The 72,089-nt window shown below is 35.9% G+C and overlaps 2 protein-coding genes and 3 long non-coding RNA genes across 10 annotated transcripts; 2 read left to right on the top strand and 3 right to left on the bottom strand.

Annotated features, from left to right (window-relative positions):
• The first annotated feature begins 28,717 nt into the window (after positions 1 to 28,717).
• Positions 28,718 to 32,131, top strand: GTE7 (global transcription factor group E7). Its single transcript, XM_006856570.4, has 5 exons — positions 28,718 to 30,527; positions 30,625 to 30,676; positions 31,239 to 31,382; positions 31,466 to 31,646; positions 31,801 to 32,131. The coding sequence occupies exons 1-4, from the start codon at positions 28,998 to 29,000 to the stop codon at positions 31,546 to 31,548; spliced, it is 1,809 nt and encodes a 602-aa protein (XP_006856632.1). The 5' UTR covers positions 28,718 to 28,997; the 3' UTR covers positions 31,549 to 31,646; positions 31,801 to 32,131.
• On the bottom strand, positions 32,014 to 46,814 carry LOC110008294 (uncharacterized). 6 transcript variants are annotated; one of them, XR_016046723.1, is made up of 4 exons: positions 46,293 to 46,407; positions 46,154 to 46,208; positions 32,386 to 32,440; positions 32,014 to 32,303 (listed from the first exon to the last, which is right to left on the bottom strand). It is a non-coding gene; the product is annotated as an uncharacterized LOC110008294 (long non-coding RNA). The 6 variants fall into 6 exon arrangements; XR_016046719.1 differs by having other exon boundaries at positions 46,154 to 46,294; XR_016046720.1 differs by lacking the exon at positions 46,293 to 46,407 and adding an exon at positions 46,786 to 46,814 and having other exon boundaries at positions 32,202 to 32,440.
• On the bottom strand, positions 34,621 to 35,457 carry LOC148779222 (uncharacterized). Its single transcript, XR_016046724.1, has 2 exons — positions 35,371 to 35,457; positions 34,621 to 34,722 (listed from the first exon to the last, which is right to left on the bottom strand). It is a non-coding gene; the product is annotated as an uncharacterized LOC148779222 (long non-coding RNA).
• Positions 46,815 to 51,321: 4,507 nt separating the features above from the next.
• LOC148779221 (uncharacterized) lies at positions 51,322 to 52,318 on the top strand. Its single transcript, XR_016046718.1, has 2 exons — positions 51,322 to 51,397; positions 51,910 to 52,318. It is a non-coding gene; the product is annotated as an uncharacterized LOC148779221 (long non-coding RNA).
• A 1,543-nt stretch (positions 52,319 to 53,861) lies between these two features.
• On the bottom strand, positions 53,862 to 69,492 carry LOC18446452 (glycine-rich domain-containing protein 1). Its single transcript, XM_006856569.4, has 9 exons — positions 69,379 to 69,492; positions 67,840 to 68,062; positions 67,614 to 67,731; positions 66,338 to 66,589; positions 57,532 to 57,987; positions 56,427 to 56,959; positions 55,484 to 55,700; positions 55,060 to 55,215; positions 53,862 to 54,867 (listed from the first exon to the last, which is right to left on the bottom strand). Exons 2-9 carry the CDS (start codon positions 67,995 to 67,997, stop codon positions 54,193 to 54,195), a joined length of 2,565 nt encoding a protein of 854 aa, XP_006856631.2. The 5' UTR covers positions 67,998 to 68,062; positions 69,379 to 69,492; the 3' UTR covers positions 53,862 to 54,192.
• Positions 69,493 to 72,089: the final 2,597 nt, after the last annotated feature.

Here is a 72,089-nt window from a genome sequence, read left to right as displayed (position 1 = left end):
TCTTTAGTACTTCGGGGTTTAGAACTTTAAATCGCTTCATTAAATAACAGAAATTATTGTAGAAGAACTCCATTGGAGTGTCTCTCAATTCGAGTAAGGCTTTTGCCCATTGGACAATGTGGACAAAGGTCAATGTTGCACCTCCGTTGCTTTATCCTAAAAAATTCTGGCATTTCGGTCTTTCATAAAGGGTGCAGTTGGCACCCATAGCGGTAGACTTGAAATTTTATCATGGTATATAATTTTGATGTAAAATATTTTTAAGATTATTTCAAAATCTATTTTTATATCTAATTCTAAAATTTTAAATTTAAAAATAGTTAAAATCAAGTAGATCTATAAACACATGGAAATCTTGAAAATGGATGATGTAGATAATATGTTGTAAAATACATTATTTCTGAGGCTTAAAATCTGTTTATTTTTCATAGTCATATATCTCGATGTTGAGATGATCAATCAAAGGGTTTTTCAACATTAAAACTACCTTTTCTGATAGATTTTTGAGGTGCATCCATAGTTCTACATTATAAGGTTGCATCCTTATATAAACTTTTTTCTTATATAAATTCCAACATATCGCTACCACTGTTATTCTCCATAGATGCTTACCCACCTTTTGAATATGGTGGATTAAGACTATGATGGAAGAAGCCCTGAATCCTTGTGCGTTATCCAGTGCCAAGAAAATATACTCTAGCTTTGTTCCCATATGGCTGATACATTTGGACAACAAAGGAATAGATGGGAATTTGTTTCAACATCCTGATCGCATAATATGCATGAATTTGTTACTATGACTCCCTTATTCCTCAAAATTTTTGATAGGGAGTGTTCGATCTTGTTCCAAAAGCCATAGAAAGGCCTTCTGTGTATAAGGATTTAACTGTGAAAATAACTTTGGGGAGAAGCTCCCATGTTATTTGGTCCTCTCGTTTGGAATGGTAAAAGAAGGAATGAAGAGCTTCTATTACTGATAAGAATTGATTTTCTATAACTCCATCTACTCTTCCATAGAGTTGTTTTTCCTTCTCCATTCACCATGTCGCAGGTGGATGAGTTCTTGTTTACAGCTCTACTATAGAGATCTTAGTACTTAAGCTTTAAAGATGAGGTTCCTAGTATTTAATGTACACCAAAAAAGGAAAAACAAAAAAAACAAAAAAGCGTTTGTGCAATTCGTGTCCTTTCATATATCCAAAAGACACACATATTAACTTTCAAATTTTCGATTTGAGAGTCTAACTTTTTAACCACCCAAACACAAAGCTTAAATGTTGGGGCTTTCAAAAGTTGTTCGAATAACCAAAACACAAAAAATAAATAAATTAATGTACACCAAAAAAGGAAAAAAAAAAAAAAAAGTTTATGATTCCAAATGTCCTTTCCAAAGTCCGAAAGACACACACACCCTAACTCCCCATTTTCGGTGTTTTTTGGAGCACGGGGCTTTCATCCTCTGTAGCCCATCAGCACGCAAAACAAATGCACCATTAATATTGAACATTTGGCTTCTAGAGCTGAATGCTCCACCAAACAAATGCGCCATTAATATTTTTATGTTATAAGGTGTTCAAATGTTGAACTTTCGAATTGAGGGCAAAATGAGAATAAAAAACTAGAAAATTTTAGACAACTGTAAAATATTTCAAAGTATGTATTATTTTTTCATTCAAAACTTGTTTTAGATTAATAGATTGCCTATTTTCTAAGGCATACAATTATTTTTACAAATTTTAGATAACTTGTATTATTTTAGCATGTACTATTTTTTCATCCAACTATTCATTCTAATTTTCATTATATTTATCTGATTTTCCTTTTTTAATTACAAAGTCCATCCAGTTTCCCATTTATTTGAGATGTTGACCTATCTTAAAGAGTGGCTACATATTTGTTCTTATAACCTTATCTTGATTGGAATTCTGTTTCAAAATAAAAAGGATGCTCTTACATCTAATCACTATACCACTAGAAAGAGTGGTTTGTCTCTAGTAAACATGACATACATGGGAAGGGGCTGGGGTCGTGGTGGTAGCACTCTATATCCTAGTTATGTTTTTATTCCCATCACTAACATCATTCCACTAACACTTTCAAAAAGCTAACTGCTTTACTTGAAAAACAAGTAAGGGCTTGTCTTCCCCACTAAATTACCCAAAACATGGCATGAGAACTTCTTTTTTTTTCAAAATTTGCAGTCTATTCATTCTTCCCTAGTATTTTTCTTCGTTTTTTTTAATCAAAATTTGCATTCTATTCATTCTTCATAATATAGATAGTTTTCAAACTTTCCAGTCTATTCATTCTTCCCTAGTAATATAGATAGGGGGGCGGTTTGTATAGAGCCGAGGATCTAAACAATCAAAGTGAAGCACACTTTTTTTTTTTTTTTTCAAAATTTGCGGTCTATTCATTCTTCCCTAGTAATTATAGATAGGGGTGTGGTTTGTATAGAGCCGAAGGTCTAAATAATCAAAGTAAAGCACACTTTCAAATAGTGTCAAGAAATATGATTTCAATATTGGAAAGTTTTGCGATAGCCTTAAAATATATTTTCATCACTAATTATAAAATTTAAAGCTTCAAAAATAGTGTAGATCGAGCAGATCTACAAAAACTTGAAAATCTTGAAAAATAAATTATAAGATGCAATATTTCCAAAACTTCAAATCTTTTTTTTTTTTTTTCTCATGTTCAAGATGCAATATTTCCAAAACTTCAAATCTATTTTTTTTTTTCCTCATGTTCATGCATCTTGAGGCCGAGATGATCAATTTGAGGATATTTGGACATCAAAACGACCTCTTCTAGCGAAATTTTTGAGATGCGCCCATAATTTGAGTGTTTAGAGCCTCGCACTTATGTAAACTTTTTCCTGTAGTAGTTATGTCTCTCTCGATTCCTACTCGTTCTGCATACCACCGACTGGCTTTCTCATTCTTTTCTGTTCCTTTGTATTCTTTGTTTAAGTGACCTATCTCTCTCTTGCATTCAAAGGATGTTTATGGTATCAATGGAAGTGGTGAGATAAAATGGCCTTGATGGGGTGGTGGAAGCCCTTTCATTCCTTTTATATCTGATTTCTTTGAATTTTTTATCAAGGCTCTTAAATGAGTTGTAACTGTTTTCTACTTGGGTGGATCAAGATTAAAAAAAGGATGCCTTTTATTTATGGAAAGTTTTTATATAAGGTTCACACCTGAAAATGTAGAATTAAGATGCCCTTCTAAAATCATTTAAAAAAGGTTGTTTTAATGTTGGAAAAACATCTAATTGATCATCGAGATGTATAGATGTAAATGAAAAAAATGAGATTTTTCAACTCCTTACTGAAAGTTGGACTATGTGATCAAACATAATGTATATAAATTAGAATTTTTTTTATTTTTCATATTCTTACACTAGCAAGACCACTCAGAATGTCCAATTACGAACAAATAACTCTTAAAAAAAAGAAAAGAAAAGAAAGTTCTTACTTGCTACCACTATTGAATACAATTACTTAAATTAAAACATTAACTTACATTGCTTTATGGGAAGAGAAGATCAAATCACAAATAAATATTGAAAAAAGTAAAATTATCGGAGATTACCTCAACCCGGCTTAGTACACCCACACTGAGTTTTCTCATTTTGATGGTGCTCGGGATCTATGATATGTCTCTTGATTATGATAAAACCCTCGATGGTGCTCGGGATCTATGAACGGTCTCCTGATTCTCCAACATATCATAAAACCCTATATAGAACCAACAGTCTTGATGGTGCTCGGGATCTGTTATTAGTTTCTTGATTCTGACAAAACCCTCTATAGTGCTCGGGATCTATGATCGGTCTTTTGATTATCCTACATATCATAAAACCCTATATAGAACCAACGGCCTCAATGCCTTAGTCTTGTTGAAGCTCATTTGACTTGATATTTGTTGCCATGGATCTCAATCTAGAACCAACTACCTAATCTTTGGTATCATAGATTTCAATCTAAAACGAACAACCTAAGGGCCTCAATGCCTTAGTCTTGCTCAAGCCCCTTTGGCTTGATATTTAGAGATATGAGAGATAGATCAAAGATAAAGGGAGAGATCTACGAGCAAAAACCTTAGCTTTACTTCGGTATGCCCCATGGCTTGAGAGAGATTTTGGTTCCCTTAAAAAAAACTTGAGAGAGATCTTGAAGCCCTAGGTGGAGTGTGCCACCTATAGAGAGATCTCTCAATATGTCCCTTGGCTTGAGAGAGATTTTGGTCCCCTTAGAAAAAACTTGAGAGAGATCATGAAGCCTTAGGTGGGGTGTGCCACCTATAGAGAGATCTTTGAGAGAGAGAGATGCACCCTTAAAGTGATAAGAGAGAATATGTGTAGAGATTTTATGAGGTGGGAGAGTCTGTTTTTTATTGATTTTCTAATACTTAAGGTTTGCCTCAATTCGTAGGGTCAAATTTTGATCGTCGATCTAAAGAGACTTGTGGGATGAGAGAATTGAGTTATCGATCTCTTTGATCCACCATCAAGATTAAAAAAGATGAGCTAGAGTCTTATCATCTCTTTCTGAGATTTATTCCCTTCAAATCTTTGAATAAAGAAATTATATATCTTACTTTCTATTTCAGTATATTCAATCCTTATTTCTTAGATCAAGCAATCTTGATTCAAAGATTTACTAAATATTTCATCTTATCATTGGTTATAGCCAAAAGAAAAACCAACAAACAAATGGATAACTATCACCTAATCATGGAGAACGAGTTAATCCCGAAGGGGTGGGACGTGTCACCCTTTGGTGGCCACACATAGGCTCCACCCAAGCCCAGATGTTTTAAATTGGGCACCCATATTTATGGAGGATACTATATAATTTTAAGAAATATTTTATTTGTATTTAGAATTTTTAAATCTAATATTTCACTTAAAATATTAGAAAATTAATTTCTCTTAATTTATAAATCCAAATGATAAAAATAAAATATCAAAAGATTCACAAAAAATTCAAATAATTAATTTAAAATCATATATCATAAAATTAATTAAAATTAATTAATTTTGATGGGAATCAGATCCGTTGGATCAAGGAATTTATCAATATACGTGAGCATTCTATCTTCAACTGCGAACCACGATCCACCTAGCTTTCTTAAACTGACTCAGCAATTCTCATGGCCTACAGTCCACTGCAGGGGCTCATGATTTGACTATCAAAGTCAGTCAATAGACTAGAGAATGCAATCTCAGTTTTTAAATTTCAAGTTCTCCTCTAGAGATAAAAAAATCATGGTCATTCAGAACATGATACAACCATGACTCTATGGTGAATAGGTATAATCTCTCACACATGTATATACTTCACCCTCATTGGTAAATCTCAATACAGCTATTTATGTACATGCCGTGTGATGATATAATGATGAGGTTTTTAGCCATGTCTCTAAAGATTATTCATCACACGCATGGGCCACACAGTCCCTCGACTCTCATCTGAGCATACTCTGACCTTTTCAGTAGATCCCTATACCCAGGTACCTTGGGTTTTTTCAAACTCGGCTGGCTTAGCATGTCGAGCCTAGTCCGAGTATCGATAAATTACTTTTGCTGAGTATGGTCCACAAGATGACCACACTTCCACTGAGTTTATGTTTCACTATATAAAATGCTCATACAAGCTATCTTAAAGCCTTTAAAGGCCACATAAACCTAACACTTACAACAGTACATCTTGCAATACATTATCTTGACCGTCCATTTTCAAAATTTTCATGCGTTTGTAGATTTGTTTGATTTGAACTATTTTTTAATTTAAAATTTTATAATTAGAGATAAAAATATATTCTCATACCATTCTACAAATTTTTAACATCAAAATTACATCTCATAACAACGTTTTGGGTACACCTTAATTTAATTGTTTAAAGTTGCAACCTTATGCAAACCACACCCTTTGTTTAGTCTCTCCCTTTTATTAGTCTCTTAAGCTCTCTACAAATCGTATAAACTCCCATGGCCCTCTTTGAATCCTTAATCAATGTGGGGTTCGTGAATTTTTATTGCCCCATGTCATATATGCTTTCATACAACTAATTCTTTACTAAGAAAAGCCTGTCGTGCCCCCCCTTAAGCACATGTCCACCTGGTTTTCGATGAAGTTAGGTTAAAATATAACTTGAAGTACCGGAAATGTACATTTTCCCTATATCCATCAATGTGTAGATTATCGACAACTGAAATTTGGGATCCGAAATCCATCTTAGAGATGGATTATGGATGGGAACGCACTGACCCACTAGAACCTTCAAAATACCACTTAAATAGCCAAACTACCCTATAAAATTACTAGTGTTACAAAATCATCAAGGTGGTCAAATCATATAAAACACGCCATCTTATAGTGCATAAGATTGTATTTTACTTTTTATTTTAACAAATGCCATTTTAGTTTTGGAAAATTGTTTCATGTGGACTGGATTACATCTCTATATATGCGGTCCAAAAGTATAAAGCATCCGTTTTAAAGATGGATGCAAATATGTGGTCCATCTAAAAACAATTGAAAATAATGGTCCAAATGTTTTATTAATAGAATTATTATTTCTAGTTTTTAAAATTTATTTATTTATTCATATTCATGATCCCCATGTTAGAGATTACATATCCTTAAAAATTAAGTCCAAAAATCCACCTCAAGAATAGATTTATTAAGTGGCCTGCATTTCTACATGTGTGGGCTAGGCCTGCATGCTAACCACGTCCTTAAGGTTTTCATTTAAGTGACTTTTTTCAGTGCTACATCTCTTTCTCACTTTGTAGCGGAAACCTTGCAATAGAAATCTTTATTTTGGAATCGGCTGCACGAATTATGTTCTATCATTCTATTTTATCAATGGTCATACCCTCAATCAAGATTATAGGTCATCATATCTCTTGTCGCTACTTTCATTTATGCCCTTTCGTGCCCTTCTTTGCTCTTTTAGAGCCTTCCACTTGAACCAAATCACCCATCATAACTGGTGTTGTTCTAAGTCAATGTTGTATATAGCTAGACCATCTAAATCTATTTCCCCTCATCTTACAGTTCCCTGGGATGTATTCACTATGAATTTTATCCTTTCTTGTATTGCCACTCATCCATGTCGACATCCCCATCTTAACTGCACTCATTCTATAAATATATTGTTTCTTGACAACTAACATTCCATCCCTTGAAATAAAGCTGGTCTTATATGTTGGATATGGTGATATAAAAAAATCACTCACATAAGGAAATCCCATATTATGTGGAATTGAGATTGATATGGTTAAGTTTCCTAAAAGAAATAGAAATTCAAAAAGGTTAGGACTCTTGGTTCTTGAGATATATGTAACATCTATGAGAAATTTGCTATTTAAGGTGACCTTCTAATCTTATATATGAGATGAAAGAGGAAATAATATATGTGCCCTATTTGGGTCATCATATGGGAAATGTGGCTTCCTGGGGAGAGAAACACTACGAAGTGTTTCCTGTAAATTGAAAAGCTGATTTCTTTTAGATAAGCAGTTCTCATGAAGATTTTGGATAGTTTACCCTTTTAGTGAGAAAAAATCTTGGTTTCTCTCAAGGGTCCCTTCCTGGACAACGGTTTAGATGTGGAATAGAGATTGATACCTTTCTAGATAATAGTTTGGTTGTGGAATAGAGATGAGAGATTGACAATGATGCCGGTTGAGAGAGCAGGTCTAAAAAGGTTAGCTCGATTGGGTTTTGTCAAGGGTTAGAGAGGTAATTCTATATCCCAAAATCTATGATACAACTTTCATTAGTATAGTAGATTTCAATTTCTCGAGCTTGTGGATGTAGTCCTCCTAAGGTGAGCCATGTAAATCTTTGTGTTCATGTAGCATTATGTTTCATGTTTTATTTCTCGTTATATGGTTCATACTATCGCCCATGTTGTTTCTAGTTGGATAAGTACACGATCTTGGTAACATCCAACTTTTGATTATCGTTCCCGCATCTAAAACGACTACTAAATTCTAACATTATAGCAATCCTATAGACCTTCACCTATAATTTATTAGTATATAACGATTACATAAGGCTCCAAAAGCACATTTCTATTTTACCCACCTAGTTTTAATTCTATATGTGGCATGTTCATCAATCTCTCATTATCATAAACTGTGACCCTAGATATCAAAAAGAATATCTTTTAGGTGGTTCTTGGTCATCGATTTTAACTAATTCTTTGTTTTTACTGTATTATTTCTAAACTTTCATTCTATATATTATATCTTGGTTTGGTTAATTTTCAAAACCTTGTAATTCTATAATGTCCTTTTAAAATTGTGTTAACATCGTCTCATGTCTCATCCATCAAAACTATGTCATCCACAAATAACATACACTATGGTACGTCATCTTGTAGATGCCTAATTGATTCATCCATAATCAAAACAAAGAGATATGGGCTCAATGTTGACCCATGATGTAGCCCTACCATCATTGAAAACACATTTGTCTCTCTACTAGTTGTCTTCATACTAATTAGTGCTCATTTGTGAATATCTCTTACCATGTCAATAGATCATTTAGATACTCATTTCTTTTCCAACAGCCACCAAATTACCTCTTTAGCTACCTCATCATATGCTTTCTCTAAATCAATAAAGACCATGTAAAAACCTTTTCTCTTCATCCTAAACTTTTCAATAACTTTTCTAAGTAGGAAATAACTTTAATTGTTGACCTTCCTGACATAAAACCAAACTATTTTTGTGATACACTCATTTCATGCCATGGTCTGCTCAAGCAGTCCCTCCCATAACTTCATAATATGACTCATAAGTTTGATCCCTCAATAGTTCGCATAATTATGTGTTTTATTTGTTCCTGCAAATAAGTACCACAATACTTTTTCTTCATTTGCTAGACATTTTCTTTGTTTTCTGCATCTTGTTGTACAACTTGGTCAACCAAGATATTTTAACCTCTCACAAGCAATTCTATGAGATACCATCTGGTCCGAAAGCCTTTTATGTATTCATCTTTCTCAACGCTTGTGTCACTTCAGATATCCTAATCTGATATATTACGAATGTATTTATGATCTTGGCCCTCATTTTAATTAAAATTTCATCCCAATATTGTGCTCCCATATTGGTCGCATTTCGTAAATTTTGGAAATAAATTTCTACCTTTAATTGCAATCGTTATTCTTCATCAAAGCATTCTAATCCTCACTCTTAATGCGTTTAATATGATCTAGATCCCTATACTTCTTCTCTCTTATTTGCTAGATTGAAGGCATATTTTTCACTTTCTATTGTACCCATTTTATTGTATAAATTATCATATTCCCTAAGCATAGACTTACTATTTACTTAGCATTCTTCTTGCCATTTTTATATTCTTTTCAGTTTTGATCATTTCTATTCATTGCCAAACTCTGTAATTGGTAATAGCCTTTTGAACTGCATCATTCTACCACGAAGTTTTTGAAATATATTCCCTCTTGATCCTCTTAGAACTTCTTTTGTCACTTTCTTAATACAATCAACCATCTCAGTTCACATAATATTAACTTCATCCTTAGAATTCTACTTTCCTTCTTTTATCAATTTATTCCTAAATAAATTTATTTTTTCCTTTTAAATTCCACCTTCTAGTTCTTGGGCGTCTATTAATTTCACTCCTCATCTTCCATCTCTTACACAAATACCCATAGGCATGAGCTTATGTTGTGTGACCAAACTCTCTCCTAGGATAACCTAACAGTCTTTACATGATAGTCGATATGCCTTCTTAACTAGAAAAAAGTCTAACTAGCTTTTATATGTTCCACTTTTGTAAGTTATTATATGTTCATCTTGTTTTTAAAGTAGGTATTTTCAATTGCTAGATCATAAGTCACAACAAAATCAAGAATAGTGTCACTCATCTCATTTCTTTCTCTAGATCCATATCCTCTATGTACCGTTTCATAACTTTTGTTGTCTTTTCCTACATGACCATTTTAAGTCGCCTCCCAAAAAAGCCCGCTCAACTATTTGGTATTCCTTGGGCCAGTCCAACTAGGTCCTTCTAGAATTTCTTCAAGTTCCATCCCTTAGTCCTACTTGTGGCACATAGCACTAAATATATTAACTATCTCCTCTCCTAGCACAAGTTTAGTTAATAGGAGCCTATTACCTACTCTCTTGACATCTACTACTTTCTCCTTTAAATTTCCTTCTATTATTATGCCTACATCATTTCTATTATCCTATTTTCCTATATATTAAGATTTATATCTATCAGTTTCCTTAGCTTTTTGCCTTTTTCTATTTAGTTTCTTGTAAGCGGGCTATGATAATTCGCATTCATCTCTTTGTATCCACCAACTCCATAATCTTACTTGTTAAAGTTCCCATATTCCATGTAGCTAGACAAAACATATTCTCTTAGACTAACTTGTTTACTCACGCTCTCCAAAAATGGCCCCGGAACCCTAACCCATTTATCACTGTAACTGAACATAGTTGCAGCATGTCGCTTCTATGGAATGCCCTAGCTAACCCTTGTCCATTTCTCACCGCACCTGCGTGTTGGTATAACTCATCGCTTATAGGGATCGCCCTAACATGTACATATAATATTGGATCAAGATTCATGATATGGATATGGTAAAAGTTTTATATTGGTTGTGCACGTAACACAACCCTCCTTTCTCTTGGGATCGGCCATGGTAGAGAAACATAATACTAATATCATAAAATATGAAAATATTAGAAAATATGAAAATATTAGAAAAAAAGTTTGAATTTTATTTAGCTATGCAGACACCCCCTCCGAATTTAATTTTATCTCTGAATTCTAACAACTAAAGCACACTAACCTAGTACACTATAAACTACTCTAAACCATAGTCCAGTCCATAATATTCTCTTAGTATACCATAGAGTACAAATATTCAGAATCCGGACTTAGGAGAAGAAATCACCCTAAATAAGAAAGTTACGATGCATAATAGTGAGAGAATACTTGAAATATGTCTAACGTAGATTATTTGGGCATAATTGGTAACAAAATGTCATCAAAATCAAAATCCTAAAAAATTTTGTGTGCAGCAACGGAAATTAGAGTTAATCAATGAAGTTCTCGTCATTGGAGTCAGAAAGCCCTACGATGCAGTAGGGCCCTATTGACACATGTTAGTCACTAATTGGTCAACAAATGCCAACTTTTTTGTTTTTTTTTTATAAATAGAGCCCTTTCTTAGCCTTATTTTGAAAAACCTAGAGACAAAACCCTAATCTTTTTTCTTTTCTTTTTTTGACAAATATTATCAAATTTTATTGTCAACTAAAATGCAATTACATCACTCGCTCATTACATCATTTAAAATAGAAAACGAATCCATAGCAACACCTCTTTTAGCCAAACCATCAGCAAAATCATTCGATACTCTAAAGACGTGATGGAACGATAAAGATAATTCCCTTTCCAAATTCACCACTTGAACCCAAAACGATCGTAGCAACCAGGGAACTCTTTGTTCCTTTTTGAACCATCTAATCACATTTTGGGAATCACCTTCGACCATTATATCGTGACCCAAATTCTTGGATTTAATAAAGAGTAATCCTTTGAGCAATGCTCTAAACTCAGCCATGTTAGCTGTGACAATTCAAATAGGTCCTGCATAGGTAAAAATAATTGATCCAGTCCAATCACGTACCACACGTCCTATCCCTGCATTACTCGGATTACCGAGGGAGTTGCTATCAAAGTTTAACTTTAACCAACCACGTATCGGGGGGTATCCATTTACGAATTGGTCTGATCTTAACACTCTTAGAGACCACCAAATAGGCTAGATTAAGTTGCACGTTGATCTCGTTAACACCACTCCCATCCTTAGTGACTCACAACCAGCACCATATCGTATGAATAATACGCTGGATTAGGCCTTCACATGAAAGACCAATTCCTTTAAAAGTACGTCTATTCCGTTCTTTCCATAACTCCCAACACACAGCTCCTTTAACAATTTACTAAATCCTTGCCCCCCAATTTTGGTAGAGCCAGAAATGCTAACTGAGAAATCCCAAAGAAGTAATATCATATGTACGTTGCATATCGACAATGAAGAAGCAAGTGCGAAATCGACTCTCCATCCTCTTTACACATTAAGCAAACATTTGGCAAGACATTTCCTCTTTTAATGAGATTATCAATAGTAAGAACCTTATTTTGCCCAGTCAACCAAATAAAACATTGGACTTTATGAGGAATGGGCCATTTCTATATTTGGGAAATTTGATTGCAACGACCATCTATGACGATCATGGAACAAAAGAGAATACATGATTTTAACCAAAAAAAGACTGTCCTTACTGTGCTCCCAACTCACCTCATCATCAATATTATTGGGGAAGAGGCCTTTGCAAACAATTCAAGGAAGGAACTCTTCAAAGAGCAATCCCATAACCACTTATGCTGCCAGAACGGGACTTGAGTGTCATTCCCCACATACCACCTAATATCTATATGGAGATAGGCTTTGAACAGAAACATATCCTTCCAAAATACAGATCTGGATGCACTTCATCTACCACCTCCAATCCACACTCCAAACCTATCAACACTGTATTTAGCAGTTAGAATCTTACACCAGAGCTGATCCTTAAACAATAAACTGTGCCACCACCCTAATCCCTAATCATATAACCATGCAGTGTTCAAACCTTAGACCAAAGCTATTTAAACCCTACATCTAGGACTCTACTCCAGCCACTATCAGAGATCAAAACAAGTCATTTAAAGTCATCCAAAGCCCTAGATGCAAATTCTTAGGCATCCCTCTCTTAAATTAAGTGCAATCAAATATTATCATCAATCTTAGATATCAATGAGTAAGGACTTCATCTTCATCGTCTGATCCAAGTCCAACTCTGGGTATCGAACCTAAAGACTTAGTTTTCCATGTTCCTTCTTTCCTTTCTAATTTATTTTTATTATTATTTTCTTTTCTTTATTATTATTTTGAGTTGCTCAGTTTCATTTTTCAGCAGATTTATTATTCCTACTTCCTTTATTTTTCTCATTCCTGTTATTAGTTTCTTTAGTTTAATTAGTATTTGTCTTTGTTTTCATTGGTCTTCATCTTTATGCCTTAAAAAAAAAATTTATTGCCTAGTTTTTTCCTTCTATTTTTTTATTCATGTTTTATTTCAGTTTCTTTCAATTTTTACACTTCTAAGTCAGCTCGGCCATAGATTTACAAAGAGTAAATCTTCTTAGACTGATTTCTTTATAGATTTGAATTTGACATGACCCTCCTCTTTCCACTCTTTAAATCATAAGTTTGGACATGATGAAGATAGGTTAGGCTTTGATCAGTTTGGTTAGTCCCTAGATCGCGTATAAATGGGCAGGTCTAACCTGACAAAACTAGACGATCTGATAGGGAAAATCTATTCAAACACAAATTTAACTAGTTTCGATCAAACAAGGCTTTTGCTTTAGGCTAGGCTAACCAAGGCACTAGTCAACGGTCTGAATAGGTGGTTTAGCCCGATCCTAATTAATATGAAAACCAATTATTTCTCTCTATAATAATGCTCTTAGTTTGAAATGATATCATTTAGAAATGACACCTAGTATATTTCAAATAAAAAAAACTAACATCATTTGTTTTGCTGGTTTCTCTCTCTTTTATTCATTCACAATCCCCTCTATAGTTGTGTCTTTTGCCAGGCTTGCAGTTGGGCCAACCAAAGAAAGGAAGGGGAGAGAGAGAGAGAGAGTCAGTTGGGATGTTTAGGAGGGCTATAATTAAGCCATCTGTTATTATAGCCTTTCTAAACTCAAAACAATTGGATTATTCAATAAAGGTGCTAATCCCTTTAGTTGTTCTCTCGTTATTGAAACCTAAATGTTCTTAGTGGTCTTTTAAACTCGAAACTCATTCACAATATTTCTTTGATAATATGCGAAAAACATGGTTTTTGTCGTTCCTTGTTTGACGCTTTCCTTGACCTCCCTCTTGTGGAGGGAATGTAGCCCCACAATGAGAGAGAAAGGGAGAGAGAGAAAAGGGGGAGAGAAGGGATCCAATTAATAGAGAGGAAGGGCGGGGATATAAAATGAGGAGAGTTTTCACAAGGGGAGAGAAGGGTAAATACTATGCTTGAGAATAAAGATAAATTTGCATGAAATAAAAGAAGATATTGGAGATTGCCTCAATCGGGCTTATTACACCCCACACCGAGTCACCAACATTCGATGGCACGAGATCAACGGTCTAGCTTCAATCTCGAACGGGGAAAGCTAATTTCGGCTAAACTGAGTAAGCACCCTTAAATCTCTACAAAACCCTAACTTAAAAATAATTTAGGCTTAACCCTAATTTTATAACCCTTAGTATCTTTAGGTCAAGAGTGAGAAAGAGAGGGATAGAGAGAGAAACCCTGAGGAGAGAGAGTGGGGCGTGCCCCTTTAGAAGAGAGAGTTGTGGGATAGAGAAGGTGTAGAGAATAAGGGAGGATACACCCATATTTATAGTGTAAAGTTAGGTTTATGATTTCTTAGGGTTTATCATAGTTTGCCTCTTTTTTGAGATTAAATATGGACCGTTGATCAGGGTGACTTGTGACGTGAGAGATCTGAGTCATCCATTGCATAAATGGACCATCAATATTATGGAAGGTGCATTGACCATTATCCCCCTTTCTTTAATCCATTTTTTCATCAATATATTTAAATAAATTAAATCTATTAAAATATCATGCATTCTATAAAAGTTCATAATCTATTATATATATTCCATAAGAATATATCAAATAATATCAAGTTAATATATGTTATCTCATTTAGATAAGATATGGTCAATATTTACTATATTACAAATTGACCACCTGTCATAAGATACACTTTCCAAACTTTTAAAACTTAGCACAAAGCAACCAAAAAAGGGATCCAAAGGGGGGAGCGTGCCACCCATATGTGGCACGTGTAGGCCCCACCTCTTGCCACATGGCAGGCCCATGTGCACTATGGGCCCCCATGAGATTTTATAAAAGTTTTAAAATTAACAAAGTAATTTTTAAACTTTATTTAAATTTTTATAACTTTGTAAAATGAATACCTTCTTTTTTATAAGTCCAAAAAGTTATAAATAAAATATTAAAAGCCTCATAAAAATTCAAATAATAAATCTAAAATAATTTTTATAATAAAATGAACACAATTAAATTAATATGATAGGAAATGGATCCATATGGTTAAGGAATTTCATCAGCGATCATGGGGCACTCCACCTTCAACTGTGGACTACAAACTACATTTACTTTATCAAACCAACCCAGTGTTTCCCATGACCCACAGTTCAAGCAGAGTCTCATTAGCGGGTCACCAAAGTCTGGCCGATGAGCCAAGGGATCGCAATCCTAGTCTGTGGATTACAGGTCCTCCCCTAAAGACGAGCCAATGTCACCACGACCTGATGCGACTACAGCTCTATGGTGCATAGGGGTATCTCTCGTACATGCATATGCTTCGCCCAAAGGTGGATATTTGACTTTCTCAAACGATCTATCTATATGCATGTCGTATGATGGATCATAGATGAGGTTTTGGCCCCTGTCTCTGTAGGCCTACCATCACATACAAAGGTCACACAGTCCCTCGGCTCACTCATCCAAGCATAAGCTCCGATCTTATCAAGGGATAACCCAGAACCCTTGGTTTATTCTCTATGCTCAGATACCTTGGGTTTTTCAATCGACTGGCCTAGATCGTCAAGCACAGTCCGGTATCAGCAAACATCATTTGTTTAGTATAGTCCCCGAGGGACCACACTCCCACTGAGTTATATTTCACTATAATAAATGTTTTTCACACACTCATAAAACCTTTAAAGGTCACATAAACCAAACATCTCCCACTTGGCCTTTGAAGGCCTTACATTCTCTCTTTCTCACTTTCTCTCATCCCCATCTCTCTCACATGTCATACAAAAACATTAGGGATAACTTCTTTAGTCAAAGGGTCTGCAATCATCAAATCTGTAGATATATAATTGATCTCGATCTCTTTCAATCTCACATCATTTCTCAAGTGATAGAAGTATGACTTGATATGCTTGGAATTCTTGTGAAACCGAGGCTCCTTAAAGACACAAATAGTCGCCGTGTTGTTGCAGAAAATTCGCACTGCCTCACAACGTATAGGATGAAAATTAAGTTGATTAATAAACTTTTTTAATCAACACGGCCTCCTTTGCTGCTAGACAACATGTCACATACTCGGATTCCATGGTGGTTAATGCCACTATATCTTGTCTCTTTGACTTCTAAGAAATCGCACCCCCTCCAAGCATAAACACATACCCAGATGTAGGCTTCGTATCATCTGAATCTGCGAGATAGCTTGCATCTGAATATCCGTCGATTTTTATTTCATATCCTATTTTATATGTAAGCGCATAGTTCATAGTCCCCTTTAAATATCTGAGAATTCTTTTTACTGATTTCCAATGCTCCTCTCATAGATTGCTTTGGAAACGGCTCACCAAACTCATGACGAAGGACAAGTTAGGCCTTGTTCCCGTCATGGCGTACATAAGGGACCCAACTGCGCTCCTGTATGGCACTCTCTCCATGGCTCTTATATCTATGTCTTCGATAGGACACATTTTATTATTAAGCTTCGTCTTTTTGTCAATTGGGGTAGACGTGGGCTTACACATACTCATATTAAACTTTTTTAGTATTTTCTTATCGTAGGTTACCTGAAAAAGTTGGATACTCTTCTCTCTCCTGTTTCTTATTATCTTGATGCCCAACACATGTGAAGCTTCTCCAAGATCCTTCATATCGAAGTGTTGTGCAACGAAATTTTTCGTATCTACTACTAGGGCAATTGAGCTACTAACAATTAGCATATCATCCACATATAACGATATAAAGATCACATCACTCCCACTGACTTTTTGATGTATGCAATAATCTTCATTATTTGTAGAAAACCTTGTAAAAGCAAGGGTCTCTTAGAATTTTATGTACCACTGTCGTGATGATTGTTTCATGTCATAAAGGGATTTATTAAGTTTGCATATTAGGATGTCATTCCCTTTCTCCTCAAATCCCTCAGGTTGGGTCATGTAAATTTATTCTTCTAATTTTCCATTTAGAAAAGTTGTTTTGACATGCATTTGATGAACCTCAAAGTCAAAATGGGCTGTTATAGCTATAAGGATTCAGATGGATGGAAATATGGCAACAGGCGAAAACGTTTCTTCAAAATATATCCCCTCTTTCTGGTGAAACCGTTTGCAACCAACCTAGTTTTTTATTTTTCTATTTTCCCTTCAGAGCTAACTTTTTCTTGAAAATCCACTTACAACCAACAACTTTACGTTTTCAAGATAGAGGTACCAATTCTCCTACATGGTTTTGGTTAATTGAAACATACTAGTATTCCCTTTCAGGACAGGACAAGGCTTCATGATAGGTTTTAAGCTCAAAATCTGGATCTTCCCCAACTCTATCAAAATGTTCCCCAAGGTAGACAAATTGTTCTAGGTACAGAGGTGGTCTACTGACTCGGTTAGTTCATCTTTGTTCGGTTAACGGTTCATTATCTTTAGGGAGCTCAGGTTTAGGTTGGGATTGTTTTGAAGTTTTAAGTTCAGGTTTTCGAACTACATCCTTGTTTTTTGCCTCCTCAAAGAAGTCGACTTGTTTTCTACTCACCCTTGTTTCAAGGAATTCTTCATCGAAGAAGTGAGCATCGTAACTGTCAAAGACCACTCATGTTTCAAGGTTATAGAATCGATACCCCTTACCATGATCTAGGTAACCAATGAAATGGATTTGACAGTCTTGGGTTACAATTTGGTTTTATTTTGGTGTGGGATAAGGACATGGGCTGAGCAACCCCAAACTCTCAACTGATCGAGAGAGAGAGTATGACCTGTGAAACTTTTGTGAGTAAGTGGGGCAGCTTTTATGGGAGTTCGATTAAGGATGTAGCATGTCATCAACACGGATTCTCTCCAAAAGTCTATGGAGAGATTTGCATGCCCCATCATACTCACCATTCAACTAAGGTCTTATTCTGTCTCTCAGTTACAACATTTTGTTCGAGAGTGCAAGGCATGGTGTATTAATGGATATTTTCATTTTCAACACAGAGTTCTTTGAAAATGTCAGATGAATATTCCCTGCTCTATCGGTTCTAAAGACTTTGATTTTTCATGGTGTTTTGATTATTTACTTCAGATTTATATTCTTTGAATTTTTCTAGGCTGCTGATTTTGTATGAATAAGGTACACATGGCCATATCACTAGTGGTCATCTATAAAAGGGATGAAATATCTTTTTCTACTTTTTGTGGTCACATTCATAGGTCCACATATGTCACTATGAATTATTTCCAATGCACTAGTAGCTATTATTTCCCTGGTGGTATTTTTCCTTATTAATTTTCCTTGTACATAAGATTCGCACACTTTCGATAAATATCCTTGCAATTTTAAAGAATTTCATCATTTTTCAATCTTTCTAGTCGTTTGATATTAATGTGTCCTAACTTCATATGCCATAGGGTAGCATCTAATTCATTAAGGGATAAGAAATAAGCAACGTTCTATTTTATTTCAATAGTAAAGAGGTTGTTTACAAGACGTCCAGTCATGATCACATTTTTTCCCTCTTTGACAACCACTTTCTCCCAATGAAAGTGATCATGAATCCAGTCATAGACATCTTATGAACTGAAATCAAGCACTTTCTCACATCAGGAGCATAAAGTGCTTGTTTTAGGATCATAGTGCCCCCACTCTTCAATTTCAACTCAAAATCTCCAACTCCAAGTACATCAGTCTTATGATTTCCTCCCATATAAATATGTTGTTGGTCTGGCCCCATGGGAGTGAAAGAACGGAACCTTCCTTGGTGTTTGTGACATGGGCCATAGCCCCTGAGTTAAGACATCAAGAAGCTCCCTTGAGGGCAGCCAGCATAGACTCAAAGACCACACATGCCAATTCCTTGTTGGTCCCTTCATATTTGTTGAACCGATAACTATCGGCTATGTAGCACACCTTCTTGCAAATAAAATAGGATCGAGTCTCTCTTTTTGCTGCCGTATTACCAAAATCTCTCTTTTTGAAATCTCTTCTCTTCCCAAAATAATTTCTTCCATTTCCTTTCTTAAATTTAAAAGAAGATGGAGTTTTTACCATATACACGGCTTTCTTTGGAGTTGTTGTCAGTGCTTGCCTTGAATTTTTCCTCTCATCTTTTGCTTTGATTGTAGCGATGAGCTCCTCCAGTTTTGGTGTCTTCTTTCTCGTCGAGATGGAAGATATGAAGGTCTCCCATGAATTAGGAAGTGAATTCATGAGATGAATCACTTGCATAGATTCATTGGGTTTCATGCATGTGTCTTCTAGCTATTTGACTAGCACGTGAAAGACATGCACATTATCTGCAAACTTAGAACTTTCTGTCATTTTTAACTCATTAAACCTCCTCATAGCCATGGTTTCCTTCATGAGCGACGGTTCAACATATTCTCTTTCAAGTCTATCAAAAATCCGACTTGCACTATAGTTTGACTCGTACTCAGAAGCATACGAGTCAGTCATAGCACATAAAAGAATATACTTGCATCTCAGGTTCCTCTTTTTCCAACTAGCGTACTCATCTTTAATTTCTTGAGATGAGTCGTCAGTTGGACGACGAGATCAGTCATCATAGAGTACCTCATGCAAGTTTTCTTCATAGAGCACATATTTGATTTTTCTTTTCCAGGAACCATAGTTGGTCCCCATCAAACCTTTCAATTTTCAAGATCTCTGAGATGAAGGTATGTACATCCATATCTTTCTATTCGCAAGCAAAAATAAGAAAAGACTCCTAATGACAATCAAGTAAAACTAGCACTGATATCAATGAAAGAAAGACCTACGTGACCTTTTGCCGGTGAATATAATTTATTTTTATTTTTATTTTAATAATCACCCCTTTTGCTTTGGTAAAAATATCACTTATAGATGGTCTTATTACAATCAATAAATATTTCAAAATAAAGGCAACTTAACAATAAAATAAAACTCAACCACTTGATGTCATTTATACAAATAACATCATACTTGAGAATAAAGATAAATTTACATGAAATAAAAGAAGATGCCGAAGATTACCTCAATCGGGTATATTACACCCCACATCGAGTCACCAACATCTGATGGCGCGGGATAAGCGATCTAACTTCAATCTCGAACGGAGAAAAAGCTAATTTTAGCCAAACTGAATAAGCACACTTAAATCTTTACAAAATCCTAACTCTCAAAATAACTTAGGCTTAACCTTAATTTCCTAACCCTTAGTATCTTTATGTTAAGAGAGAGAAAGAAACCCTGAGGATAGAGAGTGGGGTGTGCCCCTCTTGGAGAAAGATGAGCGAGAGAGTTGTGGGAGAGAGTAGATGTAGAGAATAGGGGAGGGTACACCCCTATTTATAGTGCAAATTTAGGTTTAAAGTTTCTCATAGTTTGCATTTTTCTTGATATTGAATATTGACTGTTGATCAAGGTGACTTGTGGGGTAATAGATCTGAGCCATCCATTCCATAAATGGGCTATCAACATTATGAAAGGTGCATGGACTATTATCCCCCTTTCCTTAAACCATTTTCCCATCAATATATTTAAATAAATTAAATCTATTGAACTATCATGCATTCCATAAATTTGCATAATCCATCTCATATATTCCATAAGAATATATCAAATAACATTAAGTTAATATATGCTATCTCATTTAGATAAGATATGGTCAATATTTATTATATTATAAATTGACCACATGTCATAAGATACACTTTCCAAACTTTTAAAACTTATCACAAAGCAACCAAAAAAGGGATCCAAAGGGGTGGGGTGTGCCACCCATATGTGCCACGTGTAGGGCCCACCTCTTGCCACATGGCAGGCTCATATGCACTATGAGCCCTCATGAGATTTTATAAAAAAATTAAAATTAACAAAGTAATTTTAAAACTTTATTTGAATTTTATAATTTTATAAAATGAATACCTTCATTTTTATAAGTCCAAAAAATTATAAATAAAATATTAAAAGACTCATAAAAATTCAAATAATAAATCTAAAGTAATTTTTATAATAAAATGAACACAATTAAATTAATAGCTTGGGAAATGGATCCATATGGTTCAGGAATTCCATCAACGATCATGGAACACTCCACCTTCAATTGTGGACTACAGACCATACTTGCTTTATCGAACCGACCCAGTGTTTCCCATGACCCACAGTCCAAGCAGGGGCTCATTAGAGGGTCACCAAAATCTGGCCGATGAGCTAAAGGATCGCAATCTCAGTCTGTGGATTATATGTCCTCCCTTAGAGATGAGTCAAAGTCACCACGTCCTGATGCGACCACAACTCTGCAGTACATAAAGGGTATCTCTCGCACATGAATACGCTTCACCCAAAGGTGGATATCTGGCTTTCCAGATCAATCTATCGATATGCATGTCATGTGATGGATCATGGATGAGGTTTTGGCCCCCGTCTCTGTAGGCCTACCATCACACACAAGAGATACACAGTCTCTCGGCTCACTCATTCAGGCATAAGCTCCGACCTCATCAAGGGATAACACAGAACCCTTCTCGGTTTATTCTCTATGCCCAAGTACCTTGGATTTTTCAACTAACTAGCCTAGATCGTCAAGCATAGTCCGATATCAGCAAACATCATTTGCTTAGTATGGTCCCCGAGTGACCACACTCCCACTGAGTTTATGTTCCACTACAATAAATATTTTTTATTACACATTCATGAGGCATTTAAAAGCCACATAAACCCAACAATCATTCCCTTCCATATAACCAAACATTAGAATTACTACTCTATGATCATCAGCTCAAGTGCTTCTCACTTCATAAAGTTCATTTCGCTTGCTACCTCAAAAGATTGGCTTGAAAGGACCCATAAACATAAACCTTAGCCTGTGTTTGGAAGTTTGAACAAGTGGGGACATTTTAGTAAGGTGGCCCCAATGACATGAATACTCTTGTTTATTCAGACTTAGGAACTCAAAATAAGAGTTTCTAGTAAAAGTGAATTATGTTGTTGCTAACCCTAAATAAAGAGGTACAAATATCATTTTTCCCTTATTGAAAAGCAATGGCGATGACACCTCTTTGTTCAAACTTAGGAACATGGAACAAGGATTTCATCAAAAAAACAAAGTTTAAGTTCCTAAACCAGAATAAGCGAGGGTAGAACCTTCAATTTTCTCTAACTACTTATTTCGATCATAATGACTAAATTACCCATTCTTGTTCAAATTTAGCAACCCGAGATAAGCATATCATCATCATTCGAGTACAATACCACGTCTTGAATTCCATTTATACTATAGGTAGGGCACATTTTGCCTACTGAGCTACTCAAAAAAAGGTCATACTTTCAGTCAGACCTTAAATTACCATTTTTTTTTTCACTACTTCCATCTATGTCCTTTTGAGCTTTCATCTTTCCTGTTTAGAGCCTTCTACTAAACTAACCCCTCCTAACCAATGTTGTTCTAGGCCGATGCTACACATGGTTAGACCTCCAAAGCCTACTTTCCCTTATCTTATCGCCAATTAGAGCTATCCTTAAGCTACCTCAGATATATTCATTTGAAATTCTATCATTAATTATTTTGCCTCTCATCCATCTCAACATCATCATCTCAACGACACTCATTCTATGAATATATTTTTTCTTAACTACCCGACATGCTATCTCATAAAAGCACGGCTGGCCTTCCAGCTGTCTTCTAGAACTTCCTCCTCATATTCATTGTTATACAATGGTACGATGATCACATGAGACTCCAAAAGTACATCTCGTTTCAAATATTTCCTTTTTCATATATCTAAAAATACATAACTACAATATGATGGTGTAACCACCTCACAAAATATACTTAGAAATTTTTCTCCCTATATTGGAAAAAACTTCAAAGTTTTTGGATGGTGTGATTTTCTTATTAGATATCCAAACGAACCTTAATGTTGTCAAATGATTCCAACATAGCAAGAGTTAACTTTTTTATTTTCATTTCAATCAGATGCCTCACAAAATAAAAGAACATACCTAAATTGCCCCTATAAATCACTACTATTTTGATGGTTTCATGATTTGCTTTTAATCAAACAACTTCATGTTTTGTTGACAAAGTTGTCAAAACATCAAACAATCCAAATAGTAGCAATTTAATCGATGGAAATGAAAATTAAAAAGCAACGCTTGTAATGTTAAATAGGATCATTTGACCACCCCAATCAAATTGATTAAGTTGGTTTGACATATTTTCTCTTTATTTAAATTTCTAAGTAGAACATCACTCTACCTTTTTGAACCCCAAAATTGTGGATTTGAAGTGAAGAAACTGCAAATTCATGGAAAGTTCTAAAAAAAAAAACAAAAAGGACTCCAAATTCATGGACGTAGCACTTGTGTATTCTCTTACAAATCTGCATGGATTTTGGAAAAGCGATAGAAGTATAGAGCCTCGTTTAAATATGGACATGGTTCCTTGAGTCCATGTAGAAATAAGTCCCTTCTTAAAAATCTAGTTTTGAGATGGATTTTTGGATCCAATTTTTAATAGCATAAAATTTCTAACATGAAGATCATGAATATAAATAAATAAATAAATTTAAATAAATTTAAAAATTAAAATATTAATTTTATGAAGAAAACATATGGACGGTAAGTTTCAACTGTTTTTAAATGGACCACCCATTTATACCGCGGCAACGCAAATGTAGAAAGGCATCCCTAAAGCATGGAACAATTTTCCTTAAAATTTCGACTTTTGAAAAGGACTGCCTTTGGATTGAAGTATATAGCCTAATTTAAACCTTTCCAATAAAATTCCTTAGTATTTCTTTCATTAAGTCCTTCCCAAGGTTTAAAAATCGGGGGAAGAACCCATTGGTTTGTTCCCTTTTTTTAAAAGATAGTTTTTAAAAAAATTATTCTCTAATTTTTTTAAAAAAATTATTGGCATGTTCACTAATCCAGATCACGATCTGCCAACCTAGGAATGCCTTTCTCGGGATCACTTATCCATATTTTTAAGGGTGCGGTTTGTAAAGAGCCTAGGCTCTAAACAATCAAATTAGAGCCTATCTTCAAATACTATCGAGAAATGTGGTTTCAATACTGGAAATCTTTGTGATAGCCTTAAAATATATTTTTATATTTATTCATAAAGTTTAAAGCTTCAAAAATAGCGTAGATTGACATATGTATGAACACTCGAAAATATTGAAAATTGACGCTCCAAAAATGCATTTCAAATGCACTATTTCCAAAACTTGAAATCCATTTTTTTCTCATATCCATGCATCTTGATATCGAGATGATCAATTTGAAGATATTTGGGCGTCAAAACAACCTCTTATAGTGAAAGTTTTGAAGTAAGCTCAAATTTGATTGTTATGAACCTCGGCTCTATATAAACTTTTCCCTATCCTTCCTATTTTTTGTGGATTTTGTTCTTCCTTCCTTCAATTTCCTTTATTTACATTTCAAGTATGGGTGGCAATGGACCCAGACCCAATCCAGGTTTGAGTATGGGTATAAGAATTGGACCCAACGAGTCAGGTCCATGTCCAAATATTAGACCGGAACACTATTTGGGTCCGAGTCCAGGTCCATGTGGACCCGACCCGAATAGTATTACTATATTTTTTACGATGCAAATCGAAAAGATCTTCAAAGGAAGATCCCTCATATCCGTACCACAAACTGATTTTTTAAAAGTATGATAGAAAGTGGGGACAATCAAATTTTGATATGATCCCAAATCTACTCATAAATGAGGAGATCTGCTATCAAATCAGTGGCAGAGCCAGCATCAATCCGAAATGTGAAATACTACGTAAAACACAATAAAACTAATTTAATTCTAATAAAATAAACAAAAATAAAAATAAATACAAGAAAGAGTAAAAAAGTACCAGACTAGGCCAATTGGCCCGGGGCTCCCGAAGCTTCGAGGCCTCGTCCATATCAGGACTGACTGAGTTTATGTCGTACATCATATTTGTTTCTCTTTACGTTTTGACTAAGCCTTGGCATAGGCGAATGGAATTCTGATGGCCTAAAGCTAAAGTTTTCCTAGATCTAGATTTTTTTCAGGTCTCAAAATCTCAAAACGGTACCCAAGCTAATAAGGTCTAACCCCCTAAATAAACTCGAAATGATCTTTTTATAAGCTGAAAATCATCTAGAATGGGTAACAAACAATAACCAGAAGATTTCCCAACTTGGACTGTCGTTCTATGGTCCAAGGTGTCGCCCGGACCAAAATGGACTAGGTTCAATGAACCTAGCCATTAATGATCCGAGAGGGGTTGGCATGCGAAAACTGCCAATTCGAGGCAGTCAGAACTAAGTGATACCAGTAGTATCGCCCAAACCAAATTTGTTCAAAATTGGCACATTCCAGTCTGGGGGGATTTTTGGGCTGTTGGGATTGCTTCCCAAAAATCAATCGATTTGGGTCAGTCTAAGTTGGTGTCGCTCAGACCAAATCTGCTCGGAATCAGCAGATTCTTTGTCTGGCTCATTTTGGGGATGTTGGGATGTTGCCTGCCAAAATTCAGATCAAATGAGGCGTTTTACCAAAACAGAGTGTTCTACACGATTCTAGACCATAAGGCAAGCAATAGTCTATGGCCTGGGAGTTTACTGGGATCGTATGGTCTTAAGGATGTCTATGGTTAAGAAAACCATCAAATTTGCCAGTTCACAAAATGATGCGTCTACATGTATCCATAATATTTTAAACATAATGTTAATAATATTTAATTAAAATTTAAATAAATATGACTATGCATTTTAATTATAATATTTAAATAAAGATTATGTTATGGTGCTCACACAAACATTCTATAATTGTAGTCAACAAATTTTGGACACTAATATACCTTTGTTTTGTTTTTTATAATTTTACTCAACAAATTTTAGACACTAATAACCCTCATCACCCGTATTAAATGCCGCTAGTGTGCTTCATATTTACACTCATGCCCTCTTAATGACTAAAAATATTTTTATTAAAATTAATTCATGTACAAAATAAGGATATATAAGTGTACAAAATTTGTTGAATACAAATTATAAGGGGTTGTCTACAAAAGACCATTTATCGTATGTACATGGATGTCACAATCATTCTTGTCTCCATAAATTCCAAATGGGTGATTGTAATGTGTCATTCAATATACACAAAGTTCTAAAAAAACAAATTCACTAAATGACTCATCTCAAACAATCCAATTTGACATTTAATGAGTAGGAATGATTATGATCTCTATGTACATAAGATAAAAGAAAAAGTTTCTATACTTTCCCCTACAACATAGAAAATCTATGCTTCCCCTACCATCCCGCCGTTCAATTTTGATCAAGAGAGCCACTCATCCTTTGATCTTAGATCCGACATCTCAAAGTATTTTATTTTTAGTTTTTTTATACAAATTTTATGAATATGAAATTTGGTACGTGCCATCTTCTCATTGGGGCACACCTATAAAAAATATTAAAAATAATTTTTTGATAAAATATAATAACCAAAATACCCTTTGAAACTTTCAGGGGTATTTAGGTTATTGTATTTTATTGAAAATATTTTTTTTTTTTTTTTTACTAGTGTGAGTTTAATAGAAGATTGGACGTCCAAAATTTAGTGTCAAAATAGTTTATAGAAAAAACACTCAAAATAAAATAGTGTAGAGACGTGACATTATGATTGGGGCAATCATAACCCTCCATTCAGAATGAATGGTTGGATAAAAAGAAGTATATAAGTTTATGCTTTATGCTGTATGAGAAGCATTAAAAACTTGTCCTAGGATAAATAATATCTTTGTAGACAATCCCAATTATAAAAAATAACCACTCAATTTGACATCCAATAGTGAAGATTAATTGTGACCATCTTATATCAAGGTAAATAATCTCGTAATATAATTTTCAATATATTTAACCTAACATTTAAATATATATCATTTTTATTTTTTTTTCGGTCGGGTCCCAAAATTTTCGGGTCTCCGTTCGCACGGGGTGCTACTCTTAATTTCCATTCCAGCGCTTGGCGATATTTCCGACGAATACGACGCCCGATGGCCGTCAAAAACTCATTTTAATCCACCGTCCTTCTTCCTTCTAGAAAAAGAGAGAGAGGCGTCAACAAGCTCCTTTCTGACGCCCAATTTTGACGCCCCAACGCTTCCCGGAAACTGCCATCGCATTACGGCGCTGACCTGGCAAGCCCAAAATATTTGGCGGGAGGACGAAAGATTCCCTTTCCATCCAAAAACCCTAATCAATTCCCCAACTTAATTTTCCCACCCTCTATTTTACTAATCCACCCCACAGCAGTGGGAACCATCCGCTAAAGAAGTGGGTGGAATCATTAAAGGTTAGGATGGACAATAAAAATGTGGGTGTCCACATTAAAACCTGCACCTCTTTAAAAAAAAGATAATTAAAGATATTTCGACAGCAACGAGCCAGCTGGCGGAACGCACACGGTATAGCCACGTATGCAACTGCGTGGGACCCACTTTCCCGGGTAAAGCAAATTTGTGAGTCCCACTGCAGCGGGAAGGGGAGCAGACAGACGTAGAGAGAGCGGGAAAAACTTCACTTATTTTATAGAGAGAGAAAGTGGCAGCGATGCTACCGGAGACCGGCAGCGGCGAAAACTGGTGGCTGCAGGCCTGAGTCGGGCTTAGAGAGGTAAAATGCAAGATCCGGAACTGGTGCTCTGAAGATGCTACTTTGGGAGGCTTGGAGAGAGAGAGACGAGGTTCTCTCTGGTTTAGAGAGAGAAAGTGGTAAGGTCGGGAGGAACTTAGAGAGAGAAAGATGGAGATCCATAGAGAGAGATCCATAGATGGAGATCAACAGAGGGGAGAAGGCCAGGTTGGATCTGGCTTCTAGAGAGGAAATGAAGAGGGGAGAAGGCGAGGTTGGATCTGGCTTCTAGAGAGAGAAAATGAAGGATGGGTATGTCGTTTAGAGAGAGACTGGCCTGAGGGATGGGGGTCTCATAGAGAAAGAAAGAGGGACAACGGGTTGGGAGCAGGGACGTAGAGAGGCAAAGGATTGGAACTTGGGCAATTTATAGAGTGGGAACGGGGGATTTTGTAGAGAGAGAAAGAAGGCAAAGTTGAGATAGAGAGACGATGGGAGAGAAGAAGCATGGGGAAATTTCATTTAGAGAAAGTCAGAGGGATATGGAGGAAGTGAGAAACGAGATTGGGACCGGCGGATTTTCTAGAGAGAGAGATGCGAAATTGGGAGTTTTAGTGAGAGAAAGGAGATTCGAAATTGGAGAGAGAAACAAATACGAGCCCTAAATGCACCTCTCATCAAACTCAAATTTCCCCCAAACCCATCCGAAATTAAATGCACCCTCACCCCCAAGTCCCTCTTTTACCGTAACCGACGGTGGAGCAGGACACGCGTGTACCGCTTCCTAAAATTCAGCCGTCCGTGACAGATCGGACGGTCAGCCACCCCGGGTAGCGCGTAATCCATCTGAACCGTCAGGTTTTCGGGTAGGAGAACATCGACGGCCCACCAACGCTCCCCAGAGAGAGACGGGCAGATCTGCTGCCTTTAAAAAGGCGGTGCCCCCTACCCATTTTTCATCACCGAGGTGAGGGTTTCATCTGCCCCCCACAACCCCTCTCCCCTCTCTCTCTCTCTTCCGGCCATTTTTTCCGGCCTTTCTCCCTCTAAAGTTTCTCCTTTTTCCGGCGAAATTTTCCGGCGACCTAATCTGATTCGGGCCGAATCCCCGAGACAACCCTAATTCTGGCCATCTCTCTCTAAGTCCTCTGGTTGTCTCTCTCTCTCCCCAAAATCCGCCTCTTGGATCTCTCTATGCTCGGCAACCGAATGCCACCCTGATCCAGAGCTCTGCGTTTATGGCTTCTGCTCTTTTGGCAAGCCAGAATGAGTCCACTTATTGGGGGGACCGCAAGGTTTATATGAGGAAAGCCCCAAACCCTAAGCAAACCTTAACCCTAGATTCTCACCCCCACCATCATAACCTCGAGCTCCCCCCTCATGGCAATGAACCTGTACTGACAACCCTAGCCGCCTCCTCTGATTCCTCCTCTCTTAATCGAAAATCCATTAGCCTCAATAGAAAGGAACCCCAATTACAGGCCTCTGCAAAATTTTCAGACCACTACATCACCTACAATGTTGGTTCTTACTCTAAACAAGACCTAAGGGACCTAAGAAAACGCCTCGTTTTAGAGCTAGAACAGGTCAGAACTCTAGCAAATCGGATCGAGTCTCGTTCTCTTTGGGAACCAGAGACCCCTGGTTCTGGTCGCCCACCTCCGTTGAACCTCCAAGCCTTAGATTTACAGGCTGATGGCCCAAAAGAGAAGAGAACTCCTAAAGCAAACCAGTATTATAGAGCATCTGAGTTTGTTATGGGGAAAGAGAAGATGCCCGCACAAGAGAACAAGAAGGTTTTTGGTGGATCCAAGAGGCCAAATCCAGTAACAAAGGTTTCTGAATCTGGTAAAAGAATGGCAATTTCTCCTGATCCAGTTACTGGAAAATTGGTCTCAGATTTCATGAAGAGGTGCGGCCAAATTCTGACCAAGCTCATGAAGCATAAGCATGGATGGGTCTTTAATGTCCCTGTTGATGTAGTGGGAATGGGGTTACATGATTACTATACGCTAATCAAGAACCCCATGGATCTTGGCACTGTGAAAACTAGGTTAAACCAGAGCTTTTATTCAACCCCACTTGAATTTGCAGCTGATGTGAGGCTCACCTTCCACAATGCCCTAACATATAATCCCAAGGGCCATGATGTGAACATAATGGCTGAGCAGCTTCTAGGGTTTTTCGAAGAGATGTGGAACCCTGCTTTTAATAGGTATGAGGAGGAGAGGCGAAGGGCTGTTGAGGAGGCTCGCCGGAATTCCTTTTCTGGTGAGTTTCCTGTACGAAAATCAGCAGCTTTGCCAGAAATTGCAATGCCAGTAGAGAAGAGGCAACCCCAAAGCTCAAAGAAGCTGGATCCATGGATGCCACCCACTAGTGTGAAGACCAAAGGAGGGGGGAACCTAGTTGGGATTAGACCTGTTCAGCTTGGAAAGCAGCCCAAGCCGAAAGCAAGAGACCCAAACAAAAGAGAGATGAGTTTTGAGGAGAAACAGAAGCTTAGCACAAGTTTGCAGAATTTGCCTCAAGAGAAGATGGACCAGGTTGTTCAGATCATAAGGAGGAGGAATTCGAATCTTGCTCAAGATGGGGATGAGATTGAGGTTGATATTGATGTTGTTGACACAGAGACCTTATGGGAGCTTGATAGGTTTGTTAGCAATTGTAAAAAGATGATGAGTAAGGTCAAGAGGAAGGCGGGCCTGGAGGATCAGGCGATGCTGGTGCAGCAAGTTAACCAGGGTACATCCGTGGATGTTGAAAAGGTAGGGGAAGTGGTATAAGGTTCTGAGTTTTTGTGTTCTTGTTCACGGATTTCTTTTAGGGTTTTTGCTAATTCATTCTTGAATTGAATTGTGGCAGTCTCCAGTTCATGACACCCCTGAAGCTGCAGCTGCAAAGAAGAGCAAGAAAGGTAATTGGTCCACTCTGATCCGTCCCTTTTACTCATTGCTTGTTTGTCTCTCCTCTCTTTCTCTCATGATTTGGCTTCACTCTTCTTTTTTGTCATTTGGGTTCTCTCTGTTTTTCTCATCTTGGTTATCCCTCTTCTTTTTTTTTTTCTTGGTTTTCTCTCTCTCGTTTTTCTCATTTGGGTTCTCTCTGTTGGTCTTTTCATTTTCAACTCTTTTTATTTGGATTATCCAAGTTTTCTCATTTCAGGTCTATCTCTACTCTGATATTTGTGCTCTCTTTAAGTGTCGCCTCAGTTGGGTTCTCTCAATTTATTTTTGTCAGCTTGGCTCCCTCTCTCTCAATCTCATACACAGTTTCTATATTGGATGCCCCTTTAATGTTTTCTTCTCTGTTCTCTATATCTGCTATTTGTCGTTTTGTTTTGGGTTCTATCTCAGCTGTTTGTTTCTGTTGTTTACTTCTCTCGCTGTAGTCCTTCATTTGGTTTTCTTCGTCTAATGCCCCTCTCTTTCTTCCGGGAAATACTGAAACTCGAAATTGTTTTATAAATTCATGAGCAGGGGACCAAGCCGAAGAAGATGTGGACATTGGCGATGACATGCCATCAACAAACTTCCCACCAGTTGAAATTGAGAAGGATGTGGGCTATGGAAGCAGATCAAGCAGCTCGAGCAGCTCAAGTAGTGATTCTTCTTCGTCAAGTGGTAAGAACTCACCCCTCTAGAGACTGAAGTCCTCATTTAGAGAGAGAGTCTCTTAGTGATAGTGGAAATTGTTCTTGTTGCAGACTCGGACTCTAGTTCATCAGGGAGTGATTCAGATGAGGCGCAATCTCCCTTTATTGGTTCCAAGCCATCTCCTGCGAGGTGACACACCATGAAAAGAAAAGATGGCAAAGAGCAAAAATGCGTTGATCAGAGCCAACTTAAGCAGGACTATTTGAATCAGATTTTGCTGATTGAGAAATGGTGAGAGCAAGAGTTCCAAGAACATAAGAAGTGTTATTCTTTGTAGTTGGGATCTCACCAAGTTTAATATTAGTTGGTTATCTGTTCCCTTTATTATCTTCCAATAAGTCAGTTGCAGGCAATTGATCGGAGTTTTATTTCTTTTCTGATGCAGTTTGTGGAGAAGGGTTATCTATCTACCTGAGGGGTTTTTTGTAACATAAGATACTTTCATGTGTAAAGGAGAGAGAGATACCACGAGGCCCTCATTGTGCAGAAGATAAAAGAGTAGGGAGAAGGAGAGAGGGCAGATGGCTAAATGATTCTCAAGTGATTGACCTTTTTTTTTTCTTTTCTTGTTCCTCTTTTTCATAGGGGGGGCGGGGAATTTTTGAACATCTGGTGTATCATATGCTTCACCCACAAAAAATATTAACATTTTGGTCATTATCCACTTGTCTCAACCTTTTGCGACATAATCAATGAACAGTTTAATTGGCCATAAACAATTCTCCTCCTCTCTCTCTTCCTCTTTCTCTTTCTACATATTTTAATTGAAAAGACACTCAATAGTTGATTATTGTACCATTTGGCTTCCGAAATGCATGGAACTGCCTATGTAACGTTGGTACTTTGTAGATGCTATGCCTTGAAAATATGGAATGGTGCGTGGTGCCTCTGTAGAGAGGGGCAATTATACCTTGTAATGTTGGTCCTCAAGTCCAAAGTCTGGAGAGAGTCGTAGATGAAGATACAGTACCTTGTAACTGAAGGATGGTGCGAGACGACAGCTCCATCGATTCCATTGTGTCACCCTGCATTCAAATGTAAATCAGTGAATGGTAAAGAGGCACCCTAATGGGAAATGTCACACGATAAAATGCAGAATAAGAACCCATATAAACTGCCTCTCTATCCGAAATATGGATAAAATCTCTCTATAGAAAATATAACAAATTCAACAAAGTAAAGAATGAGAGTGTAAGATTAGGGTGGTCAAGTTACGGAATAAGGGAAATAAGTTCTTGGAAACGTCTTAAGAACAGCTAAAGGTGAATTGATACAGTATTTTGCCCCGCTATCTGTGGTGGTTTATTGAACTGCTATCTGTGATTATTTATTGAACGGGGCCGTAATGTACTCTGCGCACCATCCAGGTTTTGCTATGTCCGTGACAGTTTGACCGTCATGGATGTGTGTTAGGTCTTGACGGTTTGACCGCCACGGATGTGTTAGGTCTTGACGATTTGACTGCCACTGCCACGGACGTGTTAGGTCTGTATCGGTCTTCAATCCTTGCCATCTGAAAAAATCAGCTGGCGTCAAGGGTAAAAACTAGGTTCATTTTTGCCCATAGGCATATTATTGTGTAGTGGCTCCCTAAGTTTGTTGGGCAACTACTATAAAGATGGAGAGGAATAAATTAGCCTTGGGCAAGTTGCATCTCTTTTTAACCATCAATACAATGTTAACAGCATCAAAAAACAGAAAATTTGCATTGGGCAAGTTCAAATTAAATTTTCCCTGCTAAGTAACTTTATGATAATATTAGATCTTTTAACTTCTCCTAATTATTCTCAGTTAGTTTATAGGAGATCAAGAAAAACAATAGTCAGCAATTGATTGTATACAATATCTTTTTTAACTTTTGATCATATTTCTCAGTTAGTTTATAGGAGAACAAGAATAACAATCGTCAGCAATTGATTGTATACAGTATCCTTTTATATGGGTATGAGTGGTAAGTCTCAGCTTCAATCATGTTAAGTTTACAATAGTCCACCTACAATATTAGCATTCCAATTTATATGGCATTGTAATCTTTTATCATTAATAAAATCATATAATATTGTAAAAAAAACAAATTTATATGGCATTGTAGTAATAAAAAGAATCATTTTCCATTAGCAAAAATGCAAAACCTTTAATGAATCAAGTATCTAGGGGTGGCAATGGACCTGGACCCAACCTGGCATGCAAAGACCGGACCCGATCCGACCCGTTGCCACCACTACTTGAAGTAGCACTAGTCAGATAGTGTATAAATTCAAACAGGACAGGACAAGCAAGCCAAATCTCAGGGACTTATTAGCGTTGGACTATTTCCAATTTAGGTAGGCAGAGGGAATTCCTTGTTTGTTTAACTTACCATTACTTTTCAAAGGAAGAAGTGGTTGTAGCAAATGATATGAATGATGAAAGTCAGTCCAATCCAACACATGTCAACCGCAATCAAATCAAAAACATTAGTGATAAAACAATGGGGTTTAAATACTTCAAAGCCAAATAAAAGGTTGAATCAAAAAAGAATCTGGATATCAATTGCTTGGCTTGTTCAAACTTGTAGAAGTGGAACCCAAAGATAAAATACTTTTTCTGCAACTTGCATTTAAGTTGGATCCAGTCCATAGTTTTTCCAGATTCCCAGGCAAGGCAAAAAGATTAAAGCTCCCAGGATATCGTGGAAATAAAATGTCCTTGTTTCTCTAATATACTTCTGAACAACTTCGGCTAATCACTAAATACTGCCAACTTATGAAGCCTCAGGTAGTCAAGCACAAAGAGTGGAGAATTTACTGATTTTGACCAATGCAGAAAACTTCAATGCTCTAATTTTGTTTCAGACTTCAATTTCATTACCCTTCCCCCTTGGCCTCCAACAAGCTTATAAGGGACTCGCTTCTCTAGTTGATACAAACTCGTCATCCATTATTGATGCTGGTTCTATTAATAACTTCAAAAATTTTTGTTAAACATATCCTTGAGTTTCACAATTTATCTGAGACTTCTGGTTAATGGCGGTAATCTGACCAAATCAAAAGACTGCCCAATTACTTCTCTTTCCATGCACTGTGTTTTGGGACTTGAGTACAGGAAAAAGGCTAGCAAAGGATGAAAGAGCGAATGCAGTATTCTCAAAGTTAGACAAGAACAGTCCAAATATACTACACGAATTGTCATTCAGGGAATTCCCACAATTCATTGAACATCTTCCTTTTTCTTTTGACATTTCATTGTTGGCCAATTATCTAAACATTGCTAGTATGTCTCTTATCCCAACCCCAAGTGGCCTTTGAATGCTTTCCTCTACATATGCCTAACACCATCCAGAAGAATTTTCTCATCAAGGGAAGAAAAAGATGGCACAAGAATAATTTAATGCATTGGAAGGGAACATTAAGTAGCAACTTAGATTTGGTTGCTCAGGGTTTCAGTTACATTATCAAAGAAGTGACACTTTATAAGATCAAGCAATGTTGAAAAAAATGGATTTGGCTGCCTAGGCAGCTGGATATGTGCTTAGTTCCCTAGGCGGTGTGACTGGCAAGTTGGTTGTTCTAGGCCCAGAGAATGGTGTTTGAGGTATTGGTTTAATCAATGTATTTCTTATGCTGGAAGCAATTTATAAAACTTACATAGGTTAATTTGGATTTTTTTACAATGATCTGTGAGTTTTTCTCGTCATATGGCCTATTTTTACATTTTCCTCTCTTTTTTTGTATTTTTCTAAAAGGTCTCCAACCATAAATCAATTCTTTTCTAAATCCATGTCTTATATATGTTTTTAGCTTTTTGGACTTTTTATGTTCACTTTTACCATTTTTATTTTATTTTTAAACATTTTTTTATATTTGTTTTTGCTATTTTTTTGGGCCTTTTGGACCCTGTAAGATCCTATACTCTAACTTGGCTGAGTTAGTCATCATCTGAGAGCACCCACAAATTTAAAAAGATCAATCTATACATGTGGAGAATATGGCAATGCAGTGCATCCCACGTGAAAGGATCCTAAGTAATCAACAATTCCTTCTGCTGGTTGGCTGAGAAAAGTTCTGCAATTATGGACAGAATTTGTTTTATTTTGAAGCACAAAGATGTATTGGAATTGAAGTGACATCAACATTTTCCTAATCAATGGCCATTCTCTTTTCATAACAGACATTATAGAGGAGCATCCAATGACAGGGAGCACCAAAACATACGTCAAGCATGTCAAAGCTCATGACTAAAAATATCTTAAACAAACTGACCATAAGAAAATTACTAGTAGACAGTTCTTATGACGATACAAATATTTGCAGATACATTAAGTGCCTACAATAGAGTATTCGTGTAGATTGCCATTGGGTAGTCAAGAATCATATGACGAATCTGTCTCAGGTTGAGGAATCTATCACTTTAGAATTCTAAACAAAAACCAGTAAGAAATCAATCGCAATGGGAGAAAGTAACAACATTAGAGTACTTTTTGCTCCAAAATTAGTAATGTGTTTCTTATTTCCAACCAACAATTCACCCACTAAGTTCAACCAACCAATCTTCCAGTGCTCAAGGGTTGAAGAAACATATTGACTTCTTTCAGCTAGAATGAGATTTCCTTCTCTTTCCATTTTTCTTTTTTGCTTTGGTTGGTGTTTACAATGAGAATTCTAAAATACTTTGTTGAGGAGGAAATACCTTTGTTGTGGGAACTTTTAGAGAGAGGAGACTGTGCCCACGTGGGATTCAACCATATTCTCTCTCTAAATGAATAAAATCTCAATATTTAAATTAAACAATTTTAAGCACAAAAAGTGTTTTGATTATAAAAAATGAGATCGATAAAAATTATTAAAGTGATATTTTCTATAAATTCCATAATTTCTAAAAATTATTCTCTTATTGTGTAAAACTTCTATATTTTATTATTTTAAGTATACGTAAAGACTTCCCCTAGATTGGCTATAATGCAGAAGTGCTTCCCTTTTTAGACCAAAACAAAGAAGCCTCGAAAGCAATTATGATAGCAATGGTCATCAAGGCACAACATCTTTAGGTTCCAAAGTGACCCCAAAGTTTTTAAGGAGAATACTATTGGGCAATTTTCTTAAAGATAATTTCTTAACAAGAAATTTCAGGTTAGTGCAAAATCTTTCAATGAATATCTTTTCTTTTAGAAAGTGTTACAGGGATGCTGAAACGGATGTCAGAATTTAGTATGTATCAGGGTGTCAAAGCTCCTGACATATCCCTCGCGAACACCATTTTGGATAAAATAGGTATATATAACATAATTTCCTGCTAACTTGCATCTAGGTTAAAATATCACAGTGGAAGTGGTTGTTGTTGAGATGACCTTTTGTTCAAGAGGTTGCACATTCAAATCTGACCTGTGCAAGGGAAACAAATTTTTATCTTGAATAAGATAATGCTAATATCGTAGATAATATAATATCCTTATATTATGCCAAAGTTAAAGTAGCAAAGCGGCGGAGGCTGGGCTTTATGGACGAGTGGTTGTAGGTTCAATTCACCATTTGGTACCCTTTCCTTTATTTTAAATAAGGCAATGTTACATTAATTATAATACAATGTCTTGACCATAGTTATGAAGACTGAACCGAAACTATGATTGGTGCCTTGCCAATCTGGTCCAAGGTAAAAACCAGATTTAGTAAAAAACAGGTCAAAATTAATATTTGACCGGTTTAGACATGTCAGACCGACTGGTTTTAACCGGTTCTACCTAGCTAAATGAAGTTGGGCAATTTTTTCAACATATTCTATATTTTTAACCATTATATCCATCTTTCTTTTATCTTTTTTTCTAAAATCCGGTCCAAGCAAATCGACCGCTAGTTGGATGGGTTTTGATTGGACCAAGCCCTCTCACGTTTGGCGGCTGGTCCGAACTTGATAACACTGGTCCTGATATTGCAAGAAACCTGAAGTAGTGGAGTGGAAAAACTGCGGGTTTATTCTCAACTAGTCTTAGGCATAGTTACTGAGATCTCTCATCCAAGGGGTTGATCCCCCTCTGGAAGCTCACTCCTACACTCCAGTGAAGGGGAACTAGCTCCTCTGCAATTTTTACATTTCGGATCTCGATCCTTCGAGATATTGAGTTACATGGGATATAAACTCCTTTGCATCATGTTTAAGTGTTCATAGGCAAATTGAACTGAGGTTCCACCAATGCGGGGTCAAGACTCCCTTAGTGGTAGACTCCATTGTCCCTCTTGCCACTTTAAATAGGTTACAAGTTCAAACATTGAGCTTCAACTTAATGCTAAGGAACAACTATTTTTTATTATTAAGATTATATGATATATTAGTTGCATGTTTTGCTCACATGCATAATTTTGGTGATGGTAGACTACATTGTCGCTTTTAGGCTCTTTAACACATCACGAGTTAGCTTGAGCAATACTATCTTTATAATTTTTATTCAACAAAGAAGGATGACCATGATTCTTATTACGCTACATAAAGTCATAAACTGCACTAAAGGAATGCAAAAACTGAAATATTATGTAATGATTTATTTTCCTACTTTTAAAAAAGTTTTTATTTAAAATTTCTTATTACTTAATCAAAATATAAACTACACTGAAAGGGGTACAAAACTATTAGATTTTTATAGAACGATTCGATTTCTCCCATTCTTTAATAGATTACTGAATTTCTTAAAACTCATTATTTATTCACAATATTATATGGATTGCACGCCCAACCCAGAGAAACCTACTAAAGTGCACTCAAGGACCTCAATTTTAACTAGAAGGAGATCAGGCTTGTAGAATTTATCACTTGATCCCTAGAAATTAGGATCAAGTTCCCCAACTTATGCCAAGGTTGTAAGGTTCGCTCTACTATATAAGTCTCTTTGTTTCAATATTATTAAAAAGACAACACTTCAATAAAATGTACCCTTGCGTACTTAAAAAATGATGATATCATCCAACACGTACAGTCAAGTGTCAGTGATGTGTCTATGCATGTCGACACATGTCAACACCAAGCTAATAAAAACGTATGTAGGTAACACTGCTTTTAGGTCAAGTAGACAATGCATTCCACAGCAAGGATATGATTCTTTAGAACCCCTTGCAAGTTGCAACTAGTTTCTCAGGAAAATTAACATAAAGTCACCTCTATTTTGTATCATGCAAAACCCACACCATTTAAAATCATTCTTGCTCCTGTAAAATATCCTACATCAAATCAAAACATCAAAAGCCACATTTCCAGGTTCCAACTGCTTTATAATGCAAATCAGATATTCTTGGGCTAAAGCCTGCATCCATATTACACTTCTTGTACATATTTTACAAAATGCAGATTGGTATGCGTCATCATTTTTTATTGAATCACTCAGCATGTTGCTTGATATCTAGGTAAACCTGGTGCCATTTCCACAGAAGGAGCTTTCTTCCTCTCTCTATGTTATAATCCAAATATGCTTAGCTCAAAACTCACATATTAACTTCTCTTCAACCTCATCTCTAATTACCAATTTCTCACGAGCTAACATCCACACAAGCGGGACATCATTCATGTCCAAAACTGTCCATCTTGTATGGTTTCCATTAGTATTCTAATCTTTGGACACTTTTAGTCATGATGTGAAACCATATCAACATCAGCTTTTGTTCATTTAATTTGCATGGCATGTCTCTCACTACTGTGACTCTAATTCTTGCTTGCACATGAATAAAATGGCTCGCTACAGAATTCTTAAATGAATGTAGTATTGGATAAACAATAGCAAGTGCTGTTGTCTTAGGCACGTAGAAAAACTAACAAGCAACACTATTTTGTAGATGTCAATATGAGTTGAGGAAGTAAGCCCAGCAGAGTACCAGAGACTGGGGGCATTGTTAGGATGTGTATAGCTTTCTCATTTTGAAAAAAGAAATATATATTGTATGTTGAGAAAACCATTATGCTTTAAAGGACACTAAAGGAATGTCACTTGTGGGAAGCCTAATGAAATCCTATAGTAGTTTATGAATAGAGGATGTGAGCACTAGCTTTGAATAACCTTTAGTTTATGAATAGAGGATGTGAGCACTCTCTTTTAATAACCTTTGTAGCAGCAAGCCATGTACATGGCTTATGGGAAAAGAATCAAGGGAAAAGCATCAATAGTGATATCTCCACAAAAACCCCCAGAGCCATATTTTCACTGGATAATATGGTGAAGTGGTGATTTGGAGTGCACAATGATACTTTTAACAACTATGTTCTTCTGTTGTAAGGACCTATAAGTGAGTTATTTTGTTATTCTTAATTTACAATTACCCTATAGCTTATTATGTATTTCTTTCCAATTCAAACATCATAAAACTGCTCATTATCAGTTCAGCCAGGCTAACTAATATACATTTGTCAAAGAATTGTCTTTCAGTTCAGTGATTAAAGTAACAATGACAAGAACATGGCAAAATGAATCTGAAATTCTCGACGCAACAATCTCAAACCAGATTCTCCAACGTTTATCTCACTTGTACAGAAAATAATATAACCTAATGAGTAAAACATTATTGCAGACTACAAAATGTAATGGTCTGTAACAGTTTTTAAAAACTGCTGGGTATATGGCCTTTCAAGGCTTGAATACCAATAGTCTCTCATTCAGTGGGAGTGATTCAGAGATAGAATCTGGATGCTTTGCGAAACGGGGCCCAAATTCTTATACCCTGAGTACTTGAGGTTATGAGAGTTTTTACATTCGAGAAAGCAATTTCTCAAAGAGGTGTGAGGATCATCTCCTAGTCAGGATCTTGTTTATATTAGCCTCACGATTGTCGTGATTAGCCAGGGCTTGGAGTATCAAATCGAATACAATAGAACCCGAGTATTTTTTATGAGTAACGGCCATGTATGGGATGGTCATGACTTATGAGATATAAATTCATATCCTGACATGAGACCATTCCATGGCATGTGCACTAACGTTCGTATGGGAAGCCACTCTTCCAAATCCATTACCCGAGTTTGGAAGAGCCAATGCACATGTGCTTTGAGAGGACCCCTGTACTTGTATTGGAATATGTCCCACAGGGATGCATCTATAATCTATTGAGAGTCGAATGATGGGAAGCTCTGGCTCAATGACTTTGATGTGACCAATTATGTGTCCCTGCCATAGACTGTGGAGCATAGGTCCATTGGGTCAGCTTGAGACAACAACAGAACATCATTTGAGACTAACCCAATGGAGTACTCCAATACCTAGAGTCGAAGCCTTGAGATCTCACTTACCCTTTGTCCAATTAATTATGATGAGAAATCATGAATAATTGTTCATAAATATTTTTAATATTTATTGTGGATTTTGGAGAATTTTTCAATATTTTTTTGATTGACAAAAATGTACTTTTAATATTTGTTTAGACCTAATTCTATTTGAAGACTGCCACGTGGCACACCTAAGTGGTCATAGGGTGGCCACGTGGCACACCTGAGTGGTCATAAGGTGGCCACGTGGCACCCCTGGCCCCACCATAAGATCAACGCCCAGCTGAGCGCTAATCCCAAGGTGGGGGACATGGATAGCATATATTAGTTTGTTATATTATATATTATTATTTGACTTGCTATATTATGTTATAACTTAAGGTACATTTTTGTCGCATGTTTATTTGATTCACACAAGTGCCTTTGTTGCCATGTGTGAGGCCCATTTTAATTTAATTTAAATATTGAATCCAAAGTAAAATCAAATTTTCAATTTGAATTTCAAAAATATCTTCACACATGTGTGAAGGGGACATTAAGCTCCTTGTAGTTGGTTTGACATATTAGATCTATAAGGTGATTGGCTCTCATAAAGGTGTATTTTTCCACATGTGTGAGTTTTACCATTTACTTTATTACCCATTGCCCTTGATGAATCTCTACACTATTTGATGATTGAAAACTAAGGGCTTTCGTGTATGGGCAAGTTGGATTCACTTGGAATAAAAATATGCACCTATGGACAAAAAGGTAAATTGATTTTAGGGTTTAATGTGCGTGATAAGGGTGTTAAATCCCATCCCGTCATCCTAGTAGTTGGATGGGGATGGGGATGGGTGACTAGGGTATATTGGCCTCTCATGTACCTTTGGATAGGTGCATCAAGGGTGCTGATGATATTCAATCTTACACGCTATGTATACATACTTCTTTAAGTCCCAAATTCTACGCACTTGGAAAATCGATCTTGCTTGAATTGAATAGAGAGAGCAAACATTGAGACATCCACATACCACCTATTTCCCTTTGAGAGTTCCCATCCTCCACTTTGAAGCTTGATGGTGGTCCTTCACTCCATAAGATCAAACTTATCTCATACCATGATCAAGGTATTATCTCTCTAACTTATTTTATATCAAATATCATTTTAGCCTTGATCAAAGGTTCTTGGAAATTTTATTTACAGCCATGCTTAAGCTTCCTTAGACCTTCATTTTGATGTTATCTTCATGTCATTCTTACATAGTGTGATCACTCACTTGCTTATGCATTGCTAAACCTTTGATCATGCACAGTTTCCTTTGATCTACCTTGCACGAATTCTATTGAGCATTTCTATGTCTTTTTATTCAAATTCCAAAGATATTTTGTTCCTCTTAGTAGTGTATTTGCTCATTTAGAGTTGAACTTTTGCATAAAAAGTTGTTGTGGTGGACCGGTGGACCACCACAAGCAATTTTACTCTATCTTGCTCTATATTGATCTGATTTGCTCCATTCTTCTTGCAAACTGTCTCAAATCGATTTAGTGGACTCTAAGAAGTGGTCTTAAAATTGTAAGAGCATCCTAATTGGATTAGATACCCTTGAGATTATAAACCACTCTTGCATTATTCATTGAGACAATTAAGTCCCTAAAAGGCATGAATTTGTGGCCCGGGCACAAGGGGTTCGAACCATGACTTCCCACATGTATGCATGCATGTTTGTTTACTGTATTTACAGTTATTAAATGATTTATGATTGATAGAACTAAGTATGTTATGTGAATATTGAGATTGTTCTTTAATCATGTGGCATGATCCATAATGTTATGCTTTATTGTTTATATGAATTGAAATCTCATTGGATTTTCTTTGATCGAATATATGGTATGTGTGTAACATGTGGTACGTGATGAGGATGAAGACTGAACGTATAATTACTATGTAATTTGGAAAGATGCGGAGTTTTGAGTACATGTAATTCAATGAGTTGTAAAGAAAAGCATATGTGTATTTGGACACTACATTGTTTGTATTTCTATTTCAAGAAAGGGATTTATTATGGGACCTATTAGAGTTAGATTTTTCAATAATCCAAGATGTGTATAAGTCCAAATTGTGGGCTAGAGTCTGTAATTTCATAACCCCATATGAAAGTTTTATGTAATTAGAGCATCATGTTTCAATAAAATGAAAATTTTTGAGTTAAGTATCTTGTCCCTTGGTCTTATACCACCCACAAAACATGGCCTCAAGCTCAAACTCTGCGGGGTACAGAGCCCATGTCAGAGGGTGACTCAAGCCGTGTCTCAAAAATACATAGCAATCTTGAACAGGTCAGACTAGGCACAATTTTTTAAGGTTAGTAACCCAGACCAGGCACCATCCTGGGTTCGAGTGACTCGGATGAGCCTAAGCGTGACTCGCCATTTTCTAAGACACTGAATTGTAGCAATAGGTCATTAGGCAGAAAGGTATAAAGGAGCCTATCAAGTTTAAGAAGGAAAACAGAAGGTAGCATCTGTCATGCCTGGCACCTGGAGAACAATATGAACTATAACTCAGAGCATTAGAAGTTCTACCAAGATTTTGTTGGGAAATGTGACAAGGTGCTAATTTTCAGTCGATAAATAGATGGGAAGGTATTAAAGAGTGAATGCCCTGGAGTAGGGACCTAAGTTCACAACCATGAATCCAAGGTAAATGAGTTATCCAACAAGAATTCCAATGATATTTGATGGACTTCACCCTCTAGAGAAACTTATAGTACTAAAACATAGTTGACCAACCTGCCATGCACTTGGGCCTTATATGAAATGTCTCTGTGAGGAGTGGGGAAAGGCCAGACAATGAAGTCCAGGAGAAAGCGATGACTTGGACGCTCTTAAAAATTGATGCAATGCAAACTTCACAGTGAGGAAGGTAGAAAAAATATCCATAAAGGGTTCAATTCATTGCATATATCGCAAAAGATAAAATCCTGATCATTGACCATCTCCAAAGCAGGGAAATGGTTTTGTCGAGTATGGAACTTTTTATGCGGGGAAACAGAGGAATCAATATGCATATGCATGTCTGATGCAAGTTCACTTAAGGATGTGTTATCATATCATTTGGATAATGCTCAAGTTTCCTTCTTTCTTAGTGTAAGTTTTGGTGAGTAAAGGTAGAAGGAGATGATAATGATTCTATGCTTATCAACTTTTGACCATATAATAGATTTAAAAAGAGAAGAAGAATTGGTTTTATTGGGTAGATAATTCAATCCAGATGTACTGGTCCTAATCATTTGTTGAGAACTGATCTCTTGGCCCACTCGAGCCCAAAAAGGAAAAGATTAGCATCACAGGAATCAAACAAATCTATGATTTAAGGAAAGCTGAAACCCCAAACCTGCCTCACATAGAATATACACTGCCTCCCTAGATTTCTTTTTTGCTTTTTATCTCATCCCTTTGGAAAAAAATTTTAAGAATAACTTTTCATGGAGAGAGTAGACTTAGGTGGGCTGACCATGTGTGGCATTGACCCAGTATAGCACCTGTTAGAAGGTGCGAGTTAGTTCAAGTAGAAGGATTGAAAAGAGCAAGGGGTAGGCCCAAAAGGATGTGGTTGGAAGTAGTCCGAAAAGATATGGGGACTTATGGCCTCACTGAGAGTATGGTCTTAAATAGAGCAGAATGGTGGACCAAGATTCGTGTAGCCGACTCCAATTAATTGGGAAAAGGCTATGATGATGATGATGATGATCTCATCCCTTTGCAAATGTTTTTTAAGGATAATTTTTCATGGGGAAGGAAACCCTGGCATGATGGACATCAAAATAATTTTTAAGAGTGTAGATGAAGCAACTCTGAAATGTTCATCCTAAGACCCTGAAAATCTTACTTGGGTAGAAGTAAACACTATCATGAAGGTATATGGGCCCTGACATGGGAATATGAGCTTCTCTCATTATTGGAGGCAATTTAGCAAACATTGTAGTTTGTATTGAAGGGGTATCTTTAGTTCCACGGAGGCTAAAAACCTCAAGTGGAATTGTTGTATTCCAAACGTCGTCAATGTACACAAGGAAGCTAACTTGGTAGTTGGTATTTTGGCAAAAATGATGTTTCTAGATCAAGTATGAGTACTAGGATTTACCGTTGCCATAAACCTCCATGAAATCTTGGAATTTATACTATCTTTCTTTAAAGTAATTTACAAGAAACTCAGAACATGAATAGAAAAATAATCTTTAGAAAACAACGAAACATATAAAGTACAAAGCACATAACAAATCAGTAATTTTCAGAAGGATTCTTTTTTTTTTTATGAACGTTCAGCATCCAAGAGAGATTTCGTGGCCAGGATCATGTCATCATTTAAAAGAAGTAGGATTAACCAGATCTCAAAGCTCTGGCCTAGGGTGGAAGGAATTTACTACATTTGCCACCCAATAACCCCTAGAACTTCTTCAAGGGGACTGTATTGATCAACCAGATCTCAAAGCTCTGGCCTAGGGTGGAAGGAATTTACTACCTTTACCACCCAATAACCCCTATAACTTCTTCAAGGGGACTCTATTGCTAATTTCATCAAATTGTACCTTGGATGCACCTCTACATAATAACTCTCTCTCTCTTTGTTTTTGAATGCTAACTTGTAACCTTAGAAGGGATAGATCTCTAGACATCATGTTGTGGCACCCTGCCACCATGAATACCAAGCTTAGAGGCCAGAGCATCCACTTTTATCTCAATGGGCACTAGTCAAGCTGAAGTGCGCAAAGTTTTATTAGTTTCAGGCCAAAATGCAAGTTACAGAGGAACGATTAGCATAGACATCCTGTTAACCACCCATTCTCAAAGACATATGGAGGAGATGAACTGCAATTCCAATAATGGACATTCACCTGGACCTACAGTTCATCTCCACCATCTATCTCTAGAATAGAAAGCGGGTGCCCCACCTGTGTATGGTATAACATACACTTGCAGTGTATGATAATCATTCCGAGGGTGAAACAGAGCAACAAAGTCCGCATCTATACTGAAAAGCAATTCATGAATCAGGCTCTTTGTCTAATGCAGCCATGGCTATGCCAAAATCTAGTGTTTTGTTCTGAAATTAAAGCAAAAATGCCATTTCCATGGACAATAATATTTTGGTATTTGGCATTCCAAATTGAGTTTTAATTGATCACCTTGAACTCACTCTGCACATGTATGCAGCATTCAAAAGCCATTGAAACAGTTGTATAAAAAATTTCGGCACATGAATTCGAACATCCTGACGTCATTGTGAGCAATATAATTGCAATAAATTGAACTAAACAGCAAAGAAAATATTAAACTGTGGCACCTAGCCAAAAATATATATGTATAACTGAGATCTAATTTAGACCGTGAAAGGATCGCATTGGAAACTACTATGGCTCACAAGGAAATTAAAAGATAAAAAAAAAAATACTAACAAAAATCAGAACCATGGAAATAGGGCATATATCTCCATAAATAAAATCCATAAATCCATCAAACTCTGAATCGCAGATCATGCCTACCTGTATATGTTCAATGTTCTTCTGATTCTGATTTTCCCCAAAATATCTTCTAAATCTGGAAAAGAGAAAAAGGATGAGATAAATAACAGTCAACTTCAAAAACAATAAAAAGAAAAAGGGAAATTGCAGTTAGTGATACACTCAATCCACTGTGATTTGAGAGAAAAATTGAAGGTTGGTTTGATCAAAAGAGAAGTGAGATTGTGATGGTGAGTCAAAATGAGAAAGGGAAGAGGAAAACCAGGCCTCAAAATAATAAAGAGTGGTTATTAATTTCTGTTTCTTATTTTGTTTGTTTTTATTGAAGTAAAGAAATTAGGTAGATTTAGATGGAATGAGACACGAAACACCACGAATTTCCTCATGCAAATGGGCTGTCACACCAGGACAAAAGTTTTATTCACAAAAAATTGATTGAATGAATGTTCTGCTAACTATGGTAACTAGCACTTGGGAAAAATAAAGTGAATGATCTCTCTCTCTTAATTAACATTTGAAAAAAATAAAGTGGATGATCTCTCTCTCTCTTTCTAGCTCTATGATATTAGTATTTGAAAAAATAAAGTGAATGATCCCTCTTCTCTCTCTCAAAGTGGATAAGCTCTCTCTCTCTCTAAAAAAGTAAGGCGTACCTTCAAACAAAGTAGGGTGTGGTTTCCTTGAACAATCAAATTAAAGCGTATCTTGTAATATAGTCGAAATATTTTATTTTATTTTTCAGTATTATCAATTTTAATAATGACCTAAATTTATTTTCATCTTTAATTTTAAAATTTAAAGATTCAAAATAGTGTAGATAGAACGGATATATGAATATATGAAAATCTTGAAAATTAAAGGTCTAGATAATGCATTGCATGTGCATTATTTCCAATACTTGAAATCTATTTTTTTTCTCATGTCCAGATATCTTGAGGTCAAGATGATCGAATTCAAAGGATTTTCAGCATTGAAATAATCTCTTCTAGTGAATTTTTGCAATACATTTTAATTTGATAGTTTAGAGCGTCTCCCTTAAATAAAATTTTTCTAATAAAATAATGTCTCAAGATTGAACAAGAACCATCCAATTTTTTGAATGAAAGATCTAGATGATCAAGAACTCAAAATCTATTATTTTTCGTTCTTGAAAATAATAATCTAGTGATATTAGATGGATCTCAAAATTTTAAATAAAAAAAAATTCCACCAGAGTATTTATTGCTCGCAAGGGAGTTGTTGTACAATTTGCTCCTACGTAAGCAAGCTATGAGTTTTAAATCTTTTGACCATGGTAATCACGTTTTCAAAAAGCGTTGGTATTGCGTCCGGACACTTAAAAGGTGACAAGCAACTGTAATGGTTCAGATTGAACCAGCCTCAGCCAAGGGTCAAAAATGATTTTTGTTTTCTATTTTTAATTGTTAATTTAAAATGACATTAATATAAAATTTGGGTTTTAGTTTTAATTTTATAAGTAGAATTACACAAAACAATAAACAAATTTAAAACATAAAATATGATCAAAATAAATTTAGGGATATTTTAATCATTTTATTCAAAAGATTTTTTGATTATTTTTATAAGTATCGATACTATGAGACACTCTCATACTGTGAGTAGGATATCAAATGATCACCATTAAATTTTTGAGATAGATTTCTAAAAAATTTATCAATAAATCCATTCACCCAAGTCTCAATCCCATGCAATAACTTTTTTAAATATCTTTATCAAAATTAATAATGATCTTTTGAGGTACTACTCACATAGATGTGAGAAGGTGTCATAGTGTCATTACTCTATTTTTATACACTTTTATTTACAAAAACTTAACATACAGCTCAAAATTAGAGAAATATCTTATTTAAATAAATAAATAAAAATAAAATATAGAAATTAATTTTTGGCCAATGGAGCCCTTGCGAAATTTCAAAAGGTTCAACCAGTGTTTTAAAAAACGCCGAGTCGAACCGGACTCGCCCGGTTCGACTCGAAAATCGTGAAAAGGGGACCGGATCGCCTAAAAAATCGGAAATCATCTGGTTCTAGAGAGAACCGGACGATTTTGTGCAGTGAATCGCCGATTCATTGTACGGAATCGGCGAGTCCGAACAGTGAATCGGCGAGTCCCGTACGGGATTTTTTTTATTTATTTTTTTTTTATTTATTTATTATTTTTTTTTTTTTTTGTAATCCATGATAGATTTTTTTGTAATACTTGGTCGATTTTTTTGTAATCCATGATCGAATTGTTTTTGTTTTTTTGTAATCCATGATCGAATTTTTTGGTTTTTTGTAACCTATAATAGAATTTTTTGTAATCCATGATCGAAATGTTTGTTTTCTTTTCTTGTAATCCATGATCGATTTTTTTGTTTTTTTTTTTTTTTTGTAACCCATGATAGAATTTTTTGTAATCCATGATCGAATGTTTTGTAATACATGATCGAAATGTTTGTTTTTTTTTTGTAATCCATGATCGAAATGTTTGTTTTTTTTTTGTAATCCATGATTGAATTTTTTGCTTTTTGCTTTTTTTGTAACCCATGATAGAGTTTTTTGTAATCCATGATTGAATTTTTTGTAATCCATGATCGAACTGTTTTTTTCTTTTTCTGTAATCCACGATTGAATTTTTTGTTTTTCTTTGTTTGTTTTTTTTTGTTTGTTTTTTTTTGTAATCCATGATCGAATTTTATGTAATCCATGATCGAATTTTATGTAATCCATGATCGAATTTTATGTAATCCATGATTTAATTTTTTGAAAATTTGTGATTTTTTTTTTTTAATCCATGATCGAATTTTTTTTTGTAATCCATGATAGAATTTTTTGAAAATTTGTGATTTTTTTTTTAATCCATGATCGATTTTTTTGAAAATTTGTTTTTTTTTTTTTTAATCCATATTATTCAAAGAGAAAATGAGAGAGATGATGATTCTGAAGCCACCCTATCCTAGCCATGTTATTCACATATCGGGTCCCAACAGCAACAGTGTAGGGATGAGCACGAAATACTGTAAATTAAATGCTGAATGGCAATTCATGCGGGGAAAGAACATATCAATATTCGCATATTCATTCAAAAACATGAAAATTCTTAATGGAGTACCCTCATTTTTTATTGAATTCCTAAAAAACAATATTTATAATGAATTTTAATAATTTTTTTGAATTTTTTTTAAGTTTTATTCTGACCAATTCATCCGATTCCCAATCAAGATCGCCGATTCGTCGATCCGGATCAATTTTTTGGAAGCCCGATCCGGGTCACCGATCCGTTTTTTAAACCATTGGGTTCAACCAATGGCAAGGGTACTTGTGCACGCTGGCACGATATGGACGAGAAACTTTTCCTTTGAAAAAACAAAGCGGATGATATCTAATTGCGGGAGGGCTATGCTCTCGCTGGAGCACACTGTTGGCTTACTCCATGGGTGAAAGAGCTACATGGATATGTTTTCGATATGAAATTTTTACCGCATATTTATTTTTTAAAAAATAAATTTTGAATTATTAAACACTTAAATCTCAACCTCCAAAAATTAGACTAGGATGCTATTTTTTTTGGGGACATACAACAGTTTGATTTGAAAATTTCCTTTGGAAGTAGCTCTCTCTGGAAATCGATATTTTGAGGCTATGGAAGTTCCCCTAGGTTGGATTTTACTTAAGGGCGTAAATAAACATTACGTTTAGAGCATAGAATCTTTTGATGGAAAAAAAGTTAAAGTCAGTATGGAGTTGGCGTTATTTTTTTTTTTTAGTGAGAATAGAGTGAGAGATTCCATAATAAGGCTCCAATCTATGTTGGTCCGCCAAGGCCTCAGTTTATTCTCAAAAAGTGGTAAGACAGTAGAGATTTGGTCCCTATCCCTGAATAAAAATAAAATTTGAAACCTCATCATGAATCTCGACAATACTACCGCCAAGACCAAAGCCATGGAGCATAGAATCTTTTGATTAGTCACCGTTTGAAGACACGTCACATTATCTTCTTTGGAGCATAGAATCTTTTGACTAACCACGGTTTGAAGACACACCACATGATCTCCATCGGATTTTACCATGGTGCAGGTGGAAAGCAAACCAAACGGTCTCTGTCCATGGTTTTGACCATGGTAATCAGCTTTTGGAAAGCAAGCTAAATTGGTTTTCGGTTTTCACAGCCTTTGAAAAGAAAATTCAATGCTCCTCTCTCTCTCTCTGTATCCACATACATATACTCCACTCTCTACCCACATGTATGTAGATTTCTACTGAATTTAAAAGCATTTATGGTATCTAAAGTCGAAACGGTTGGAAATAATGGCTATACCTTGAATTGGTAACCATTAATGTCTCCATTACAGCAAAATTTAAAATGATGGTATAGAATGAGAGATTCTTTTTAAGGAAAGATGGGTTCAAAATGATGGTATAGAATGAGAGATTTTTTTTAACGAAAGATGAGTTCAAATATTGGATGTTCAAAAGTAATTACAGACCCATTGACCTACTTATTTTGGTTATTTTCTATTGTGAGTTGGGTTTGAACATTGAATGTCTGAGAGGGAAAAACAAGTGGGTGAGTTTGATGATCCAATAATCGAAACAACCCCATTATAGCAAAATTTAGATATTCAACATTTAAAACAATCTTTTTCTTAAAAAAAAAAGGAAAAGAAAAACCTTAATTCATACTGGATGTCTAAACCAATGTTTGACAAATCGGTGATCAAACCGGCTGATCCAGATAGAGAATCGACCAGGCTAATACATATCCCATAAAATATTAGGAATAGGTCAGCTCTATCATGACCTGGCTGGTCTTAGACAGAACCGGCTGGTTCGATTAGAGAACCGGCCAAAATCAGTCCCTATTTTCTTAAACTTTTTTATTCTTTTAACAGCTGGAACTTGCCGCTTTGAAGACTCTTTTGGATTGTCCCATAAACTATCAAAATTATCTTTGTAATTAAATTTTGGATATAACACGCCAAATTATAGGCACAAAATACTTTTACATATTTCGTGGATTACGCTAAAATTGACAATAGGTAATTTAGTTAGACTAAGCCATACTTAATGCGTCATTAGGGGCTTAATAAAGTTTACTACGTCCAACAAACCACAAATATTATGGGGCATCTTGACTTTGTCTCCCTTTTTTTTTTCTTTTTAAAGAACAACACCATAATCAAGCATTGTTGTTTTCTCTCATGTTGGGTTAAGCTAATTAAGGTTTCACTGCAACTTATTGGAATTTGGAAAGAATAGTGGGTAAGTATTGATTTCAGTTTCATAATTCTAATTAAATTATTGAGGGACCTCTCATCTCATAGGAATCTCATTGGTAACAAAAATATTTCCGATTTCTTCGAAAGATCAAAGCACTGGTTCTCAAACCACTAATTTTTTTCATTTTCATGCTTTTGATTGTTATTGTAAATAGAAAATCAAGTTTAAATACTCAGATCTTACTTTGATCAATTGCAATTCATTTTATTTTGATTTCTTGTGCTACTATCAATAAGTTGAACTCCCAGCAGTTACATATGGTCTCTAAATACTCAGATCTTACTTTGATCAACTGCAATTCATATTATTTCGATTTCTTGTGCTACTATCAATAGGTTGAACTCCCAGCAGTTACATATGATTCACTTTTCTAGTGCCTTTTGCATTTGTTGATTGAGAAGACTTAGATGGACTAGAATAAGATTTAGAACTTTCAGTACTAATTTCTTGTTGCACAGTGCGGATTGTTGGTAACAAATGTAATTTATAAACAGTAAGCTACATGTCACATAGGGTTGAAATGAAAGCCGCTAAGCCGAAGCAGCCATTGAGTGGAGAAACAAACTGTACCATTGGTTTTTGAGGTGCCACTCTTGTACCACTATAGTTTTTTCAATTTGTTTTTACTATTGTTTTTTCAATTTGTTTTTTCTAGTAAGATGATTTATCTGAAATTGATACAACGAGAAATAGTAATAAATTCATAGATATAGGGAGAAATAGTAATGAACGAGAAACTAAAATAAACTAAAAGTTTGAGAGAATATACAGGTTTGTAAGAAAATCCATCCCAAAAGATTTCTTCACAAGATCAACTTTACTTAATTTTAATATTTTTGTTTTACAACGAGGGACTTCTTCCATTTAAATAGACCTCAAAAGAAAATAAATAAATAAAAGAAACTCTCACTTATCTCTTTATGTCAACCACTTTTCATTATCGCTTATCTCTCTCTCTCTAACTCTCATGCTCTATTTTCCTCATTTCCTAAATTTTTATCTATTATCTTTTCTTTCTCCTATCCGGATCTCCTTAAATCTCACCTTGTAAATAGGACTTTAGAAAATTACCCCTATATTTACATGATTTTCTATAGTTTAAAGATAAAACTTTCCAAAACAACAACACTAAAAAAGTAAAAAATAATAACACTAATATTTATCTGCAACTTTCTCTCCGGGTTGGGAGAAGCTCAATCTCAAGCTTATAAAACTCAAATCGTTTAGAGGTCTTCTCAAAAGCTAGTTATGCAGTCCCATCATGCACCTCAATACTTTTTTTCAATAAATAAATGATATATCCAACATGATTTGTAGTGGAAGTTTGAGACCCCAAACTCTATAATACAAAAATGAATATTGATTTCTTCAGATTTTCGAAATTTCTTCCACATTTGGCTATCAACATCTTCTTTTGAATCAAGATCTACCTCTTCATATTCTTCTTCCTCTGATTGCAATCGATGAAATAGATCTTATAGACACTTTATAGGATGTAGATCTTGTCTAAATTTTTTTTCGTTACGGTCGGGATCAGCACTCTGAGTTTGTTGTGGGACTACTAGTGTAAGATCAATGTGGTTGCGAGCACTATCATTGCGATGAAGATTGTTCTCCAACCATTGCAACTTCTGATCGAACCGTTTCATCCCTTGATTAGTTTCATTAATGTAGCGTCTGATATCCTCCAAGGTTTTGTTCAAGCTCTCTTGAATTTGATGACCCACATAATCCATGAGTTGCATGAATTTGTTGAACCACATAATCCATGAGTTGCATGAATTTGCTAACCCACATACCCACATAATCCACGAGTCGTAGCAATGTCTTCGATTGTAATGGCATCATAGTTGATAGAGCTTACTTGCTCGGATACCAACTGATAAGATCTACAAGGGAATCTACCCCAAAAAGATCTCTTAACGAGATCACTTAATTCCAATGCTTTACAATGAGAGAATTCTTCCTTTTAAATAAACCTCAAAAAAAAAAAACCTTCTCTCTCCGACTCTCATGTCCTATTTCTGCAATTCCCTAATCTTTATCTCTTAGTTTTTTCCCAATCTCCTTGAATCTTAACTTTTTATGACGTAATACCACGTAAATCTCTAACTAAATCTCCTAATTCCATAAAAATAGGACTTTCGAATAGTACCCCTACCTATCTCATGATTTTCTACGGTCAAAAGATAAAGCCTCCCAAAATAACTCCCAAACTAAATCTTCCCTCCCATATCCCAACACACTTCCTATCCCTTTAAAAAACTAAAAAAAAAGTCATTAAAAAATAATAACTCTAATATTTACCTACATCAGATTTGCAACTACTGTCAAACGGGATGTCATATTGCAACAAAAAGAACCGCAACAATAAACTATTGTCAAACGGGATGTCATCTTACAACAAAAAGAACCACAACAATAAGCATTCATCTTACCTCTTATGTAGACATCAATGACAACTTTATTTATTCAACTTGCACGACATGAGCCCAAAGAACCCAAGGAGTCAGCTGATTAAAGCAGCATTATTCATTATTTACACCACTAGACTGGAAGGCATGGAGGATAGCACAACTCACACAGAACACCCTTAAGATTTCTCCGTTGTTCCAGTTACTCGAAACAAAATGCATTACTATACCAGTACTCATCCACACATGAAAATACATGCCAATGATTGATAGATAGACAGATATTTAGGTAAGTAGACAGCCACATCGACGGACAGACGGATAGGCAGATAGCGCTCATAAGTCCTTTGCACTAAGGCTGAATTATTTGCTTTTTTGAGTGGGAGCACCTTTATAACCACACCCACCACCACCACACCCACCACCACACCCACTTCGGGTCCTGCACCCTCCCCCACACCCACCACCGCAACCCCCACCACAACCACCACCACCTTTGCTAGCCATGCCATCACTCTCCAAAGAACCACCACCATCGCCAACATTGCTTGCGTCAACACAGCCACTCTTCAAAGTGGTTGCACCACAAGAGCCACACCCTCCACCACACTTACCTCCATTATCACCTGCACCACATGTACCACAACCAGGGCCACAACCAGCTCCACCTTTGCTAGCCATGCCATCACTCTCCAAAGAACCACCACCATTGCCAACATGGCTTGCGTCAACAAAGCCACCCATGCCGCCACTCTTCAAAGTGGCTGCACCACAAGAGCCACACCCTCCACCACACTTATCTCCATTATCACCCGCACCACATGTACCACAACCAGGGCCACAACCAGCTTCACTTGCCATGTTCAATGACTTGGAATCACCTTCGTGTTGAACCTCCACAAGATTGATGTTGATGCCAAGCTTGTCTTCAATGCTTTGAGTTGTAGACTTGAATATTGTGTGTCCTTCCTTTCTTAGCATATCGGAGAGTATGAATGTTAAGATCATCCCCGGCAGAACGAACCATTCCTCCCCTACCTACCCACATCAAGAGCAAGTTCATTAAAACAAACACATATACACCATAGATAGATAAATAGATAGATAGCAGGACTAGGGCTCTTTGCTTTGACATTATGGCAATGAGGGCCCCAACATAACATCCAAGATCAAATCCTGACTAAATTACATGAGAGGGGGAGAGAGAGAGGGTGATGGTGATGATGATACCATGAAGAGGCCAGTTTTTGGGTTGAGCAATGCGATAGCTTTGCCATATGGGTGCTCTGGAGAGAACGCAACAGCTGTGATAAAATCACATTCAACCTTTGGCATCACACCATGCTTCAAGTCATATTCAAGCTTTCTACCTTGGAGGAGTTTAATCTGTTTTAACCAGTCATATTTATTAGAAAAAACTTGCAAAACATACAAAATCATAAAGCTCAACTAATGAATTAATGGATTTTATTTTCATGATTTATGAAGTCCGCATGTTCATTGACTTACAATTTCATGTTTTATGAAATTTACAAAAATCATCTATCTATTGCAACTGAAGGAACTTAGTTCCAATGATAGTTGATACTGAAATGTATTATACATTCCATTATGCATGACATGAGTCGGAGTTGTGTTTAGTGCAAAGTCTTACAAGTTGGGCACTACTCTTCTCAAAGACGTGACCATCGGCCAGATTTTTGTTTTCCAATTGAATGCGCCACTGTGAATCTAGAATAAGCCACTCTGTAGGCTTGTCTGATCCCACTAGCTGCTCAGCCACAACCTCTATTTTACCTTCTGGCCCCAAAACACCTAACATCTCTCTCTTCCGAGTGTAGCCATCGCCTGCCTCTTTCTGTTTTGAATTCCTGTAATTCATAAAAACACTTTTGAGACTCACAAAAGTTGGACAACTAAACTGTTTTCCTTTACCATCCACTGAGTTAGGTAAGAGATTACCAGACATATTCACTTTTTCAGACATCACAGGCTATTAAATCACTTTAAAAGATCCAATGCCATGAAAAATAGTTACTTATCTCGAAGTAACAACATGTTAAAAATAGCATTCTGATTTTCTACAGAAGAAAACATCATTTCGGTGCCATAATTTTGGGACCCAATTGAAGAATTTGCATGCACACAAGCAAGAAACTCCCCATATGACACAAGAATTTCAAATAACATGGTATGCATGAATTAATTGAATGTGCTTATTTAGATCACACAACACAGGGTTTCCCCAGATCATGCTTACTTAGTGATGAACAAGATTGAGTATGCAATCCTACCCAAGGAAAAAGGAGAAAAATAATCTACAAAACACACCCTGAGTATGGTATAAACACAAATTATAAGCCTTTAGGGCATCCACTGCACCTTCTCACGATACAAAGTGGACATGAACCATAATTCTGGGATTGAGATTCATCTCCACTGCCCATTTGAAGGATGAGTGTACACTACTTTCCCGAAAACACCCCCTGTCCCTCCCCCTCCCCCTCCCCCTGGGTGTGTATTATAGATTATATGCAGCATGTGTATGATATACCTTCCCTAGGACAAAAATAGGGCACACAGTTTGGTCCACGCACCTAATTTGGAGGCTGATAATTTCATTGCCTGCATCATCCATGACACGGGTCCATGAGCCAAGTTGCGGGCCCCGACCCAAAAGTGGGAAGAAGCAATAGCTGTTTGCCCACGGATGTGACCGAACCATACGAAGCTCACGCACAGCAGGGTAAGGAATGGTTACAGAGATGGCAATGTGTAAACCAATGGGATTGGATTCTCCATTACCACCATATGATCCCAGATCAAACCACTGTTCTATCGATAGTGAAGAGGAGTCCAACAATTCTTGAAGAGAGATTGAGGCTTTTCCCAATACTTTTGATAGCTTTGATATTGGTATTTTTGAAGGGAAGTGGGAAATGAGCTCAAAGAGCAGTTTTTCAGTGGGTTCACACTGAAAATAAGCTACTTGTTTCTCTCCAAATTCGGATGATATTCTTAGTCTTCGAGAATAGAAGAACTTATCAGACTGGCTCTTGCTACAAGAAACATATAGACTTCCCTTCTGACTGGCTGGTACATTTCTTACACCAACAATCTCCAAAAGTATCTGCAGAAAAGCCACTAGGAAATCAAGCAATGATATAGAAACGACATTCAAAAGTTAGGGTGAATACTCTGCCGCTGTGTTCATTTCCCTGCCAATTGAGATGTAAATTCTAAAGAAACAAAGCCCCTTTGGAGATCACACATGCCACACACACGGCCCCCACAATATATATGTATATGTGCGTGCGTATGTGTTTGTGTATACACACACACACACACACATATATATATATATATATATGGGCAAAAATGAACAGTGTTTTCACCTATAGGCTCGGTACCGTCTGATTTTTTCAGATGCCGTGGATTAAAAAACCACAACGGACATAGTAGGTACGTTGCGGTATTTTTCACACAAAAAAACATGGGCAACCGCCACAGCTCCCGTAGATCCGTGGCAGTTTTTAAGGCAAAACCATCACGTAACGGGGTGAAACACTATTCAATTTCACCTATAGGCGTTTTTAAGAGTTTTCCTATATATATATATATATATATATATATATATATATATATATATATATATATATATATATATATATATATAGAGAGAGAGAGAGAGAGAGAGAGTACCTCTACAGCCTTTGGCTGAGGAAGATGAATGTAATGATGACTCTGGCTACACAAAATGCTATTCTTGTTCATGAAAACTGATGGACATGGTGTCAGTGTTATTGGGGATGGGGCATTGCCTCTATGCATCGCCCCAGCCCTCCAATATCTCCTCCCAAATGTCATCTCCCACTGTTTGGTAGTTTCAGTAAAACCAGTGTCAAGCTTCTTCCCTTTGCCTCTATTTGAATCCATATCATCATGCTCCAATATTTTACCCAGAACTTTTACCATGTCTTTAGTGTAAGAAATTGGTTGGAGCTGGTGTGAATGCCACATCAGGTCAATGTCATATGTTGGGACACAAAAACGTCTCAAATTGTTTTCGAAGTTTCTCTTTATGAGATAAAGAAATCCTTTGTATCTTGCTGCAGCTCCTTCAAGAAATCGATCATCTTCCACAGTGGGTCTTGAGACCTGCCAAAAGTGTCAATAATAGTTGGTCAAGAAATTTTATATACTACTGTAACTTATTCTTCTATTTATAGTTCATGTTAATTGTAAAGGACAAATATATAATTTCTAGTTTTATTTGTAACCTTAATTAATTAGGGTTAAAAACAATATAACTGTTTATATCTTCGAGTGGAGCCCCTCATGAACGAATTAGAGGTCACATCACTCTTCATTGACTTCCTCTCCATACAGCTCAACTTGTAGCACAACTTGTTCTTTTTTCTAAAGTATTCAAGGTGATATTTTAACATGGTATCAGAGCAGGTTCAAGCATTAATGTCAGACATTTGATCAAAGATATCGAAATCTCTCTTTTCTTTGCCCTCTTTTTTGGTCATTATTTAGAATGATTGCGTTATTGTCAACATTGACATGAAACCCTATATCTGTCCCCTTAACTTGGATTTATAGACCTTAACCACAAATCTCTTACTCTCTATAGACCTTAACCATAAATCTCTTACTCTCTAAATCTCTTCTTTATCCTAAATTTCTTATATTCCTTTTATGTGAACAGTAAACCCTAGATACTATTCATGTGAACAGTAACCCTCAATTATTCTTCATGTTTGAACAGTAAACTCCTTTTCTTTCAAAAAAGAAAAAAAGAAAGAAAAATTATTTCCATTATCTTCTACTCATTTGATCCCATGGAATCTTCTGGTATCCCCAATATTCCGTTCCCTAGAATTTACCAGCAAACTTTCTTCTTCCTTTCGCATTGTATGGAAAGGAGATACAAATCCTTGTATCTGAGGCCTATGATTGATGGGTGGGTCACATTAATAGATCATGCAAGGCACCACTACAGTTCATCACCAAAGACGAAGTGAGTAAAGATGGAAAGAGAAAAAGTTGTAACCCATAATCCTAAATAGGATCAATTGTTTGTCAAGGATTAATGATTAATTTGGTGGATCAATTCTATGTTGTCAGACAATATATTGGCACAAGTGGTTCATATAAACACTAATGAAGAATCGTGGAAGGAATTACAAAACTCATATACCAATTGTCTTAAGCAAGTGTAATTCACTTGAGACAAACTCTTGAGTTGCAAAAATGAAGATAAATCCATATCTGATTACCTGGTCAAAATCAAAGGAATATGTGATCAGCTTGCTATGATTCAACACCTCGTTAATGAGACAGGCAAAGTGTACATTGTTGTCCTGGATATCAATATGAGACTTTTGTTACTAGTGCTACTTTTAGACCACTATATCCTTCTTTTGCAGCATTACATGCTCTACTTCTTTAGCTTCAAGCTATATGCCCTAATAAAAGGACGGCACAACCATCAAGTGTGAAGTCTTATAATGCATTGTTTATCCACAACAATTATTCATATCCTGGAAATGGTTTCATGGTGTAGAGATAGAGGAAGAAATGATAGAGGCTGTGGTGGACGTGGTAAAAGTGGGTTTTATGGAAATACCGTTCAGCATCCTACTTCCATCTAACAATAATAACAATGGGAGTTCTAGTCATGAGAATAACAGTATAATATGTGAGATTTGTGGAAGACGTAACCACTCAGCTATTAGTTGTTATACTAATAATATGATGGGATACCACAACCACAATATGGAAGCAACCGACATGTTGTTCTAAGTATATCTCTTGATAAGGTTGTAAGGAAAGTGGAGTTCATAATGTTGGAAGACAGCTGGCTGCAGTGAATACATCTTCGGAGATCCTTGCCATTACATCTCCATCTAAAGCTCCATGGATTGTTGATAGTGGAGCAATCAACCTTTTGACAGGAATTTCAGGTTTGTTCTCTTTCCTTATCCCTTATTCAGGTAGTGGGTCCATTCATCACACATGTTAGGAATGTTACCATTCAATCTTCTAAAGGTCCTATACGTCTCAAAAATATTTTACTTGTCCTTAATTTCAAATGTATTTAATTTCACAATTGACTAGAGAAATTCATGCCTTTTTGTATTTACTCTGGATTGTGTTTAATTGAAGGACCCACTATTAGGGACCAGTTTTGCTGGTGAGTTCACAATGCAGAGAGTTGTACACAGCTGATGATGAATGGAATTAAGTTTCAAAGCCTGGTCGTATATTGCTATGTTAATAGGGATGCCAATGTGCAGCACCATAGATTGGGTCATTGTGGTATGGAGTCTCTGAATAAGTTGTGAAAAAGGACATGTTTCCTCCAATATTGATCTACCTAGTGATTTTCTTTCTCATGGCTGTTGATTAAGAAAACATGTCAAGTTTCCCTTTATTTCTAATAATAAAAATGCTTCTTCTCCATTTGAGTTAGTGCATTTTGATGTATGGGGACCAATGCCAACTGCATCTCCTTCCAATTCCCTCCATTATGTGATATTCATTAATGACGTTTCTAGATTTACATGGATTTTTTCTTAATAAAAAACCTCACATCTTTGAGACATTTAGACATTTCAAGTTGATTGTTGAAAAACACTTCTCTAGGAAAATTGTGTACTTTAGGGGAGAGTACCCATCTGAAATGTTTAAAAATTACTTGAGGGACAATAAGATGGAACAACAAATTTCTTGTCCTTATGCTCCAGAACAAAATGGAGATGCAAACAGGAAACATAGACAAATACAAATAAATAAAGTTAGATTATCTCTTATGTTTTCTAGTGGAGACCGAAGCTTTTCATATAGCCATCATCTTGACTAATAGACTTCCCACTGATATATTGGATGGAAAATCTCTATACTATACAGTACTTGGAAGAACTCCTGACCGTTCTATCTTGAGGAGTTTTTTATCTTGGTGTTACGTCTATATTGATGGTAGTTTTAGAAATAAACTTGATCCTAAGGCAGAAACATGTATATTTGTGGGATACTCAGATGATCATAAAGGCTATAGATGTTACCATCCTTGAATAAAAGTTCTTTTATTTCTAGACAAATATCATTTGATGAGTTGAAAATGTTTGTTCCTACAAAGCATGATATTTACAGATAAAGTATGTGTTCAAAGGAAAGAGGCAAACACAATAATGACAAGGAACCATCCTTCATAAGTTGACATCAGATAGAGAAATTTGTTGAAGACAATGTTGAGAAAGGTAGAGTGAATACATCTTCGAAGATCCTTGCCATTACATCTCCATCTAAAGCTCCATGGATTGTTGATAGTGGAGTAATCAACTATTTGACAAGAATTTCAGATTTGTTCTCTTCCCTTATCCCTTACTCAGGTAGCGGGTCTATTATAACTAGAGAAGGGTCCTCTCACCACATCACACATGTTAGGAATGTTACCATTCAATCTTCTTAAGGTCCTATACATCTCAAAAATATTTTACTTGTCCTTAATTTTAAATGTAATCTTACTTTTATGCCACAATTGACTAGAGAAATTCATGCCTTTTTGTATTTACTCCGGATTGTGTTTAATTGAAGCGCCCACTATTAGGGACCATGTTTGCTGGCGAGTCACAATGCAGAGAGTTGTACACAGCTGATGATGAATGGAATTAAGTTCCAAAGCTTGGTCGTATCTTACTATGTTAATAGGGATGCCAATGTGCGGCACCATAGATTGGGTCATTGTAGTATGGAGTCTTTGAATAAGTTGTGAAAAAAGACATGTTTCCTCCAATATTGATCTACCTAGTAATTTTATTTCTCATGGCTATTGATTAAGAAAACCTGTCAAGTTTCCCTTTATTTCTAATAATAAAAATGCTTCTTCTCCATTTGAGTTAGTGCATTTTGATGTATGGGGTCCAATGCCAACCGCATCTCCTTCCAATTCCCTCTATTATGTGATATTCATTAATGACTTCTCTAGATTTACATGGATTTTTTCTTAATAAAAAACCTCACATCTTTGAGACATTTCAAGTTGATTGTTGAAAAGCACTTCCCTAGGAAAATTGTGTACTTTAGGGGAGAGTACCCATCTCAAATGTTTAAAAATTACTTGAGGGACAATAAGATGGAACAACAAATTTCTTGTCCTTATACTCCAGAACAAAATGGAGAGGCAAACAGAAAACATAGATAAATACAGATTATCTCTTATGTTTTCTAGTGGAGACCGAAGCTTTTCATACAGCTATCTTCTTGACTAATAGACTTCCCACTAATGTATTGGATGGAAAATCTCCATACTATACAGTACTTGGAAGAACTCCTGACCGTTCTATCTTGAGGAGTTTTTTATCTTGGTGTTATGTCTATATTGATGGTAGTCCTAGAAATAAACTTGATCCTAAGGCAGAAACATGTATTTTTGTGGGATACTCAGATGATCATAAAGGCTATAGATGTACCATCCTTGAATAAAAGTTACTTTATTTCTAGACATATACCATTTGATGAGTTGAAAATGTTTGTTCCTACAAAGCATGATATTTGCAGATAAAGTATGTGTTCAAAGGAAAGAGGCAAACACAAGAATGACAAGGAACCATCCTTCATAAGTTGACATCAGATAGAGAAATTTGTTGAACACAATGTTGAGAAAGGTGGAAAGGATGAAGACATTGTTCCATGTAATCAAGGAGAAAACTTTGTCAGTTTTCGAAGATGACTAGCAAACAGGCCAAAGTAGGTGCTCATCACAAAATGGTCAATTTAAAGCCATTGTGTCAAAGGAAGACCTCAGATGGGGCAGCAAGCTAACACATCAGAAAGAACAGCAAATGAACACACAAACCAGCTCATAGAGCATCTGAATCAGACCATGTAAACACTTCAAGTGATGCACAAGTTGAGGCCTTGAGGAGGTCTGCTCATTAAACATCCTATTGAAAGATAGGTAAGCCATGGAGATTTCTTGCATGAAAATCAAGTATTCTTAAGTGAGATTCTTAAGATCAACATACTCAGAAGCAATTAAGGATAAGAACCTGATTGAAGCTATGCAAGAAGAAATCAAGGCCATACATGTCAATAATACATGGGACATTATTATAAGACTGGAACACAAAAATGTGGTAGGTTGCAAATTGGCATATAAGGAGAAATATAAATAAAATGGAAGTATATAGAGATTCAAGGCAAGGGGCAAGGGTGGTAGCTAAAGGATTTAATCAACACAAACTGGAATATGAAGAAACCTTCAGTCCTAAGTTTGTGACAGTACGCATTATTTTATCATTAGCCTTGGCCTGTGATAGGCCACTCCACCAGTTGGATATAAAGAATACATTTCTTCATGGAGAGTTAAGAGAGGAGGTTTACGTGGATGAACCACTAGGATTTAGTGAAGTAGATTCAAGAGAGTATTTATGCAAATTGAATCACTCAATGTACAGATTGAAGCAAGCATCAAGAATGTGGTTTCAAAGTTTTCGTAGTGTATTAAAGGATAGAGGATTTAAGAGAGCAGCAGTGCCCACTCCCTGTTCATCCACAACAGTGATGTAGCTATTATAATTGTGCTCCTATATGTTGATAATATCATAATTACAGGTACTTCATAGTTGTTGATTGTTGATGTGAAGAGATTTCTTAATGATAAATTCCAAATAAAAGATTTAGAAATACAAAAGATCTTGGGATGGAGGTAGATTGAGATGCCAGTGAAATTAAGCTGTAACTGTTGCCATGAACAAAAGACAGAGCAGGGATGAAGGGGAACTGTTAAGAGAACCAAAGAAGTACAAGAGTATTGCAAGGGCCTTACAATATCTCACACTAACATGAGATATACCATATGCAGTGAATTAGGTATTTTATGCATATGCCCACTTCATCTTGCATGGAAACCTTAAATAGAATAATGAGATATATTAAAGGAACAGTTGCACATAGCAAAATGATGTGGACCATCCGCAAGTCGAATCAACAATGGGATATTCAGACGCTGATTGGGTTGGTGGCCCAAATTCAAGAAGGTCAGTCTCCAGATTTTGTGCTTATCTTAGGAAAAACTTGATATCACCGAGAAGAAACACAAGATAGTATCCAATCAACTGTTGAAGCTGACTATCGGGCGCTAGGAAGTACTATATCGGAGATGTTATGGATTTGGAGGCTGATAACTACATTGGGCATGAAAATTAAAAAATGCAAAGTGTTTTGTAATAACGAGAGTGCCTTAAGCTTGGCAGCAAATCTAGTATTTCATGATAATTCTAAAAATAATCAGATTGATTATCATTTTGTATGGGAAAGGATTGAAGCCAAGGAAATTGAAGCGAAGATCAAACAACAAACATATTTACGAAAGGGTTATCAAAGGAATGCAATCATTATTTGAAGAACAAGTTGTACATGTTCAAACGCCATTTACAACTTGAACGGGAGATTTAGTCATAATTGGTAAACTTATATACTATTGTAAATTATTCTGGTATTTGTAGTTCATGCCCATTTAAAGAACAAATATGTAAATTCTGGATTTATTTTTACCCCACCCCTATCCAACCCTTAAGTAGGGTAAGAACAAAAATAAATATATATATTTGAGTGTAGCCCCTCACTCATGGATGAATTACAGGTCACGTCACTCTTCTTTGGCTTCCTCTCCATCCATCTATACCTCTACCACAACTTGTTCTTCTCTTTCAAGTATTCTAGGTGACATTTTTAGGAAAAGCATCCTCGTAAAAAATTTAATCATAAACTGTGGGAATCTATACAAACCTGGGACACTTACAGCATATGGTATTCCTTTTAAACCATATGCACCTTGATCATAAGAATATTTTGAAGAAGAGAAGCAAAAAAGGAGAAATAAAATGAAGTATGAGGAACCAATCAAGTACGGTAATTATGAAGCACTCTAGAGGGGCATAAAAGCCAACAATATCCCTTCCCCATGATGCATGATAGTTTCATTGTGCTCAGGCGAACATCCCAGAGGGATCCCATGAGATTAATGCCCACTATCCATCATTAGAAATGGATGGTATCTTTGCCTTATGAATCAACAGTCAGTCAGATCCAAAGGGCATCTCGTAGGTGGACTAGGCATCTCGTAGGTGGGCTAGTTTCAAGCCTTTGTGATGATTCTTAGCATTTAAGTCTCCATGGTAATAAAAAAATCACCTATTCTTTTAATTCGTCAAGAGATAGGAACCGATGGCAAAATACATGGTTTTTCACATAACCATGAGTAAAGTGTGCATCAACTTGGTTTTGTGCATAGTTGTGTTTAGTAAAGAAACTGGAAGGGTTCTCTAGACTCCAGACAAATGGTATACATAGATGGTTCTTGAAGCTAAAACATGCAACTAAAGAGCTCAAAATCTCGCTTTTGTATTTCCTCATACTTTAGCTCAGCAATAAATTAATGGATTGCATCATAACAACAAACAATGAATAATCAAAGTGAAAGTTGAAGGATTGTATAGTCTTCAATATATGGTACAATCCTCTTGATACACTACCAAAACATCCTTGGGGTCAGACTGATCATGAAAATAATTGTATTATGAAAGAGCACAAAACATGGTGGAAAAATCGAGCTAGTACAGATAAAAATCCCAAAGAGCCTGTATGCTTTGCTCCTGCCGGAGCATGGCGTACATCTACTCTGTTAGTTAGAAAACCCACTTGGGAGAAAACTTTTTATTCTGTAATTTTGGGAGCCACCTAAGAATCACTGGACGACAATTTTCAAAAGAAAAAAGAAAATTGAATTTTGCATTTTCCAATGCTTAGATCCCACCCTCCAAAAATTGGATGGCCTCCCTTCAATCTTGAGACATTATTTTTTTCAAGGCCATAGATGGTGCAATTTGGAAAAAATTTCTATGGAGATTAGTCTATCAGTTGAAGAGGTTGCATCCCCAAAATTTGAGATTCTAAAGTTAATCATCGATTGGTTAAATGGATAGTATACTCCCTCGGGGAGCATAATATCTTTTGGCAATCCCAAATGAGAGGCCACTAGAACATGACAAATTGGAGGAAATAGAAAAATGATGATCCCATAAAGTCACTATAAAGATGTCTGTAAACTAGGCTAACAATATGAGTAATAATGGGTTTGAGTGAATATGAGGTAAAGCAGAACACTATCTAAAATCCTCATTGGAAGTAAAGGTGTTCCTGCCTCCCTCTTCATGAGTAAAAATAACACAAAGTGGTAGGTTGATGAACTTAGTAACATCAATATGTATTCATACGAAAACACAAATCTACATCAAAATGGATCAGAATACAAATTCATCGAAATAGATCAGAATGCATAAATATGAAGAGGAGATAAGCCAAAATCAAAGTCACTTCTTCATACATGTCCACAGGTAGCAAATCTAGTATACGGTTTAAATGCATAAAGCTTGACTATTTGTCAATAAGTTCCAAGCAAGGAGTCCATTTCAAGAGAAAAGCAAGTGTAACTTGCCTGATAGAAGAAAGAGCTCTGCCTTTTGACAGCAGCCACCAAATCATATTTGATATTCCCTGCCGTTTCAGAAAATTTTCCATCACTTATTTCTGAGAGATTTTGAAGATCAATCTCATAAGGCTCTTCTGGATAGAGCCTCGTCCAAAGTTCGATTGTCTCCCGCTCGGAGGAGCCTTTAACTACTGAATCTACAGTCTTGTTATCGAGAATCCCACCATAAAATTTCTCACAGTCCAATTTGTATTGCAGCTGTAATAAGCCTCAAAAGTGGAAAAGTGCAGCTTAGAATAACACTTTTAGTGAGAGAAGCATGTTTCTTAATTATCAAAAAAATAAAGGAAAAATCACAGATGGACCAGAAAACAATGCAAGTTACTGCATGGACTATCATGAATTTTACACCCAGGTCCTACTTTTTGGTAGTGTTTGTTCCAATTTTGCACCCAGTTCAATGTTGGTAACATGGAAACAGCTTTTTATTTTATTTTATTTTATTTTATTACTTTTTTTTTGTTGCCACCTCTAGGTTGGTATCATACCCAGCTAATTGAATCACACCACATTTGGGGTAGTTTCATGTTAGCATCATTAAACTGCACTACATATAAAACTAGTCCAAGTATGGGGCAGTTCAATGTTGGTGATATCGAACCACTCCATACTTGGATTTTTTTTTAAGTATGGGGCAGTTCAACAATGGTGACATCGATCCACAACCTTTGTTAAAAAAATTTCTTAAGTAGGAGGCATTTTGATGTCACTAACATTGAACTACCCAATACTTCAAAAAATTTCAGAGCAGTTTGATCTCAACAATATCAAATTGCCCCCATACTTGGGCAGGCTTAATACATGGTGTGGTTAGATTTATAGGGTATCATACAACCTAGAGGTCACAAAAATAAATTGAAAAAAATTAAAAAAAGTGGTTTGATGTTGCCAACATCAAGACAGGGGCAAATCTGGAATAAAAAATAATCACATAAAAGTAGGAGCTAGTTGTAAAAGTGGAGAAAATATGGTCCATGGGGTAACTCACTTTTGTTTTCCAGTCCATACATATTTTTTCCCCAAAAAAGGAAAAAACAAATTAACAAACACACGCACAGAACATTTTCTGAACCAAATCAACCTCAGAGGTGAAATGGGGCAGCTTAGGATGAATACTTTTGGGAGATAAAAGCACGTTTCTAAACCAAAACAGCTTAGAAGTGAAATGGGGCAGCTCAGGAGAAATACTTTTAGGGAAGCATGTTTCTAAACAAAATCTCACCGGATTAAGTCTGTGACAGTGCCAAATCCATTCACAGTCAAGAGGCACCACAAGAGGACCTTCAACCAGTTGAGATTCATTGTGTTTGGCCAGCAAGGGAAGCCAAAAGTTCAAGTACCTGACAATTTCAGAGCCACATAAATCCAATATTCAAGGAATCCAAAACCACAACAGTTAATTGATTGCTGCTATATAAATTGCGTCAGTGGTGACATTGTAATTATACCTGTAGATTGCCCTTTTAAGGACAGGACCATCATAGAGATTTCTGTTCCTATCAACAGCTGCAAGAAACTGAAGCTGTTGCTTGGCAGCTGCCACAAGGTCATGGCTAATAACAAGATTTTGTGCATTAAACCACTCCATTTCTTGTGATTTATCCATATTTCTTTTAAGACTGCCCTTCCTCTGGAGAGAATGTCAAAAGTGCAGGCCACCCACGTTCCTCCCTTAAAAAAAACCCCAAACAAGAGAGACTTAGGATTTACAAAGTCATAAATATCTTCTTCTCAATCTCATATTCCAATGGAGTAACTTAAACGCATCATCTAATGAAATGGATTTTGTACACAACGACATGCTTACTTTGTGGGACCTGAAAGTATTATGAAAAAAAAAAATATATATATATATATATATATATATATATATATATATATATCAACTTTTAATTTGACATAAAAGCAGTAAAATGGTCATGGGTCTCTTTAGGCTTCTATACTAAGCTGGAACAGCTAAATGAAGATAGACTTTGATCTTCTAGGAATCATTATAACATCCATGTCAATTATAATGTCAATTCAATATGCCAAGTCATAAAAGACTGCAAGATTAGATGTTGGTCAATTTCACTAACCTGTTTGGAATGACTAACCACCAGTGCAAAATAAAACTGAAGCTCTCAAAATGGATTTTCAGGTAAGGTAAAGAAAAACCAACAAACAAAGTAGCCTTTCTACTCTAGAAAATGGGGTATTCAATAGCTTTGTCAACTCTAATTTTTGCCCTTATGCGTCATGAGCAAGTTCATTATGGTTTGCAAAAAACGAGATGGAAACTGAACCAAGTTTCACTTACCAAAATCACAGCTAATTGTCAGTTGAGACCACAATTCAAAGAAAAAAAAAAGGGGGGGGGGGGGGGGGAGGGGGGAAGATACTACTGGTGTCATGAAAGGAAAAACTAGAAGAGTGTGAAAAATATCAACTTAGGAACAAAAGGTAAGTGAAAAACAGATGGAAATTCAACGTTTTATTTTGGCAAGTCAAATCAAAGTTCATAGTTGTTTCATGTCAAGCAATTTTATGAAAAGGAACCCCAAAATACCAATTCATAGAAAGAGATCAAAAAAATTAAACAAAACTGAAGAAACAAGGACATGAGAGACAGTAAAATTAAAAAAAGTAAAACTCAAAAAAAGAAAAAAAGAGAGAGATATGAAACACATGAAAGAAAACAAAATGGAAAAAATAAAAAATAAAACCAACAATCTTCACAACTAAAAAAATATAGCAAATCAAGTGTGAGGCATCAAATTTACAGAGAAACTCATCTCTGCCTTTATAAATTCAACAAACAAACAAAATAATCCAATATTTTCTATAATCCTCAAAACCCATGAAACAAATTTATCAAACAATGCTCATGATGAAAATATATTATCAAAAAATGCTTATAAACAAAGAGAAGACAGTTCCGATTGAAACCTTGAAACTCTAATCGAATAAAACACCAAAAAATAAGCAAAAATGAGACAAGAAAATACCTGATTAAGAACAAATGGTCCTAAATTAATGATTTAAAAGAGTAATTGAGCTATAACTCGAACACCACATTGTTCGCTCTATGGACGCGCTCGTTTCCTTTTTTATACACTGCGGAGGGTCAGAACCTTGAGGTCTTTGATATGTTCTTCTTGGGTTCGCTGTAAGTTTTGAAGTTTGAAAAGGACTGAATTATTCCCATAAATTAATTTAACTTTCAACCCATTTTAACGACAAAAGCATTATACGGTTTGACTAATATTAATTAAATATTTTGTAAACCCATCTTCATTCGAGAACTGCAATAACTTTGGAGCGAATTACTTTTGTGCTTTGACCGAGGTTTAGTACTTTACGTGAGCAAAAAAAATAAACGTCAAATTACAAAAACCTCCCAAAAAATTACTATTCACTCAACTTACCTTACGATGTTTCTCTCTCATATTTTTCCCTTCAATAAATCATTTTTTAAACACCCCCCCCCCGCACACCCCAAAAAAGTAAAAAAGACAAGCTTTTGGAGCCAAAGCATTCCGGCAGTCAAATTAGCCCCTCCGGCAGTAAGCCACTTCGATTCGACATTTTAGCACGTCGCTCCGACGATATCTACATGCGCTTCGGCAATACTCTTTCGGAGCACATCGCTCTTATATTGTGGCAACGCCCTCAGGTAGTGGCTATTGCAATCCAGCAATCATTTCAAAGTGGTCTAGCGTTTTTGTTCTTTGCTCCGACAATAGCCAACTTGGGACCGCCAATTGAATTTTTATTGTATGGTAAGGGCATTTTTGTGCAAAAAATTACTAACTTTGTACTTTGGGGGGTTTTTGGGAGGAAAGCCTGTTGAGGGGAAAAAAGTGTAGGGAAAAGTTTATGTAGGGGTAAGTTGAATGAATGGTGCATCTTTGGGGGTTTTTTGTAATTCTTTCAAAACAAATAAAGTTTAGGCAACTTTTTTTATATTTTTCGTGCTTTATAAAATTTGTATGCTTCTTCCTATCCTTCTGTCCATTCTGAATAGGCGATGGTCTCAATCACAATGTCACATTTTTATACTATTTTATTTTTAATTTTTTTTTACAAAATATTTTGACACCAAATTTTGGGAAACCACTCCTCTGTTAAACTTGCATTTGTAAAAAATATAAAAATATATATCCTTAATAAAATAAAATAATCAAAATACTCTTAAAAATTTCAAGAGTATTTTCGTCATTGTATTTTATTGAAAATATTTTTTAATATTTTTTAGGCACTCTTCGTTGAGTTGATGCTATATACCAAATTTTATATTCATATAATTTGTAAAAAAATTAAAAATAAAATAAGCATCGAATCTAGATCAAACAGATAGTAGTTTACTTGATCTAAATTGGACGGTTGAATAAGAGAGCAGTATATATCTCCTATACAGTAGCCCCGAAAGTTTATTACTACTAGCGTTCTTAATAAATGATGTAATAGTTTCATCAAGTGGAAAATTTATGAGTTTTATCATATCTTCAATGGCTTGGAAGAGCTTCTCTGATGGAAGAAGTTTATACAAGGTATCACCCTTGTATTATAGAAGTAAGACATGCTTTAAAAAGGCATCCAAAATGGTTTTTCTAATGCTGAAAAATTGGAGCAATTGATCATCTCGACTTGTACGGATATACGAAAAAAAAATTTGAGTTCTAAAAATACTATATTTTGTTACAGATTATTTAGATAGTCCATTTTCAAGATTTTTAAATATTTGTAAATCTAGTCAACTTGTACTATTTTTTGAAATAGATTTTTTTAGATCATCATTGAAATATCGTTTTTAGAGTAGTTCAGTGAGGGAAAGACTCAATAAATTACATTGTGGCACCTTGCCACCCTTACCACTAACTTTGAGCACCTTCCTAAAATCATTGACATTTCCAATACCAAAATTACATCTTTCGACCAGACCAAAATTACATCTTTCGACTAGATTTGGAGGTGAACCGCGTCTTTTAGACACACATATTCTCATCTTAAAAAATCCTACTTCTATAATTTTTATCGAGTTTAGTTGTATTAATGTGGTCAAAAAAGAAAAGGAGGTAAAAGAGAAAAGTTTATGTAGAGCCTAGGCTCTAACCAATCAAATTAGAACCTACCTCAAAACTTTCACAAGAAGAGGTTGTTTTGATGCTCAAATATCATCAAATTGATCATCTCTACATCAAGATGCCTGAACATGGGAAAAAAATGAATTTTAAATTTTGGAAATAGTGCATCTTGTAATACATTTTTCGACCGTCAATTTTTAAGATTTGATGCCCAAAATCATCAAATTGATCATCTCAACATAAAGATGCATGGACATGAGAAAAAAATGAATTTTAAGTTTTGGAAATAGTGCATCTTGTAACGTATTTTTCGACCGCCAAGTTTTAAGATTTTCAAGTTTTCATAGATTTGCTTAATCTACATTATTTATGAAGCCTTAAATTTATAATTAAAGATGAAAATATAATTTAAGGCTATCACAAAACTTTGCAGTATTGAAATCATATTTCTCGACATTATTTGAAGGTGGGCTCTAATTTGATTACTTAGATCCTCGGCTCTTTACAAACCGCACCGTAAAAAGCTTTTATAAAGGGCAAAAGGCATCATTCTATACATTTCCAAACTTAAAAGAATTTCTAAATCCATCTTAATTGAATTTTTATTTTAAATAATTTAAAAAGGTTGAGAA

The sequence above is a fragment of the Amborella trichopoda genome, chromosome 13 (genome assembly GCF_054954075.1).
Source record: "Amborella trichopoda isolate Santa Cruz 75 chromosome 13, AtrichopodaSantaCruz75HAP2 v2.0, whole genome shotgun sequence".
In the NCBI taxonomy this organism is placed as follows: Eukaryota; Viridiplantae; Streptophyta; class Magnoliopsida; order Amborellales; family Amborellaceae; genus Amborella; species Amborella trichopoda.
This window is presented reverse-complemented; position numbering and strand designations above follow the sequence as displayed.

Excerpts from the sequence above, each read along its gene's own strand:
- LOC18446452 (XM_006856569.4), bottom strand. The coding sequence starts at position 67,997 with ATGGATAAATCACAAGAAATGGAGTGGTTTAATGCACAAAATCTTGTT. Across the intron at positions 67,732-67,839 it reads CTTAAAAGGGCAATCTACAG|GTACTTGAACTTTTGGCTTC; the intron begins GTATAATTACAA and ends TGAAATTGTCAG. Across the intron at positions 56,960-57,531 it reads CTCAGCCAAAGGCTGTAGAG|ATACTTTTGGAGATTGTTGG; the intron begins GTACTCTCTCTC and ends GCTTTTCTGCAG.
- GTE7 (XM_006856570.4), top strand. The coding sequence starts at position 28,998 with ATGGCTTCTGCTCTTTTGGCAAGCCAGAATGAGTCCACTTATTGGGGG. Across the intron at positions 30,528-30,624 it reads CATCCGTGGATGTTGAAAAG|TCTCCAGTTCATGACACCCC; the intron begins GTAGGGGAAGTG and ends GAATTGTGGCAG. Across the intron at positions 30,677-31,238 it reads TGCAAAGAAGAGCAAGAAAG|GGGACCAAGCCGAAGAAGAT; the intron begins GTAATTGGTCCA and ends ATTCATGAGCAG.